Source organism: Gopherus flavomarginatus, chromosome 11, assembly GCF_025201925.1.
Source record: "Gopherus flavomarginatus isolate rGopFla2 chromosome 11, rGopFla2.mat.asm, whole genome shotgun sequence".
NCBI classification, from domain to species: Eukaryota; Metazoa; Chordata; order Testudines; family Testudinidae; genus Gopherus; species Gopherus flavomarginatus.
The window spans coordinates 47,948,678-48,020,766 of record NC_066627.1 but is presented as its reverse complement, the minus strand read 5'-3'; the positions used below and the strand labels follow the sequence as shown (position 1 = coordinate 48,020,766).

The following is a 72,089-nucleotide window of genomic DNA, read 5'->3' as shown; positions in this document are numbered from 1 at the left end:
GAGATTATCCACAAAGGATTCTGAGCACAGTGAACACACCTGCCCACTAGGAAAGGCACTACAACCGACCATCTCTTTTCCGATAAACAACTCTGCAGCTGTTGGATAATAACTTTTAGTGAAAACTCAACAGGGCTGGAATTAAAGCACCAACCTAGAGGTGAAAATCTCCATATCTCGTTAATAGTTCCCTGAGCTAGCCAGCCTTCCCTGATGTGATTCTTGCATCACTGCTTTTGAGGTGTGGGTAAGGAGACTATTTCCCAGTCTCTTTGGATGACTGAATTTCCTTTGGATTGTTTATTATAGAAATACGTTTTCTCCCTGGAACTGTGATGGGTCAGATTCCTATGAGCTGTGCCTATTAACACCAGCTGAGGATCTGACCTGACTGCTGGGAAGCACCTTTTGCAGAATGGAATTTCGATGGAATGGTGAAAAAATGCAAGTTGGCCCAACTTCAGGAGATAGGCCTGGTATTATCCACATTGCTGTTCTCCACCCAGTGAGCTCTCGCTGCTATTCAGTTAACCTAAATACAAACACGACAGCGCCAGATGTACTGTGCATGGCCACCGTATACGCAAAGGCCAGAGAAGGGCTGGGTTTGGCATTTTCCTTAGCAGGGAGGCAGGATTCTTATCTCCCAGCATTGCTAAAGTGGCTGCCGGTTCCATATTTCAGCAATACTAGCGCTGCCGCCAGGGCTGGCTCTACAGTTTTCGCTGCCCCAAGCAGCCTACCGAATTTCTGCTGCAGGAGGCGGGGGCAGTCCGTGCCATTAGGGCGGCAGGCACGTTTCCGCGGTGGCTGCAATTCGGTGGCAGCTTCTATGTTTAGCTGAAGCTTCAGCAGACAGCTAAACTTAGAAGCTGCTGCCGAATTGCCGCCACCACGGAAACACGTGTGCTGTCCTAATGCACACAGACTGCCCCCGCCGCCCGCGGCAGCAATTCGGCACGCTGCTTGGGGGCAAAACAACAGGGACTGCCGCCCCTTGCAGATTGCTGCCCCAAGCACCAGCTGGGAATGCTGGGGCCTGGAGCGGCCCTGGCTGCCGCCGTAGGACCGACTTCTCAGCAGCAAAGCCCAAGGGGCTTGTGGACAGGACGGTCTGAGCTTCCCAGCTGTCCAAACATAGTGATCCATGGGATGAGTCAAAGCCAGTGAGCAGCAGCTCGCAGGGAGACGTGTTCAGAATGACAAGGTGTTTGGTTTGCTTCTCATCTCATGTAGCCATTTGCTGACAGTGACTTCGAGGACTGCATTTGTGTATTCAAAGAAACACATCATCAGACATGCCTAGGCAATTCCCCCCTACTTGGTCAGCAGTGCCGTGTGGATTGATATGCCACACACGCACCTATTGACCCGAAGGGAACACTGTCAGGTCCCATTTGGGGGCTTATTCCAGATTGCATGTGTTTTGCAAGGGGGTCATTTCCTCCCTTTAATCCTTTTTTTTTTTATGTTTGTGTTTGAGAAAGAAAAACCAAACAAAATACAAAATCTGCTCCAAGGTCCCTTTGATTTTATTTGATAGTGGGGTTTGCAAAAGCAAAACCAGTCTGAGTCCCCGATTAAAGATCTGGCTTAAAAACAGTTCTGCACAGATAGCTCTCATCAAAGGACCATTCCCTAGCTGTGAGCTGCTCAGCTGATAGAGATGAATGTTGACTGAGTCTTTGCATTCCTTGCAGTATCCTCCAGGAGACCAGAGAGCCTCAAACTCTTCAAGGAAAACATATGGGGGTACTGCCATTCACACAAACAGAGGATCTGGCCCATTAACTTTCCCTATGTTTATATTGCTATACTCTTGCTAAAAGGATTTGTAAACATATTTTAAGACTCATTTAAAATAACACGACATCATGCTGCAGGGGACACACAGAAGAGTTATTTTGTAAAGCCAGAGTCTCTCAGGTAGGGTGACCAGATGTCCTGATTTTATAGGGACAGTCCCAATTTTTGGGTCTTTTTCTTATATAGGTTCCTATTACCCTCCACCTCCTGCCCTCATTTTTCACACTTGCTGTCTGGTCACCCTACTTTCAGGAATAGAGCTGAAGGAATAATTTGTTTTCCAGTTTGGGTGACGAACCAAAAAATCCAGGAAAAAAACCAGTTCAGTTTGAACCAAAACTGAATTTTTTCAATTTTTCTTGCCAAAATGAAACCAATGAAAAATGTTTGCTTGGGGTCAAATGACACATTTTATTCCAGTCAAACAATTTTTTTAAATTTTGTTTTAGGTCAGTTCTGGGTGTTTTTCAACCTTTTGTTTGTTTGATTTCAATTCACTACATTTCTAAATGAAATGCTGCTTTAAAATGCAGAGTCCAAAAGTTTCATTTTGAAATGACTGAAATGAACCATTTCAACTTTTTTTTCCAATATTTTCCCCATTTATTTTTTTTTGGCCGAAACTATTCACCAAATTCAACTTCAGTTTGAGAATAGTTTTGGCGCCCTGAAAAATGTTGGTTAATTAACTATTTGCCTAAAGATTTTCACCCAGCTTTACTGAGGAGTTGCTAGTAAGTGTCTCATGCCCTGAAGGTATGATCAACCAATAAGGATTTGTTGTAATGATAAGTAATGTATCTTACATACATTGGATGAGAGTGTTGTCACTTGGCTATCGCTGGCTGAGTCACTCCTTCCACAGCCTGGGTGGGTGGGTGGTCTGCTCCTAGAAGTTCCTGTGACAGAGATAATGAACACAGTCATATCTTTGTGACTATTGTATCAACTTTGTAAATGTTATCTGCATTTTTCTGAGATGGACCTTGCAACCGGAAAACATCGAAGATGATTATATTGAGATGTGCCAGTGGATGTGAGCCCCTAGAACATTCGTAGATCCTTGTATCCTTATGTGTTATATGTATTTTGTGCTCCTGGGTGTTGGGTGAGTTTTCTGTGGTATCTGGAATCACTAAGAAATTATTAATGCAAAGTCCCACTGCTGGTTATGCAGATACCTGGCATTTGACTCAGCCTGGATGACTGGAAGGATCTCATTTTGATCTAACAAATGGACAAGAATCTTTGGCCAACCCTGCTGAAGGGTTTGAAGGACAGGATCCTGCCAGATTCTCCAAAGGAAAGATGAGGTACCTCTGGTAAACTTAAGTGTGCATTTAGATCTTTGATTGTTTTATGATATGTTTTCTCTGTAATGCTTTTGTCCTAAAATAAATTTACTGTGCTCTGTGTAAGGCTGCCTGGTCTCTGGTAAACCACAGTCTTAGTTCCTGTGAGAGAGTGGAACTGCAGGATCTTAGCTAAGGTCAGATCTGCTGGGATAATCACAGTGAATGACAGGGGGCTGCAGCCAAAACCTGTTACGGGGGGAGAGGGACTGCCAAGAAAGTATGATAGGCCTGTGACCTAAGGGGTCATCCTTTGAGCAGACCACAGAGTGGGTCAGAGACTCAGTTACTCCAATACTGTTGGCAGCCTCTTCCTTTCTTGTTGAGCTGATGACATTCTAGTTGAATGTTTGTGCCACATGCAATTCAAAAATTCTTTTCCCCCAGACCCACTGTCAGATCTTGTACTTGACATAGGAGCTCAGAGAATCATAGAGTTTAAGACCAGAAGGGACCACCAAAATATCTAGTTCGGACTCTTGTCCATCACAGGTCACTGACACCACCCAACACCCTATGCTAAACCCAGCAACTGAAATTAGACCAAAATACTACCGCTCACAGTACACTAAACTATTTTGTGCCTGTCATGGTATAATTCCCAAATCTGGACCTTAGCGTCCAAAATATGGGTACTAGCATGAATTCCCCTAAGCTTAATTACCAGCTTAGATCCTGTAATGCTGCCACCAATCAGGACTTAGAGTAGAGCGCCTGATAGACTCTGGTCTCCCTCAAAACCTTCCCTGGGGACCCCAAGACCCAGATTCCTTGAGTCTCACAACAAAGGGGAATAAACCATTTCCCTTCCCCCTCCTTTCTTCCTCCCAGCTCTTTCCTACCCTGGGTACACTAGGAGATCACCGTGATTCAACTCCTTGAATAACCACACAGAGAGGAATGATACCTTCCCCCAGAGGCAATCCAGATTCAAGCTCGGTGAATCTAAAACAAAGGGATTTCCCCTTCTACCCTCCCTCCCTGTTAAGTACAGACTCAATTCCCTTGAGCCTCAACAAGGGGAAAAAATCAGACAGGTCTTAAAAGCAAAACTTTTAATAAAAAGAAAGAAAAAAGTAAAAGGTCTATCTCTGCAGTTTAGAGGGTAAAAAGTTACAGGGTCTGTCAGCTTATAGAAACTAAAAAGAAGCCTCCCCCCAGCAAATACAATTTAAAATACTTCCAGCAAACTACACAATTGCAAATAAAGGAAAAGAAATAAAAAGACTATACCGCCTTTCTACCTTTTCACTCACAAAATGGGAATAGAAGATTAGAGAGCCTGTAGGTACGTGTGGTCAGTCTCAGAGTCCAGAGAGAACAAAGCCAAACCCAAAAACATACACAAAGGCTTCCCTCCCCCAAGATTTGAAAGTATCTTGTCTCCTGATTGGTCCTCTGGTCAGGTGTTGCAGGTCACTGCCTGTTAACCCTTTACAGGTGAAAGAGACATTAACCCTTAGCTATCTGTTTATGACAGTGCCACAGGCAGAGAATAGGAGGAACTAAGGTGCCACACTGCCTGAGGTCCTTGAAATGACAGGGAGTTAATTATGTGAGATATACCAGCTGATCCCAGCAAGTGACCCTCACTCTATGCTACAGAGGAAATTCAATGTTGCAATAACAATAAAAATCCTTTTCTATTATCTAGGACCTTGTACAACTGTCAGTGAAACCTCACAATACACCCGAGGAGCAGGGAAGTATTTGATATCTGGATATTACAGACTGGGAAAGCCAGCTGCAGAGAGGGTAAGTGACCTTCTCCAGGTCACTGATTCAGTGGCAGAGCTGGGCATAGAACACAAGGCATAAACCATCTCTCTGTGTGCAGGTGCACAAGCAGGCAATTTCTGGGGAATTCATTTTAATTAACTTCCCAAGTTAAACAGAATTGCAGTGTAGCTTGACAATAAGACTCTCCATTTATCGTCTCTCAATAGCCACATGCAAGAAATTCAATAAAGAGTTTTTAGCCATGGCCCTGAAACAGTAGCGGGTTGGGGGAGGCTTTTAGGGCTATTCCTCCGTCAGCTTGGAACTTCAGGAGACTTTTAATTGACTGAGAACTACTTTTTAAAGGGACTTTAGGAATAAAAGAAGAGCTTTTATTGGAATAGACTTATTGTCCCGGTGACTTTCTCTGGTCAGCTTGCACAGTAAAAGATCCAACATGGTGCTATAATTTTTATGCAATCCCATCATTTAAGGCATCAGAGGCATTTAGGTGAACAGCAGCAACCAAAATGGCAGAGTGCTCTTCAGCTGCTGGCAGCTGTGCCCGGGAGCTGAGTGCCAGCTGTGTAGTGAATGCCGATGTACGGAAATGGGAGGAAAACATATAATGTGGTGGCAGAAGAAAATATTCCCACCCCCCCACACAGAAAAACATTGTATAGGGGCCAGGGAAACACACAGTTGTGTTCTACGGTACCTGGCTGGAAGCACAATCCATGGGAAACAAAACAAGAGATGTGCCATCAACCGATCCAGATGCTCTTAATGGGGTTGGTGGTGGATCCATTAGTGGTCAGCCAGGAGGTTTTGGGACTGTTAGCTGGACCATTGAAGTGAGTTGCCATAAGATTTTCTTCTCATGATGCCAACAAACACATCAAAAGCAGAACAGCTGACTTGGGCTTTAAGACTTGGAGGGTAGGTCCCTCAATGGCCATTAGCCAAGAGAGTCAGGGATGCAACCCATGTTCTGACTACCCCATAATCTCTGACTGCCAGAAGCTGGCAGTTGTCAGCTTGACAATTGCCCTGTTCTGGTCATTCCCTGTAAGTATCTGGCACTGGCCACTCTCAGAGACAGGATACTGGGCTGGAAGGACCATTGCGCTGATCTGGTTTGGCTGTTCTGATCTTTTGATATGTGTCAAAGCTGCAGGCGGCAGGGGTCTGATCCAGCTTTCATTGCAATCAGTGAAAAGACTCTCATTGACTGTAATGGGAGTTGCATTGCACTGAGCATAAAGAGCTTTGCCATAGTGGCCAAGAGTGGCCTTGTAGGAGGTGAAGCTAACAAAAGCTGGCACATTCCGAAAGGCGAGTGTGGACAGGGCACGCTGCCTTTAACGTGTGCTACACTAAGCGGGAGCCGAGCCTCCTTACAAGGCATTAACTCATGCACAAGCCTTGCACAAACGAAGATGTCTGCATTCCAGTGATGGCATATGGGGACATAGCCAATGTGCCGTGTACTGGAAAGCATAAAAGGAACATGCATCTGGTGTCTGTATGTACAGTCCTTTCATCCTACTGCTGCTTAACCCAAACTCCTTCTTACTCAAATTGGGGGTTCCACTTCCCACAGATTGACTTGTCCTCTTCCCCCAGCCCCCATTGTCCCCAACAAAGATCTTCCCCATTTATCTATGTTAGAAGTTCTTGAAACTTTTCTTGCAAACAGGGTTGAACAGTATCACAAATGCAATATTTATAAGCACGCCTAAAAATATGCATTGTGCATAATGGGTAAGGATTGATTTACTATGTTATCTCAGGAAACGTCTACTGCAGAGAGAGACAAAAAGAACAGGAATGAAAAGTCACACTGCGCTCAGATAAAACGGGTCAGGAGGATCCCAAAGGACTGCCTGGGGAAAACAATCCTCTCCAGAAATTAAAAAGTCTTTCAGCTGAAATATTAGTAGATCTCCCTGAGACAGTGGCATGTTACCTTCAGAGGATGAAATTCACCCAGCACGCTAGGTGAATATTCAGCCCAAAGCCAAATGAACACATGTTTTAATGAGTAACCTTGGGACAGGTGAACTGATCTTGCTAAAGCACAGGACTTTAGAAGAGAGTGCCGAAATATGTAAATTACTACTGCATGAGATTCAGTTACTCATAAAGGAGTCAAATCTGAAGTTAACGAGGGGGAAAAATGTTGAGGTGGCAGATTCTAAACCTGTAACACTCTTGGGGATGCAGGGTGGTTAGCACAATGAGTCAAGGGTCTGGCTTTTTGCTGGCTGAGTCCTAGGTTCAAAGATGACTCGTGGTCACACGTAGAAGTCATCTTGGTCATCTCCATCTCTCTTTGAGTGCATCAAAAGGGCACCGCATAATTCAGGAACTGGTGTTCCCTTCGGTGGAGAGGGCTGGGACTGGGATACAAAATGGTGTCCGGTCAGGGCTGAAGTGCAAAGGCTGAGCTGTTTGCTGAGCTTCAGCACACCTGCTGTGCTATACCTGGGTCTAGGGACGTGCTGTGGAATGGGTCCCTCACTTCCATGGGCACTAAGGCTGCCACAGTTGACATATCAAACTCGTATGCTGTGTAACATGCTTGTACAATGTGTCTTGTCTCTCTCCAGTTACTGATCCAAGGAGGATAATAGCCTACTACTTCTAGCACCGAATGGAGTTACTTTTTTATATTTGGGGATAGAAGTGTTGAAGGTCCTTGTTTCATGCCGAGGCATTGAGAGGCAGCATACTGATGCAGGGGTGTACCAGGATGGTCATCCGCTCCTGCCTAGAGGGGCTTGAAATCAGCCCTGGGAGAGGGCTGAGGCTGTGTGAGTGCTGCTGCTAGGGAGAGCAGCAAGCCTCAGCAGATTGGGGAAACAGCCACAGCTGGGGCCACACCCCAATCAGACCGTCGCTGGCCTTATAAAGGCCAGGGAAGCCAGGCGCTAAGGACACTCTCTTCAGGGAGAAGGGCCTGGCTGCCTAGAAGCTGAGGAAGGTACCTAGAGTGGCTCAGGGCTGGGGAAAGGCTAGAAGAGTTGGGGAGCTCCAGCCTGGAGAACCCCCAGGCTGCAGGCCTTGCTATAGGTCACGACAGTTACTGGGGCTACAGGGGTAGCATGGGGTAGGCAAAGGCAGCAGGTCCAACCCCCCCTTTGCCAGCGATGAATGGTGTGTACACTGCAGTCTGCCCCAGTGAGCGGGGGCTAGATGGTGACTGGCAGTAGCCATATACTGAGGTGAGGTGGGATATGAGGTTGGGGTGGGTCCCTGGGGAGGGGAGACCCAGATCTGGGGGAGTACTGCCAGGGGGCAGCTCCCAATGTAAAGGGGCACCGGGGTCCGGGAGGGACACGAGGCCTGTGGTGAGTGGGACTCTGGCCTGCAAAGGGTGCTCCGAAGGCTGGAAAAGCTAATTCCCAGGACCACAGCAGGAGGCGCCGTGCAGGTGAGTCGCCGCATCACTACAAGAGGTCTGGTTTAAAATGCATTTCTTTGCAAGGCAAGCAGCCAGAACACCAGGGAACTCATTCAGAGTTGGCGGGTGTTCTAGGCCCTGCAGGGACGTGCACAGGCACTTGTAGCACCCCCGAGCAGCCCTTCTAGGCTCTGATGCCCCTGTGGCAGTGGCACAAGTGTAGCTGTGACCTCCCCCAGCCCCAAAGCCCCTCAGCACAGCCCGGATAATTCTATCCACGCAGCAAACACTCTCTGAGCTCGTTTGGCATGTGTGCAGCATGGCTGGTAAAACACTAGCGCATTCAGATACTGAAAGGGCATGTGGTGCATGTCTAATATGTGCCTTTCGTTAATCACCGCGTCTGTAACTTTCCTCAGCCATTCTTGTAATGTCTGCATATTGTTATGGAATAATGGATGACCTTTCAAACATGGCTTTGTAAATACTTTCCCCCAGACCTTTGCAGCAGGTTAAAAGCATCCAGTCAAGAAGCAATGCAAAGGGGCAGAGATCGGATCAGTATTTTACTGCACTCAGTGTAGAATCTAAGCAGTGGGAAATGGGTGCTGTGGACCTGAGGATGTGGGATTTGGCCTAGAGGGAGGGGAGAAATCATGATGCTGACCCCCTCGTCAGAGAGGTGGGAGCCTGCTGGGAGAAAAAACCCCTATCTTGGGTTGCAGGAGGACAAACCCACTGAATTTAGGGAGGGAAGAGGTTGGAAATCACTGCTGTGCATGCTTGTTGCAGTGCTATTAATACTCATTTTATAGCAGAGTGTGTTTTATTGCTGGCTTCTGGAGCAGCAATAAACATTTCCAGCAATACTGAGTTGTACTGCTTGCTCTCAAGAGCTCTCCACTGCACAGCGCAGCCCTGTGTTTCAGTTGGAAAGTGGACAGCTGCTATGCCTGGCTTTTCAGAAACGGAGCAGAAAAGAGCTCCAGCTGTCTCCTCCTGGCTTAGCGGAGTTTGGAGAGTCCTCCAAGCATTTGGTTCCGTTCCACTTCTCCTTGTTAGGTTGGGGCGGCTGCAGAGAGGAGCAGCTTTCCAGCAGGGAAATAACAATCCTCTTGTTGAGATGAAGAAGCTCACTCCTCCCCTCCCACCTAAATGTAAAGTGATTTTTGAGTGCAGATTGTAAACGACCGCCTTCCCGCAGAGACGAACTTCTCTTTTGCTGGCTCCCACCAAGGTGTTTGACTGTTTTCAACCTTGAGATTATGCCATTGTGCTTTCAGTTCCACAGTTTATGCAGCCAGTTTACTTAGCGTAGTGGGACAGCTGTCCGACACTCAGCTCGTCCCTTTGCAATGGCTCAGTTCAACATTAGCTCTGGTTTCTGTCATAGACTTTAAGGTCAGAAGGGACCATTATGATCATCTAGTCTGAGTCTTCATGGACCCTCTTCACAAAATCTCACTGCAAAATTCCATTGAAACTAGTATGTCTACTTAGGAGTAGCAGTAGTTAATACTACTAGTAGTATTTATTTCTATTGTCCTTCTGCCCAGGAGGCCCAGTCCTGGAGCAGGACCCCAGTGTGCTTGGCACTGTGTAAACACAGAACAAAAAGAAAGGCCCAAACCCAAAGAGCATCAGAGCTGTGATTGTAGCTTAGGCAGGCCACCCATATGAGCTTTAATCCAGCTAACACAGCCGTGAAGATGTGGCAGTACATATTTGGGTGGGCTCCAGCCGGGCTTGTACAGCTCATGCCAGCGTCCATGCTACTGCGTCTTCAGTCTCCTTTGCTCATCTCTAGTTGTAGATGGAAAACGTGAAGATCACATGATTTTCATATGCCAAGCAATTATACCTAGACATTGTATGGATGCAGGGTTACCGGTCAATGAACGGAGTCCATCTCTAGTTTTGTGTGATTTCTTTACAAACATTTCACTTTATGCGTTGGTCAGATCCGACCCGGCTATGGTAGGGTTGAGAGGCCTCCGTCATTAAATCTAAGCTCAGCAACACCTCCTGCAGGGAACAGCCGGGAATCCATGAATTTCCACGGCATGTAAGTCAGGGCAAAGTCTGGCTCTTTTCCACTCTCTTCTCCACTGAAGAGCTGATGGGCAGAGTTAGAAATGGAGCACTTTCTCTGTGCTCAAACACTCCCTCCTTTGAAATTCAGTTCTCTCCTTGTAAGGATCTTGCAATGCACTTTCAAAACAGTGTTAAATCTCACCCAGCCCTTGCCTTGTGCAAGTTGCCAGAGCTCTATCTTTCTTCATTACCCTTCTCCCGCCAAGTTCTCAGTGCATCTTTTGTGGTATCCCCACATATCTAAAGTTTCCAGGCTTGAAGGGTGATTTTTTTGTGGGGGGAGAAGGGGGAAAGAAGGACTGGAAAATGGAGTCTCTAATGGAAATCATATGGAATCTAAAAGATGGTGTTTGCTGCCATACATTTAGGCTGAGTCTTAGTTTTGTGGTCACTTCAGTGTATTCCTGTTTTGCAGGGGGTAATTCACTTGAATTCCTGCAGAAAGATGCACCTATGGAGGCCAGTAGCACATTTAGCTGGGCTAACATGCTCCAAGAACTTGCCAAATGACCTGACCTACTCATTTATTTACTCCCATTTTACAGATGGGGCAAGTGAGACACACAATGGGTAAGTGGCTTACCCATGGCTATGCCAGACTTAAGAAGAGAACCCAGGAGTCCTGAATTCCATTCCCCTGCTTTAATTGCTACATAACACTGCCTTGGTGTGAAACTTGAATGAAAGCACATGTAACCATGTGAAATGTCGTGTTTTCCCTCTAATAAATTCTGCCACTGCGGGCTTGTCTTCAGCAAATTTTTTTGCACTGCTATAATTTCATTAAATATCCAGGTAACCTAGCAACTGCAAGTGCAGATGATAACATAGCAATGTGGAATCCAAAAAACATATCCAATGATACAGTGTTTTGGTAATGATCAGCTGGATGGCTTTTGTCTTTCAGCAAAGGTATAGAATGTATTTTGCTACACAAAGAAGGCTTTTCTTACAGTGGATATTTGGATTAATTGGTGCTTAATTGTAGCAAAGCTGACTGAGAAGAATCAGAATCTGATCTCTGAAGATTCAGATATTGGCATATACCCAACTACTCAGTATTTAGTGAGGGCAAGTGATTATCATGATGCCGAAAATGTGACCCTGCTATGTGAAGGTTTCCTTCTCCTTTTAGGGAATTAAGTTGTTTTGGGGAGTTCCTGAGGGCTACAGTTTAAACGTTACCTCTAAAAATGAACTCGCTCCATCACACCTTTAGAACCAGATTCTGCCACCTTTTCACTGAGCGGTTTTAATCTGGGAGTAGTTCCTTTGAAATCAGATTAACACTGAATTCCATGGGACTGCTCAAGTAGTAACACAGTACTCACTGTGAGTAAGAGTGGCTGAATCTGGTCCTTTGGTATTTACCCCTGAATTTTTGTGCTCAGAAGTCATTTAGGGGTGCAAATCTGTGTAAAGATCCTGCCTCTCACTTCCAAATTACAGTAGCACAAAGACAGGGGAGGGATAGTTCAGTGATTTGAGCATTGGCCTCCTAAACCCAGGGTTGAGAGCCCAATCTTTGGGGATTTAGTTGGGAAGGGGTCCTGCTTTGAGCAGGGAGTTGGAGTAGATAACCTCCTGAAGTCCCTTCCAATCCTAATAATTCATGATTCTATGACAGCAATGGGTCTGACTTGGGAATGTTATGTAGTTCACTTCCATGATGCCATTCAGTGTGGACCTTAGCAAAGACAAGACTGAGCTTTACATATAGTGGACATACTCATCTCTCTTCTAAAGATCTGACTGACCTTAGGGGTATCCTCATTTTAGGAATAAGGCATATCATTGGAATAGATAAGAACTCTATAACACAGCTGATCTTTTTAAGGGTGTCTGCTTTAATGGAGGTTCAGATACAGGGGTAGCTTTCTTGAAGCAAACTATGTAACAGAGGACTTTCACTTTTTAAAGAATCAGAATCAATGACCTTGTAATGCATATAGATTAGAATGTCTGAAGGAAAACACAGACAACAGGAGAAAAGAACAGCATTCACATTGGAAATGACAGATGCCCATCATATAATATCAATATCTGAATAGTAGACAAATATCAATGAACAAATTAAGATCTATTCTCTAGACATGTGTATGCCAGGAAAGTGTATACAGTGTTGTTTTCACATGAAAAAGTAGAGAGAAGTAAAGGCTGCATATTTCAGTGTGATTTGAATGGATTAGCTGTGTGCATTGCGGTTGGTTATCTCTCAGAAGTGCAAGGGAGATTTTAGGGCAAAGAGAGGTAGGGTACTGTAGCAAGATGTTTGGCCAGTAAGGTATGTGAGTGAAGATTGGCTTATCTGCTGCTTTCTCTGATGTTAAGTGATGATGTCAGGGAGATTTACACTTGAACAACCTTAATTTTACATAGGATTTTGTTTGAGGAGTAGATTGGCCCGGATTGCATACTTTTGCCCTCCTCTTTTCACCTCGGGGCTGGGATTTAAACCGAAACCCTGGAGATGCAGAAATAACTCTAGCAGCAAAGAAATGTAAAAATGTATTTGCATCCCTGTGATCCTCTTGCATGTCTTGCATTACAGTAGAGAAGACCATCCAAGTAATTTACTGTGCAGTCTCTCAAGAGCAAGCTGACCCCTGTAAATTGCTGAAAGCAGATATCTTTTGAAAGACAGCTCAACTTTCTTTAGATTGAGGCATTTACTTTGTTATCCTACCTCCACCTGCGATTCTGCCAGAAGTTAGTAAGACACTGAACGTTAATCTTCAATATACTCAACACAGCCACTTACTGTGCTGTATATAACAACACCCTCAGCATGTCCACAGGGACATCAGCTGGGAGATGCATCAGCAGAGAATCCAGCACCCCTTTGTGGGTGTCATTAATGGAACAGAGCAATAATGCTGCAAGGGCTAATTTAGAAACACACACAGACACACACACACACAAACTATGTTAAAAGAACATTATTAGGGTTTCAAGGTCAAACACTCAAAAGTTAGGGAATGTCAGAATTAAGGGTTGCTTATGGAAAAAATAGTATACGATCATGGAATTAGAGACCGTATCATAATATATATGCACAAGGGGGTTGAATTAAGGTTGCATAGCCAGGATTGGTTATTGTTGGGTCCTATAGAACCTCTCCATTCATAAATAAAAGATGAGGCTGGTTAAGAAAGAAATGCTGTACAGTCATTGGCCAGTGAGTAGCAATGTGTTTCTCCTCTGTACTTTTAAACCCTAATAAATTCCTTTGAATGCATTCTTTTGGTTCTGTGTGTGTACAGTGCCTAGGACACAACAGAGTCCTTGTCTGTAATGCTACTGCAGAACAAATATATAATAATAATAATAAATAATAATGAATTAATATCCTTTTACACAGTGGCCTAGTGGATAGAGTGCTGCATTGGGATTCTCGAGACCTACTCAACCACTGGCCTACTGGGTGACCCTGGGCAAGTCTCCATGCCTCAGTTTCCCCATATGCAAAGTGGGGATAATGATACTAGCCTCCTCTGTGAAGTGCTTTGTGATCCACTGATGATAAGAGCTAGGTTTTATTATGTAGCAGCCCTGTCAGGGCACAGAGGAAAGCCTCCCTTGAGACACTAGCTACAACAGGCATTCTTTAAAATGACCATTCATTATTTAGGCCTGGCTGAAGCCTAGACTCCATGAGAACTTTCTACTCCACTGCAATAAAGATGCTGAGATTTTGCATGATGGCATCTTCATTTAATTCAATGAGGAAAATAGCAGAGCGTATGGTTGCTTGGATTAAGTATTACAGCCTGTCTCTCCTCATCATTCATGTTGGCGTAAGCATTCATAAACCACTGTTATGTTTTCTCTGTCAAGTATGCATTTATCAGTTTCATCAGTGATATTAACCTATTTAGTCCTAATAAATCATCTGCATCTACCAGAATGTTCCTCCTGTAGACTGGCCACTCATACACAGAGCATGCTTTTCTACTGTGACTTGAGTGACGAAAATATGCACAGGTATATACATCTTTCAAACTCATTCTTCAGCATCCTTTTTTCACACCTTAATTGATAGGAAGAGGCCAGGAGAACACCACTGTCCGACTTTGAAAGCATTGCAGTTAGCTGAGCAAAAGGAACAGCTCCAAAAGCACCAACCATCTGTTGGAGAAATCTTCCTTTTTTCTCACTGTTCCTTGTATTATTCTAGCCTTGCAGAAGGTTCACTGGAGATTAGCTGGGACTGAAGAAATGGCTTGACAGTAAGAACAAAGCCATATGATACTTGTCACCATGTAGGATTTTTTTTTTAAATTAACATTCTGGCATTTTGCGCTCTCTTGTTTGCATGTTTTCTGTGAGAAGGGCCTAAGGGAAAAGGAGATGAACTCCATGTTTTCTGCACCAGCATCACCTGCTGGGCTTAATGGGACTGGCAAACTGGGTAGTGATTTCAGGATGTGTTATGCAGGAGACGGGTAGAAATTATACACAATCCTTGTCTCAGAATGTGGGGTTTTTAAAGGGCTGCCTATATACTATTTGGTAATGGCTCATCTTCCTGTAGGCCTGATTGACATAATTGGAAAAATGAAGGCCAGAGAAGGCAGGCATAATGGCAGGATTTACTTAATCATTTAAAAATAGCAAATGTACTCCAAGCATCGTAATGAAGATGAGATAAAACCTTCCCTAGGCGAATCTTTAAGCCTCATTGTCTGTGTCATGTCTGGTGCAGGCTTTCACACCAGGCAATTCTTGAGTGTAAGGTATGTAGAAGTAACTTCAAGCACTTTGAGAAATCCAATCTACCTATTCCTCACAATCAAAGGCTGAAGATGAATGAAAATTAGTTGAGAGCTCATTCTCCGTGTAATATTACAGAGAAGGAATCTCAGGAAGAGATAAAATGCAGCTTTTGGTGTTCCATTTGTGTAATACAAAATGAGAAGTGGGTTTATACCAGAATCTTAAACACAATGCCCTTTAAAATTTAGGGCAGGGGGAGGTACTGAGTCAAACTTTCAGAACTATGACTGCCCCTAAGGCTTTGGTTCCAAGTTAGGTAACAAAAGGGGCTACCCCCCTCCTCCAGTTCTCATGGAGTCAAATTCTCATGCGAATAGTTGACCCCATGAGATTTTGGCCTGACCTGTCAGAAAACGTACACAGACGGATGATCTGAAGAGATTTCCACAGTTCAGCTAGTTTTTTTATTACATCATCTGCCATAAAATTTTGGCACTGTTGAATCTGAATCTTAGCGCTGATTCAGCAACAAACCAGAACCCTCGCCTACACCTTCCTCCATGGGATTCCAAAAGCCGGACTGGCCACAAAGACAGAACTTCCCCCCGTGAAGAAACTTTGCAAAGACACAGATTGAATTTGTAGTATTACGAACACATGTAATTATTAGCCGCCTCTTCTGAAAACTTCCCAGCTAAGCTCATCTTTCATATGCTGTATTGTCGCTTTCTGCTGGGGCCCAAGTCTCCTGTATGACGTAAATATCTCCCAGTCTCATTTTGTGCTGTGTTTCTAATTCTGCATAGGTAACTCTACAGTGTATTGGAATTTGAATAGGTATCTATCTATCCAGAGACATATGGTCAGGTGTAAATTTTTACCCAAAGGATGAAGGAATAGAATTGATTGGCTAGACTAGATTAGATTGGGGAAGGCAGTGACACCTTCATACTGGGCACCCTTAGAGAAATGCCAAGGATCGGCTGCATGAAGATAGCTCCAGATGGTCCCATAGATTCTGAGACATACACTGGCAGGACAGTCGGAGAAAGTTGAACTGGCTACTTCCTGGTTTGTACCTGGTCTATGGATTAGTAGAAGTATTATTTTGGTAATGGTTGCAGGCTTCAGTCAGGGATCAGGACCCTACTGTGCCTAGGTTCTTTACGCATATAATAAGAAAGAGCTTCCAAAGTAAAGGGCATTTATCTCTTGCAGCATTTAATTTTCTATGGACATATATGAGATAATCTTGTTACTGAGTAATTGGAAGATACATCTTCACTCCAAAAGGTGAAGTGGTTGGGAGAGGCTGTGCAATGGATGGGGAATGAACTAGACTGGCAGAGAGAAGAGAGAATTTTCTCTTGTATTTATAGTACATTCTAAGCTGTGAATTTTCTGGATAATTTTTATATCTCACCCTGGATTTCTTTCTTCTTTGTTTTTCCCCAATTAATTTCTGTTGCTGCCAGCAGGAGATGAACTGAAAAAGGTTTTCTATTCCGCTCGTATAAGAACACTTTTAATCTCCAATGTGGTCTGCAAAATCAGCTTGCGAAGTCACATAACACCATGATTATCCCTGTTTCACTTGTGGAGAAACTGAGGCAGAGAGGTTAATGACCTGTCTAAAGGCACAGGTCAGAGTCCATACTACAATCAGGATTAGAACACCAGAGATCCCGGCTCTCAGGGTAGTGCTCCGTCCACTAGACCATGTACCTTTTGCTCATTGAGTGGCTAAGAAACAATTTTTGAAGTTACCCCCATGCAGTAGAAATCAGCTGAGTTTTCATAGTCAAAGTGGAATCCTTTGTGTAGCCTAAGGAACAATGCACCATATTTAAATAGAAATATTCCTATTGTCTTTTTTTTTTAAGCATCAGATTAATGTTTTGCCATGTACCTGTCATCTTAATTATCTGCTCACATCTCAGCCGTTGTCTTAATGTCTTTCTATGCAGTGCCTGACAGGGATACCAACTTGCTGCTGCTGGAGATGAAGCTGGTGGAGAGAATAACAAGGAGGTGAAGGGAGCATGCATGTCATGCCAACAGCAGAGGAATGGGCCAACTCCCCTACACACCAGCTAGGCAGATTGATGGAGAAGCAGCTAAGAAAATGAATGAAAACTACTATGCTGAGGGGAAAATAAATAATGAGAGTGTTGAGCAACCAATGGTTTTGTCTTTATGTATGTTTGATTCGATTTCCTGCACACACACATTTTAAACCAGTGGACTATGGGAGTGAAAAGGAATTGGCCATTTTCCCCACTTTTAATTCGTGGAACAATATGAAAAGTGTGCAATGACTTTTGAAAGCCAATGAAATGTGCCAGGTTTTCATTTCACAAATGTCTGCCAGTCTCATGAAGTCATGAGTGTTTAGACTGTTCAGCAGCATGGCACCTGGGCATCTTTGTGGTAGCAGAAGGGGAGTTTTGGAAAGGTTGGCTGATGTTCGTGAATCTTCTGAGTGAATGTGGGAGAGTTTCCAGAGGAAATTTTGCCCGCTTTTCATGGACAGAACACACCATCTAAAATTTCTTGTAAGTATTTGGTGCAAAACTAGATGAAATTCAGCCAGTCAGACTGTCTGTGTAGACATACCCGGGTCTCACTTTGAGGGTTTGGAGTCATTCAAACTTCATGGACCAGCTTTTCAGCTGCATCCTGGATGGACTGGGCTCCACTGGAGAGTAGGTGCTCCTCCCAATCCTGGGTCCAATCTATGCTGACCTCGTCCCTGGCATACTTTAGAGCAGCCTCAGGACTGCTTTAACCTACACTAGCTATGGCTCCAAGAGGACCTCTGGACCTCAGCAGTGCTCAGATTATGCGTCCTTTTCCCAAGCCCATGCCCATTATCCTGGTGGTTGGAATGGGGAGCGGCATAGAGATGGGCAAGATGACCACTGATGATCCAAGATGGCGGGGAGGAGGGGAAGCTATAAGAAATGAGTAATCTTGTACCCTCCATGGCCTCCTAACCAGGTGATGGAGGTCGACCTGTCACACCAGCTTGGGACCAGGTTCTGTCACTCTAGATAAAGAGGATCTGGGTACTAAGAAGCTGTCCCCTTCCACCTTCTCATTCTGCTCTCACTTGTGCTGGCTGGACACAAGAGTTACTCTTGATTCACACAGATTGGCTCAGTATCAAGCCCTGGAAGCGAATATGTTTCCCCTCTCACCCAGTGTGCGAAGTTTGCAGGGACTTTTTGGATCTCTGCAGGAAAAGCCTGGTATAAATGTTAGCCCTTATTTTTTTAATTGCTGTAGCCAGCAGCTTGGGCCTTCGTTTCTAGCCTGCGATATCCTCAGAGGGGCTTCAGCTGACACAGACGCAGAGAAGGGGATTGACGACTAAACAGAAGATACTAATAAAAAACGATCTCCATGGGCAATTTGTGTTCCTACAACGCCGGCTCATAAACTGGAGATTAACAGGGGAAGGAGACAGAGCTGCTGCTGCTGCTGGAATGAGACTCATATTGCAGAGAGAGGATTAGGTGCCACCAGTAGCTGTGATGGGAGAGAGAAGGAGATGCATTGCTCACTAGTTGCCATCTCAGCTCCTGTCCTTTGCCTGTCACTCCTGTTGCTCCCACTAGAGCAGGAACCAAGATATTTGCACTTGCTCATTCAGACTGGGGGAGATGATATCAAAACTGGGGGTGTCAGAAGGAAAAGTCCCTGCCAGAAACTCCGTCTCTTTACTAGGCAGGTTGCTCCAGCTCAAGTGACTCTGCTGAACCCCCCTCTGTCAGTGTCCCATGGGAAGAGCGGTGTGGGACAAGGCTGATGCTGTTATAAGAGCAGGATGAGCTTTCGACTCCGCCACCATGGATGCATCTTTGCCCTGCTCCTCTTCCTGTTGCTGTGACTGAAGGATCAACTCTGCCCCTTCTGCTGCTGCAGAGATTGCATCACCTGCTGCCTACACCACTGCAGTTTCTGTCTTTGTTCTTCCCCCTGCTGGTGTTGTGATCTGAGGATCTGACTTTGTCTCTCTGCTACCGTATGATTGCAAGGATCTGTCCCCCACCCCTCCTGCTGCTGCCATGTGATTGCAGCACCCCTGCCTGTCCCTCTGTTAATCTGCCGAGTGACATCTCTGTGCACGTATCTAACAAAAAAGATTCATTCCCTTGCTGCATAGTCTCTCTCAAATAAACCCCCAATGACTCAGAAACTGACTGGGAACCTTTCCAAGCCTCTTCGTTGTTCTGCAGGGCCACCCGTTCACTGCCATTAAGGGCTAACGTGCTAGGAAGCCTGCTTCCTCGCTGCATCTCATCTCATTCTAAATTTCCTTCTTTATCATACCCATTGGGTTACAGCCTCTTCTCACTTGCAGCTGCTGTTTTTGTCTACCCCATCAAGCGCCAGGCCGTATCTCCAGGATTATCTCTGGGCCAGGAACGTGACCAGGGCTAAGAGCCAGATTTTCAAAGGTGTTTGGGGCTAGGTCCGCAAAGGTCTTTAGGCACCTAACTCCCACTTATTGAAAGCCTAAAGACCTTTGTGGATCTGGGCATAAGTGCCTAAAGATGCAGCTGAGCCCTGGTGGAATTTTCAAAAATGCCTAGGTACCTAACTCCCTTTGGTTTCAGTAGGAGAGAGGTGCCTGTCTGCAGCATTAGGTGCCTAAATACCAAAAACAACAACAATAACAAAAGGCTCTAATTGGCTTAAAGTGAAATAATTAGGTTCCATGGTTGAGTGGCTGGAGAAGTGACTTTCAGGCCCTGCTTCATTTTCCTGGGCAGCTGTTTTGACCTGTTGTTTGTTTACAGCTGCTCCCAGCCCTTGGGCCAAATTCCACTCCTCCTGGATAAATAAATCCCATGGAAGTCAGTGGAGTGACAATGGAGTCCCTGAGAGTGGACCTGGCCCCCAGCCCTCTCACTGTCCACTACAGCAAGAGCTGGGCTGCAAAGGATTTTATTTATATATTTATGTATTTATTGCACAAGGTATTTGCAAAGCTCCATCTGTAAGGAATTGGAGGCAGATCCTGACTCAGTGCCAGATGACTTCCTGCCACACCACCTTGAGGATCTGGCCCCAGTTACACACACATTTCAGGACTCAAGCTAGTATTTATGATGGTGAGATGCTGATAACTCTACTTTAAAGCCATGCAGCATGTGTAAGCTTCTCTTGGACAGCTGGGCTGTTGATTGCAATGATTCCCTCTTGTTGGTATTTGAGCCTCTCCCAGGCAGAAACTAATAGCACATAGATTCTTAAATTGAGAGTCACAGGACTGGAAGAGCAGGCTAAATCAAGGCACTCAGCACTAGCAGCAGAGGTGGTGATCTTGATTACTGCTCTGACCCTGAATGCCCTCAACACCTGGGGTATTCATTCAATCACTCTTCTGCACATGGCTGTGGGGTGATGGAACAGAGGGGACATTCTGTGGAAAAGGGTGTCTGTGGCTCCCTGCCTCTGTTCTCTGGTCACATCCTGATTCCCTACCAGATCTCTCTGCTGTGTGGAGCCGGGAATACTCTGTGCAGTCACCCTCAGTGGAAATGCCATGGTTTTTTCAACAGCCTTCTGTGCTGCACTGTGCAGAGGAACATAGGTTCTTATATGGCTGCCCTAAGGGCAGCTATCCAGGCAAGTCTTTCAGCTTTGGTAGGAGACTATATGCCAAAGTACTGTCAGAAGAACTATGTATGCGTGCAGGCATTGTGGGTGGGTACCAGGCTAGGAAAATATGCAGCCCACCCTGGATCTTCACCCATTTTTAGGACCAAACTTAATCAACCCTTCTGCAATGTTCTGAAATGCCCCTGTGAACGTGATGCCTCCTACTCTAGGAAGTGTGTCTTTGTAGTTCTGCACCCAGTTTGAGAAGCATCAATATGTTGGCTGTAGCTGAGACTGGAAGTGGCTGTTTCACAGGAATGCCTGTTCCCGAGAGATTTCTTGCTCAATTTTGCACACACGAGGGGTGTGGCTAATTCATGTAAGCTTCAGAGAACGATCAGACTTCTCTGAATCAGATTGGAACTCTGAAGCCTTTGAAGATCACCCCTCACTGGGCTTCCCCTGAAATAACAACAGGAACCCAAATCATTTTTAAAAAGGCATCGTACTGGGCTCTGTCATAAATGGAGCCAGCCCTTTAAGAGGGTTAGGGCTCAGTCTCACCTGTGCCAGGTGTAGCTTGGCTCCACAGAATGAGTCCAGAGAGTGCTATGAGATCATGTGACTCAGAACCAGGCCTGTTGGAAGTTATAAAAGGCAGGATGAGCTCAGGGTGGGTAACTCTCTGTGGAAGGGGAAGCTTGTGTGGGTGAGCTTATATATATATATATATATATATAGAGAGAGAGAGAGAGAGAGAGAGAGAGAGACTTAGCTTCCAGGTGACAGGCCTGGGAGAATGCAAGCTTGCAGCGACTAGGAGCTAGCTAGGAGGGCTATAAGAACAGGCCCAAACCCTACCCCAAGGGTGTGAGCCATTAGGGAAGCTATATGGGAGTTCTGAACTTTATGTTAATCAGCCACCTTCCTAAAGGAGGAGAAACACCTACAATATGGAACTGTCTTACTAGGGAGAAAGGGGAAACTGAGGCAGCAGCAGAGCCCAAGCTGAGTAAGCTGTGGTCTGGGCTCTGTCACACACCCACACACTTTCTGGGAATCCTGATAAATTCACGCTGTTCCTCCCCACTTGAGGACCTAGCAATATCAGGATTTATATGTTGTTTATTTCAGGAAGACAGTAGGCCATTTAAGGGAATAATAGGATGCAATGACCCAGGGAGAGACATGCTCTGAAAAATATGCGTCTGTTTATACTGCCACTCCTGCAGTGAGAGCTCGTGGTACTTAATTCTCCCTTTTGATTGTTGTTCACTGCATCACCCTAGCACTGCTGCAGTCTGCTCCAATAGACCTTTCCACTGAAGGAGTAAATCTATCCCCTTGTGTTCCTAACTAGCACTGCAGCATTCAAGAAATGCAGCTTTTCTCAAAGGTGGAGTGAGGCAGAGAGCCCCTTCCCTTGCTGGGAACTATCAGTTTTAAGAGAAGAAAAATTGAAAATCCTCTCATTTAAAATTATTCAGCTCTTTGAAGAAATGATTTTGGATTTTGGTGCTTTGTGGCAGACTAGGGAAAGGAACTGAAAAGGAGTGGGACTGGAAAGACAGCCATTTCCCATTTGAGGTTAGGACTGTTAATCTATGTGATGTTGTGAGTAAAGGGCTTGGTGTATTATAGCTAATCTAATTAAAAACATGACCCTGTTTTCAAAGATATGCATAACTCAGGTATAAAACCTGGCGAGGCAGGTTACAAGCAAGTTTGCACATACACTCTTGCTGCCTTTCTGTTTATATACTGTGCTCCATATGTAAATCTATGTATGCACCCCCCCCAATGAATGTGTGCATCTGTACAAACATCAGCATGCATTACATCTAGCTAGATTTGGAAACATTTGGTTGTCTGGTTAAAAAGTGGTAGAGGTGTATTGGAGTTGATTTATGCCAGCAAAGAATCTGATGCTAAATTCCACTTAACAATACAGGGAACTAGATATGTTTATATTTATAAAGAATAGATGACATGTCAACATTTAAAAATAGTGACTGCAGGAATATTAAATGTATTTCACATAATTTTCCCAATGATTTATGTACTTCATAGTGAGCATCTTAACTGTGATTGCAACACAGAAGAAGATAGTTACAGACAGCATATCCATTATATAAATATTCTGTATCCAGTCAGGGTTTCAAAGTTGAATTATATGCAGTTTTCCCTTTCCTAATGATAGATTTCCTAGGGAAACTTGAATTGTTTCAAAGCAGGTGTTCAAATCTCTTGAATAAATAAAAAGCAAATGGATTACATTTTTCCACACATGGCTGCATATTTCCATGATGGAAACAATTCAGATTTTCTTCATAATTTAAAAGTTCGCCCTTCCCCATCCTTTACTTCCATAAACATAAAGAATCAAATCCATGAAAATAGTTGTACGTTAAAAAGTTACATTTAAATTGGTCAAAACTGTGAAACAAACTGACCAAAAGCAGACGGTCAAACCTCTGTAGCTACTGATCCATTTTTCAAAATAACTGAAAAAGATTTGGGGGTCATGGTGGATGATTAGCTGAACATGAACTCCCAGTGCAATATTGTGGCCAAATGCACAAAAGCAATCCCTGGATGCATAAACAGGGGAATATCAAGCAGACGTAGAGAGATTATTTTACCTTTGTATTTGGCAACCACTACTGGAATCCAGTGTGCAGTTCTGGTGTCCACAATTCAGGAAGGATATTAATAGATTAGAGAGGGGTCAGAGAAGGGCCAGGAGAATGATTCTACGATTAGAAAACCTGCCTTACAGTGATAGACTTAAGGAGCTCAATCTATTCAGTTTAACAAAGAGAAAGTTAAGGGGTGACTTAAGTCTGTAAGTATCTATATGGGGGACGAATATTTGATAAAGGGCTCATCAGTCCAGCAGAAAAAGGTAGAACAAGATCCAATGGCTGGAAGCTGAAACTAGACAAATTAAGACTGGAAAGAAGGGTGTAAATTTTTACCAGTGAGGGTAATTAGCCACTGGAATAATTTACCAAGGGTTGCAGTGGATTCTTCATCAGAGGCAATTTTTAAATCAAGACTGTATTGTTTTTAAAGATCTGCTTTATTTCAAACCAGAAGTAATTCAGGGACGTCCTGTGGTCTGTGTCATACAAGAGGTCAGATCAGCTGGTCACAAAGGTCCCTTTTAGCCTTGGAATCTAGGAATCTCTGTTCACAAAACTTTAGCCACCAAATCATACAGCTAGAGAGTTGATGTTTACCCATGATATCCGGAGGAACTGAACCTCGCTAGAGTGAAGAAGAAAATCCTAAATGGTTTTGTTTCATGGTGACGAGCAGTTTTCTGTTATAGCAAACCTCTGCTACTGGCGGAGTTGTTTGCTAAATAAAATGAGGTTACCTTGCAGGGCTGTAATGAAGACAAAATCAATTAATGACTATGAGTTGTTCTATTATGAGGGTGATGGAGTCTGTTAGGTACCTGTGCAGATTGGGATGGAAAAACTCTTGCTTCAGTTCCCTCCTTTGCCACTGACTTCCTGTGGGAACATGGGTAAGTCCCTTAATGACTCTTGGCCTCAATTCCCCATCTACAGAATGGAGCTTGAACTTCTGGTCTTTCACCTTTTGTCTTGTCTGTTTAGACTGCAGGGCGAGGACTGCCTCTTACTAAGTGTTTTATACATTATATACCGCTGATCTTGACTGGGGCTGCTGTACATTACAATAATACAAGTGAAAAATGATGATAAACCTCATGAATACCAGACTGTGCAAAAGATCCGTTCCCAGCATGGTGGAATTATTTAGGGCCCCGTTCTGAACACACAGGGTTATGCTTGTGCTAAACCCCATTGAATATCTGTTCTCTCGTCTGCAGTCGCCCTCTCAAGCCCATGTACTGTAGCAAGAAATGAGATAATGAGAGTTTGCTGATCGCCAGCAACTGATGCTTGTTTCTTTTATTTAAGATCCAAACATAACAAAGAGAAGAGGAATCACCAGACACTAGGGGACAGAAGAAACCAGGAGACATGGTGGATGTGGAAAGAAATCAGCCAGAGACTGAAGTGGGGAAGAGAGGAGGCAAACAAGACAGAAGACAGGGGAGGAGATGACTAAAAAGTGTCAGGAAAAGAAACACAGCAAATAAGGCAGGAGAGAAAAGGGGAAATGATCAAAGGAGAAGGAAGAAATAAAATGGAGACAAAAGAAGAGAGAAGTTGGAAAAAAAGATGTGAACAGGGTGTGTGCTGAGAAAGTGGGGTAAAAAGCATGCGTGGAGGACTGTGGGACATGGGTAAGTGAGGAGGGGATGAGGGTTATTTTATAATGAAGGAAGGTATCAATTGAATGCTGAGGTTTTTATTACACATTGGAAAACAAAATCTGACCTGCGATAAAAGACTGAAACGTGGTAAATGATTAATAGGACTGAAAAATTAAATATCTGCACGTGCTGTTACTCAAGAGTCTATCTGTCACTCTTGTTATCGGTGGAGCTGTAGGACATTAAAAAAGGGTGTTTTGTGTGTGCAGAAATATGACCAACTCTCATTGAGATATTATTAAGCTGAAAGGTAACAATGACTGCCATAAGGAGAGTCTTTGATCCTAGTTAAATGGAAGGACCAATTAAGCCCTATTATGTAAAAGCTACAGAGAATGGAGGTTACTGCCCAAGGCACATCGTAGGTCTGAGCTAAGCCATGTGAGCAGAGGGGTTTCCCAGATTGCAAACACAAGGCAATAGGACATTGGTTTTGCAGCCCATATGTGTTAGAGACCCAAAGCCAGGAAAGAGCTTGGAGAAGCAGTAGTGAGCTTGACCTTGAGAGGAAGTAGAACGACAAGGTTTCCTGGGCACAGAACTCACTGGAGTGGCAGGTTGGGGGTGGTTCTGAGCAAGCAAATTGCCTGCTGTTGTTTGTTTCTGCTGTGTTCAGGGCAACAGGAGCCTGAGCACATTGTTTTTGTAACTAAGATCACACCAAAGAATAAACCTGACTCATATTATTGATTTCAGATCCTATCAGAAACAACCCTGCATGGCCCAAGTATTGGCTAACTAGTGGGGCCAAAGGGGCATCCGCGATAAGGGAGGGGTGGAATGAATCCATCTGGGAACATGACTGTCTACACGGCTTTACCAGATTGCATGGCCTCCTTAAACCCTTTAACTGACTCCAGTGTCTCTTGAAAGCGTTGTCATTCGAAGTTCTGGATGCACTCATGTTAGCTCCATGGGAGTGTGGGGAGGGGAGAAGCATCCCATAGGAGCCATTTTTTATAGGTCTCTTCGTGTGCCCCTTCTTGTCCTGCTGTCCTGAGCTTTGTGTGTAATGCTAGCTTCTGAATAGAAAGGAGTTGTGAGCCTTGTGGGAAGCTTATGCAGAGCTATGGGGATGAAACGTTGCTATTGTTTCACCCTCAATTTGTCAAGCATCCCAAGTGTGACCGTATCCTCAGCACTGTCCTCACCATGACTGCAAACCAGTACCCATGAACAAAATACATCTGCGAACTACCTGTCTGCTCTGTATGAGCCTGTGCGCTCCAGAGGCCACACCTCTATGCACCCAGGAGCTCAATTTCCTGGTTCTCCCATCCATGTTCTTATCACGGGGCAACGCTGTCCTTCCGAGGATTCACGTGTGTCCACGTTACCCATCCCTTAACAGAAGAACAAGGAAAGAGTGAAGCTGAAAAGCAGATGGTCATCCAGACATTAGCAATTAGCAGGAGATATGATCCCATGAATAGCAGCAGATAGAATTTGAGCTCTTTATTCACTAATATATGAGTGACAAGGTTTTTTATTATTATTATTTGACCAGCTGAATTTGAAATCCAGCCCTACCTGGGGGCAGTACTTCTATTTATGTGTGTGTGTGGGGGGGAGTCGGTTCACTGTGTAACAACCTTATGCAGTTCCAAGCCCCTCACTGCTTTCCCTTGGGTTGCTTTGGGTAGTGTGTGCCTTCCAGACTCTTGCCTGGCCTCAGCCTCCTTAGTGCCTCGTTTGAAATTGCTCCGGTGGCTCTTGAGGGGGTCTCAGAGCTTGGTTTGTTCCACAAGGTGCTGTACTTTGGTGCCAGACAACCTTGCTCGCACAGCAGATTACCTCGCATTACTTTCTGCCAGGTTGTAGTGTAAGTATTATGCTAAGCTCATTGCAGCTGTAAATTATTCACAAGGAGCCTGGCGGAAACGGATGTCTCTTCAAAACCACGAAAGTTTCTATGACACAAAATTGTCTTTCTTTGGAGAGCTCTGCTTTCTGTGGGGGCTCCACGGGGCTCTCTCCTGGGTCCCTGTGATGAACTGGGAATATGTCTGTACAATTTATGAATTCGGAGTGAGATTCTGGACCATAGGTGTCTGTGTAAGGCTGCAAACCCCATTCTGAATGTGCAGTCTTTTGCCTTTTCTATGTTCACCTCGGTTTGACTGCATTGTGGGTTGGAAATTCCAAAGACTGCTGGCAAAAGAATAACAATAGGGTAGCTGACTGTTAAGTGCCCAGTCTCTGGAAATCCATTCACTCTGGACAAAAGACTGGTCCCTGCCCAGAAGAACTGGTTTACCAGAGGGGGAAATTATCTTGGCAGCAAAGTTGCCTGACCTAGGTCTGTGCTCATGTGGGAAAGCTGGCAAGGGTGTCACTTGCCACAAGGGGCTGAAGGTTTTAAAAGGACAGAGGCTGATCAGCATGGGGGCCATTTTTTCCAGTCATGAGGGAGAGACCACTCATCATGTGACAGTCTGCCTTCCTTCCTTCCTGGACCTGGGTGGTTCCCCAAAGGCTCATGAGGAGCGGGTGAGATAGGAAGAGAAGGATATTTGGGTTTCAGATATTTGTTCTTTGGTATGATCTGTACTTTCCTGTGCTTCACATGATTTAAGATAAAAAAGCATAACGGTGTTTGACTGGGCAAAGTGTGTGCACATTGACTACTTCACAATTGCCCTGTGCCTCTCAGAAGGTTAGATTGTGAACCAGAAACTTCACACCTTTGGGGTGGAGTTCTGGAAGACCAGTGTGTTTAAGTACTGGGGAATCTGAAGGGTCAGCGCTGTGTCCAAAGAGGCTAGACAGCTGGTGAGCAGTCCCCAACACTCAGAGGGGATGCCAGATGGAAGGTCTGGGCCCTGAGAGTGTGCCTAGGGACCCAAAGATTGGGGCCATGTCTGGACTTCATTCAGGCTCCAGAAACGTAACATACCCCAAGGGGTACATAGCACAGAGACTTGGATTTCCCTTGCAGCAGTCCTAGTGGGTGGCCACGCAGAAGCACCCGCTAGGATCTGTGACAGCTCCTTTCTCTTCTCCCACTACACATTCTGTCATCAGCAGACACAATTTCATCTACCATCTCCATGCTTGACAACTCACAGATCTGCCTCTGTATTCCAGATCTGTCCCCTTCTGTCCAAACTAAAATCCAAGCCTGTCCCTCGACGGTTCCTCATGGATATCTAGCCATCAACTGAAGCTCAAACATGGCTGACACAGAGCTCTAAGGATGGAATGGAGAAGGCTTTCCTCAAGCATGGTGGACAACATCACCATCATGTCTGGCACTCAGGCCTGTAACCTGGGCATTATCTTCGACTCTCCCTAGGTTCCCACATCCAGGCTATATCTAAATCTTGCTGACTCTTTCCGTGTAACAACTTTAAGATGCGGCCCTTCTTGTCCACACAGCTAAAACTCTCGTCCGGGCCTTCATCCTATCTTGTCTTGATTACCATATTTCTCCCCGGTCTTGTCAAATGCAATCTTATCCTACTCGTATTCATTCAGAACACTGCTGCAAAGATCATTTTTCTAGTTCACCGCTTTGATTATCTCTTTGCATCTGTCCACTGGTTCCTCCTTCTTTATTGCTTCAGACCACAAACTTCTTTCACTTTGAAGGCCCTTCACAACCTAGCCTTATTCTGCCTATCATCCCTCATTAGCTATTGAGATTTTATTTCCCACCACTGATCAGCACCGTGGTGCCATTCTCCTTCGCCAAATTTTCAAAGAAGCACCTTTGTTCTTCCTCTCGTATCACCCTTCACATTTTGGGAGGTGCTTCCCATAAACATCCACCAAAACTAGTCCATCAGCTTGGAAAAGAGACGACTAAGGGGGAATTAGGATAGCGGTCTGTAAAATCATGACTAGTGTGGAGCAAGTAAATAAGGAAGTGTTATTTACTCCTTCTCAGAACACAAGAACTGGGGGTTGCCAAATGAAATGAACAGGCAGCAGGTTTAAAACAAACAAAAGGAAGTATTTCTGCACACAACGCACAGTCAACCTATGGAACTCTTTGCCAGAGGATGTTGTGAAGACCAAGACTATCACAGGGTTCAAAAAAGAACTAGATAAGTTCCTGGAGGATACATCCATCAATGGCTATTAGCTAGGCTGGGCAGGGATGGTGTCCCTAGCCTCTGTTTGCCAGAAGCTGGGAATGGGCAAAAGGGGATGGATCACTTGATGTTCTGTTCATTCCCTCTGGGACACCTGGCATTGGCCACTGTTGGTAGACAGGATACTGGGCAAGATGGACCTTTGGTCTGACCCAGTATGGCTGCTCTTATGTTCTTATTATCTGCCTTTTAAACTCTCCTTTTCGATCATGATTTCAAAACTTGGCTGCTGGTCATGCTGGCCTATTATTATTTATTATTTGTGTTGCCATATTGTCTCATTATTCCCTTACCTTCCCCATCAGTCTGTTTGTAACCATACGCAGTATCTTGTTTATATTTCCACTGTAAGCTCCTTGGGACTGGCGCTGTCTTTTGTTCTGTGTTTGTACAGCACCTGGCACAATGGGGCCCTGCTGTATAACTAGGCCTCCTAGATGCTCTGGTAATACAAATAATTGATGAGCCATCACAAATAGAGACTATTAGAATTATTGTTTACTATGAACCTAATTTCACTGAACTATAAATGATTTTGGAATGATAATAATATGCAGCAATTTTTTACTTCTGAAATAAGGACCTTAATCTTGTGCTCATTAAAATGAATGGGGCTTTCGGTGTTGATTTCAGTGGAAGCAGGACTTCAACAGTAATTGGGAGCTTCTGTGGAATTTGTGTGTGGGCAGTGGCAATACAAGTGATGTTTTTGTGCGTCTATATTTTTATGAATGTGAACATTTGCCAGTTGCTGGATGCATAATGTGCAATGATTAATGACAAATGATTAAATATCATCCACCCTCAATAGCAGGCAGTGAAAGATGTTGCTAATTTGCAACCTGCACACACACCGCAGGTACCCATCATCCAAGAGAGACAGCTGCATTTTCTGACCTTTCCTTTAAACCGATCAGATGTACTTTGCTTCCCAATAAGCTTTCCTCTCTTGCTAGATTACTCACTTGTATCTCCGTGTGCAAAATGATTTCACACCTTGTAAGATTAATTCTCTGCTCCTGGTTGCCTTGATTAACAGTTCAGCAAACTGTGCAAAATATGGCAAAACAGCACGACACACAGACATCTTCGCCTCTCAAAAGCAAGGTCAAAAAGACAAAGTTACAGGTTGCTGCCATTGTAAATTGCAGGAAGTTGGAGCTGTTTTCTGCAAAAGTAACAAACATCTGCTGTATTTTGGAATACTGTCTATGATTTAAAGATCAACGCTGAATGCCTGACATCAGGCAATGAGCACGGATTTCAGTATTGGGAATCTTGTTCCCCCATTTCAACGCCCAACCAGACCGAAGATGGTGTATATGAAACTGATCAAACTTCCTAATGTGGCAGCAATATGTTGTCCATGTCTCACAACCATGTAGCAGCATTGTAAGCATGTCTGCCAAAAGGTGCTAATGACAGACTTACAAACCTTTTCAAGAATCTCTGTAGAAGAGAACACGTAATCCTACCCTAAATGTGATTATTCTAGCATGCTTTATGATGCAAACATCTGAGACTTTACAAAGCAAGTCAAAACATATCCAGAAAAGTTAGTTCAAGCACATTATTTTTATCAGGGTCCACAATATTTGTTAAAGTAACTACCAGACCCTCAGATAATATGGATTTGGCACTAAAATTATACAACAAACTCTTCTGCATATTATCAGAGTATCTGTGTCATGCCAGGCCTGATCCAATGCTGATGTTGGATCAGATTGAAGTGGGTAGTGGTTGCTTTCCATTAATTTCAATGAGTGTTGCAATGGGCACTCAATACTGTGTTTGTAAGGAATTCTCTACCTGTGCACTGGACTTTAACACAAATATCAGCATTTATTCATGTACAAGTATAACCCATAAAATGATTTCATCTTGCTGAGAACTTGGTTCTGCTGTTTGCTGTTAATTAGGGATAATTATAAATAGTGAGCGTCAAACACTGTAGGTTGACATTGGATATTTCTATAGCTGTCTATTGCCGTTTTAGTTAAAGGAAAGGTAAATATTCTATTATTTTCATGAAACATTGCTCCTGGAATCCTCCCTCTCCCCCCAGAAAAAAATATAGGAGCCATTGATCTAGGTCCCATGCATACAATATATATGCAATATGTGTAGTAACTGACAATCCATGTCCCAAAGAGTTTACAGTGTAAATAGGTAAGGCAGGGAGGGAAATTGAGTCACAGAGACAGTAAGTGACATACCCAAGATCATACAGCAGGTCAGTGGCAGAGGTGGGAACAGAATCGAGTTTTCCTGACGCAGTCCAGTGGCCTATTCACAGGACCTCATCATCTCTCTAATCTATATCCACCGTTAGTGTCTTTCACAGAGGGCAAAGTTTTTTGTTGCCCATTGATGTTTCCTACAGAAATAACATTGATCCCATTGGTGTGTAACTAGAAATGTGCCAAATGTTGGCACTGACCTTCTGGGCTGTTCAAACTGGACCTTTGGTTTGAGGCTTGGTGCGATTGTGAACTTCAACCCCCAGCTCAGTGAATGTAGGCTGAGGATGTTCACACAGCAGGAAAGGTGACAAATACCCGCTGTCTTAGAGCTGCCATCCTTGCTTCCCAGGCTCCCCCGCTAGCCCTAGTGAGAGCTAAAGCCCAGATCCTGTGACCCATTTTGTGTGGCTAGATCTCTGCACTTGTCGGGAGCCCACTGATTTAAATAGGGTTCCATGTTCTATTCACATGGAATAACTTGCAGAATCAGGGCCAAAGGTATAGAAGGAATCATAGAATATCAGGGTTGGAAGGGACCTCAGGAGATAATTTAGTCCAACCCCCTGCTGCTCAAAGCAGGACCAATCCCTAAACAGATTTTGCCCCAGATCCTTAAATGGCCTCCTCAAAGATTGAGCTCACAACCCTGGGTTTAGTAGGTCAATGCTCAAACCACTGAGCTAGCCCTCCCTCCTTAAAAAAAAATGTCCTTTTGGGTTTATTATGGAAGACAGGGTGGGTATGCAGGGTGAAGGGGCTGTGTGTGTGTGTGTGTGTGTGTGTGTGTGTGTGTGTGTGTGTGTGTGTGTGTGTGTGTGTGTGTGTGTGTGTGTGTGTGTGTGTGTGTGTGTGTGTGTGTGTGTGTGTGTGTGTGTGTGTGTGTTCCTTGATAGATTCAAGTTACTTTAACTCAAGCCTTCAAACAAATCTACAAAGAATCATTTGCTCTCAGCTCCAGGCAACCAACTGCAGGGTGGAGATCACACAACCCCCTTTACTCAGCCCCTTGCATAGCCTCCAGTCTTAGTTCAAAAAATTAAAGCAACTGCGACAAAACAACCAGCTTTAACACACTGTATTTGCTGCATAAATTAACATAAAATGAATATCTGCCGACTTGAAAACATTAATCAGATTGGGAGCCAGCAGAAAAGAGCCGGCAGAATTCACCAGTGCTGTTCTCTGAACGTCCTGTCTCCTGTCACTCTTCTTGCTTCTTGCACTGATCTATTGCTGTTCTTCCTGTAGATTTGGAAAATCAATCCATTAACAATTAAAGCAATGGCTAGCCCATTATTTATCTCACGCATTTTTTAATGCACTGACAAAAAAAAATATGCTGAAAACACGCCCAGATGTGTTCCACTCTGGTTTGAGCCACCCCTTTTGATGTCTGCTTTTGAGTCCAGAGACAAGTGAGTCTAGGAGTTGCTATTAAGCCCTAAATCATTTTTATTTATATTCTAATATCCTTTGGGGCCCCAGGAGAGCCCCACAGGGCAGGGACTGCAAATGCATTGTGAGAGACAGCACCTACACCAAACTTCATGCAGAAGACAAACAAAGGAGGGGAGAGGACGGTAACTGACCAAGGTCAGTAGCAGACTCCTGCTCTTCTGTTCCTCATGCTTCCTAGGTGAGGGCCCATACCACCCTGCCCACCCCTAAGATCCCAATCCTGCCCATAGATCTGAGTGGCAAGCCCCTGCAGCTTGCTCAACTCCAGCTGCAGTATCTCCCACTGAAGTCAGGTGGTAAGATGGTGTTCTCAGTTGTTGTGCAGCATCGAAATGCCAAATTTACAAGCATCAGCTGACCTCTTGCGCCTGTGCTTTGGTTGTTTTCAAAAGGACAGTGTCATGCTAGGGCCAGATTTTTTAGAGGGTACTTTTGAGCATTTTGGGGATTGCCTGAGGCAACCCCAGCTGGTCAGTCATGTACAAACAAGTGCTACTGTCAATCTGGTCCCAAATGTCCTGGGCTGTGTTACAAAAACCTGAACCGGAATAAAAATAATAACCACCCCCTTCTCTCCCCGCAAAAAAAAAACCCCAGAAAAAAACCCAGTACACTGTACTTCCCCCTTGTTATGCTGCTTCCGGTTCTTGGGCACGAGCACAGGGCATAATGTTTGAATTACAAGGAAATACTGCAGGGGAATGTTAATTTTTTAAAAAGAAAAAATAACCCAGGTTCCATTTTAATTTAAAAGAAAGAAGTATGGGGACATTTCCATTGGTCTGATATGTTGTATAAGCTTTTCTCTTGGCAAAATCTTCATTTTGGGCCCACTTTGGTCTCCCGCTCTCCCTTGGTGTCTGGCTGTATTTCTTTAAGGTGACTGTCCCCATACGAGTACGTTGTGTGGCTTTGTCTGGCGCTGAGCTCCAGCTCTGGTCTGTGGTTCGCTGGTGGAGAGATGCATTGACACTCTGCAAAGGGAGGGGTAAGGAGGGTGGACTGCAGAGCAGTGGCAGCTTGACTGGCCAACAGGAGACTGCTTCCCTCAAGTTCGCTTTGCTCTGCAACTGGTAGAGAGGTGATGTAAGCAGAGCCTAGCTGGACCCACTAGAAGGCTTTCAGACTGGGGTGGACAGTTATACATGGGAATGAAGCAGGAGGAAAAAAAAACCCTCAGATGTTTTACACATTGGGAGAAATCATAGTCCAACTGAACTAGACTAGAACTGCAAGCCAGTCCCTCTGCACCGGGAAACCTAGAACTGCAGACAGCCCTGGAGCAGCTTTGTCTAGCAGATCCGCTCTGCTCAGCTCACACCTTTCCTTACCTCCCTGAGCTTAGAAACGCGTGCATGGGTGTGAGATGTTCCCCCTGTAGAAATACCTTCCTTCTCTGTGAGCCCCACGTTCAAATGCTTGCTAAAGCAGCAGCAGCATCTCACAGTCAGGGAGACAGAAGGCTGGCAGAGCTCTCCTGCATTTGCTTTGTTTCTCTTTTCTCATCTGGATTTAATTGATGGACCAGAGCATTGCTGAAGCCAAAAGGGGGGGAAGATCTAGTTTCCTAACAGAAGGGAAAGGAAGTGTGTGCATTGAGGTAAGGCGCGAGCATGCTTATTTAACTTTACCTAGTCCAAGATTTCAGCTGAATTATTTCTGTTACGATATGACTGCATGCAAGGGCAGCTTAGGGCTCCCATAGCAATGAACGGAGATGAAAGACAGCAGCTGAAAATAGGCATTGCAAACAACAATGATGTATTTTCTGTATGTCATCTCACCTGCCAGAATACAGAGGTGTTCATCTAATCAGTTCTGCAGCAAAAAACCAGGCAAGGCAATACAGATGCGTGCTGTGTGTGTGTGTGTGTGTGTGTGTGTGTGTGTGTGTGTGTGCATGCAAAGGGACTGATGCTACAGTAGATAAGGACATACAGTACCCCCAAATGAGTGCAATGTGTTTGTGTGTTGTATCTCTATATTTGTGTGTGTGACACAGAAACATGAATAAGATTACTGTGCCTACGTTGCAGAGGTAGGGCTCTGCTTGCTTGACAAAATCTCTTTCCCTAAGGGTTTGCCCCCAGTGTATGATGACTGCTGGTCCAGACAACTATTGGTTGTTATTAATCCCATTTTCATTATTGCTGTTTGGTGCCCCAGGTCTTTGCCACAGGCTGGCTAGGTTCGGGATGGATCCTCTCTTCCCTGCTCATATTTTGGAAGACCCTGATCTGAGGAAACTGCTGAACGACTCCTCAATGCTGAACCTGAGTTTTCCCAGTAACTGGTTTAACAACGGCACAGAGGACAGCTTCTTGCCACTGAGCATCAAGATCACCATTGTGGTCGTCTACTCCATCGTGTGCATAGTGGGGCTGGTGGGCAACTGCTCGGTCATGTATGTTATTGTCAGGTAGGCAATGCACACATCTCACCAACCCCCCTCCCTTCGCTATTCTTCCTGACAGTGGGGAGTGAGCAGAGGGTGAGGGTGTAACCTTAGACTGCAAGTGGAAGTGAACTGATGCCCTGGGTGATAGAGACCATGTCTGAAACTCTTGCACTTCTCCAAGTTATTTCCTTTGCATTTTAGCTAAGGAGTCCCCCCCTCCCATGGTTCCTCAGGGATGATGAAGGTTTTCAGCCACAGTTCATATTAAACAACCCTCTGGTGCCTCCTAAAGGAAGCAGAGTTAACCCAGAGAACAGAACAGAAGGGTAAATATATATTTCAAAAGGTGGACTCTGCAAATTGTGTAAGGTGCTGCACTGGCTGTCAGCAGGAAGAGCAAGGATTTGGAAATAATGAGCTGGCAGTCTGTCAAGGTCTCTGGGGTACTACGGACACCCCCATTTCACCCCGCAGCTCCTGTGCCATGTTAGGGTTTGGATTTATACTGGAGAGGGAGTCTAATCCCTTCCTTTGGTTCTATGCAAAAGGGAAATGAAGTGCTTGGCGGCCTCATATCTCTGCAGGATACAAATCTTAAAAGTTCCGAGCGCCACTATTTTTAAAAACAGCATAAAAATAGAATGCAACACAATGTTCCAGAGAGGAGGGCAGCATCTCTAACTGCAGATGAACGTCCGGCTCTCGATACATTAGATGGATTTTCTATAGCAGAAAGATTTTTGTGCTGGGGGGAGGTAGAGCAATGAGCAGATATTGTCCCCACCGGGGTCCATCTCCTGGGGCTTAGTAACATGTTTCTGGTCTTTAATATTTAATGTATCAATGGTTTTGATGATTCTGTACGTAGAAAAACTCAAAGAAGTAAAAACTCTCATTTTCTTCCATGATTTAAACCACCTCTCCCCATGAATCCAGAGCAAATCATGTCCTGTAAAGTAAAATAAAAATTTGCATCGGGAGGGGACATCACCCTCTGTTGATAGAACCAATGTGTCACTTTTGACTCAGGTCACTGCTTATTTAGGGCTGGATTGTGACCCCCTTTCTACTGGGAATGGAGTCACTCAGGTGAGTAACTGCTCAGTAACGTGACGGAGTTCACAATCTGGCCTTGAATTTGAAGCTCGAAAATGCTGGTTTTATTTTATACTGGTCTGAGCACATGAAGATGGGAGATGTTTATTGAAGTAAAATAAAGGGTTGCAGGATTATATTTTTGTTATTCTGGGCCTGATTCTGCATCTCTCATTCATGCTGAAAAGTCCTTACTCTTGTGAGTAATCCCAGTGGGACTCCTGTGAGTACGTGCTGCTCAGCAGAAGGAAGGGTTGCAGAACCTGGCCCTGAATATCACAGCCATTCAGGTGAGTTTGGATCTTTGAGAAAAAGGCCAAGACTTGCTGTTTTGAGCAGGCAGACTTTCAGCATTCTTACAGCAGAGAAGTTGGTGAATGGAAGGAGGAGACCATGACAAAACCCCCTGGACAGGGAGGGGCTGACCCTGGAGAGTGTGGAGACATGGGGGCCATGCTGCAGCTGCTGTACCGTGTTGCAAGGGGATCAGTGTTCAGCTAATCTTTGCCTTTCTGATCCATTTATGTTGGTTTTAGTATTATTATTCAGGACCATCTGTTTAGCACCAGAGTTGGACATGATGCTTACAGATAGCCAATCAGGCAAGGCCTTCTGCATCCTTCCCCACTCGCCTCGTGCAAGCCCCAGGCTCAAGACATGTCTGCATTTGCAGAGCATAGGGATTGGTCCTGCTGTGCCCTTCCTGGGCCTAATCCACTCCAGAGGACCAGGGAGGAGTTAGGGCTAGAGCTGTGTTTCCTTCCCCCTTCCACCCTGAGCGAGTGCGGAGAGGGGCATAGACCGTAGCATGCCAAGAGCAGTCCCTGTGCTGGGAAGGGCTGTGCCTCCTGGGGCTTCCCCGGGGGTCGTTCGGCTGCATACATCATCCAGTGCAGACTGGGGCCTTCATTGCATGACCTGTCTGCAAACAAAGACCTACATCCACTCACATATTAAACACCGAGGATGACTGAGCAGAGGGTGGCGGGAGAGGAAGTGTTGGGTAACAGAAATGGGAATGGGGACAAGTCTTGGGTGAGCTTCTGAAGTTAGAAGGAAGAGAACGCTGTAACTCCGGGACTGTCATGTCAAATGGGGCACAAGGGTATTCTTCCCCCCTTCCCTACACTCATCTGTTGCCCCTGCAGATTGCCTGCATGTAGTACAGTTGTGGGTTTCAAATGCCCCAAGTGGTTTGGCTCAGAAGAGGAGCATGGAGGTGGGGGAAGCCAGGGCCATTGGATGTGTCCTAATGTGTTCGGGGCTGCAGCCAATATTCCAATATTCTATAAGCAGCGACTGACGGCAGCCTTCAGGTTGCAGGGAGTGGTTTCTGCCCCATGGAGTTCCCCACACAAAGTCAGACTGTTGATGAAATTTGGTCTCAGTAACATTCAGGAGAAGCGCCTACAGAATTGCATGGTGTGCAAGTGGCTACAGTCATTTCACACAACTCCGCACTCTGGGCTAACAGCAGGAACGAATGGAAGTATGCAATCTGATGCTTGTTTACTGCTCTGTGGCTGTGATATTGTACAGCTGGCCACATTTCACCTGCACTGCTGAGTAACAGGCTGGAGAGGGGTCCCACCCAGGTTCTGTGCCATGCCTTGGCTAACTCTACAAGGCACTTACTGCCTCGGCCAAGCTAAGTGCTGGGTTGAAATGGCTGCACAGGCGATTTATTTGAATTTATTTTTTTAGGCCCCTGGAAGATGTATTCCTCCCCTGCTGAAATGGAACCCTTTCCCCCAGCCCTGCCTAAGAACTGCCCAGGAATTTCTAACACTTCTCCCAGTAAAAAATATGTGTAGGAAAGTTTTATGACACCAGGTATTCCTGAACCCCAGCCCTGGATCTGAACAGCCCTGAACTCAAGGGAGCTGGAGAAGGGGTTTCAAAATCCATATCCCCAAAGCCCCGGTTTTGATAAATGGCCAACCCCAAACCCTACATCTTAACACCCCGCAGTTTAAAGGTGCAGAATCCAGATGCAGCGTTTTGGTCCAGCTCTCATGAAATCCTGTGGGGTCCTTCAGGGAAACCTGAGGTCCAATATGGAGTGTGGAGGCTCTGTGTACAGGGGACAGGAGGAGTGAACTGGCTGGCGAAGGGGCACATGTCATGTGCTCCCAAGAAAAAAGTACATGGGAAGCTTTTATACATAGATCCCTCCAGCTTAGGCACCTTTTGTCACTTCTGACAAGAGCTTTCAAATGGAACATATCGTTAACTCCTTAGCACTCGCTCTTTCTAGATACAGCAGCCATGCAAGATTGCTTCATGATCTGCCGACACTTAACTTCCAGCAAGACCAATAACAACTTTGTGCACAAACATTGTCCCTTACTGAGATCTGCAAGGAACATCTCATCCAAAGTTGCAGAGATTTTTCTTATGTTAGGAAAGTGACATTTAAATGTGATCATGATTTGTGGCTATGTAACCTGTCTATTTCACAAGGTCTTAGCCATGAATCATAACAAAGACTCACAGGACACAGAAATGAGCAATACCTAACACATTAATGAGTCCATCTCCCTGCTCGTCCAGGATTGTTCTGTACAATCTAATTTTTTCCTTGGTTTAGTTTTAAATGTTCCAAGAGATGGAGCTTCTAGCTCTTCCCTCATGAGATTTTCCCACAGCATTATGGATATCTCACTTCTCGGAAGTTTTCTGCTGTATCTTTTAAGCAACATTCTTCCCTCTTCCTTTGAAAGTTTCTTCTACCTTCCCACCTAGACAGATGCAAACTTGGCCATACTTTCTTGAGATTTGCCTGTATTATCACCTGGTTTTCCAAGGAATGACCCTGACAAGGTTTCTCAAGTAGTGTGTGTGTTGGGGAAAACCACAAATCAGTCTGCACATTTGCCTGCAGTGCTGCTGTCTCCAATTTATCCTTTTCATTTGACATCTACTCGTATTCCAGCATCCTGTTTTTAAACTAATAATGGTGAATAGTGTCCAGTTGAAGAATGCTTCCTTGTCCAGTGGGTAAATAAAACTGCTTCCATCATGTCTGGTCACGAATCTTATCCTAGTTTCTCAGACCTTCTCATGTCTCTTCAGTTTTTCAACAAGCACCTTCACCAGTTAAACAGAAGGAATGTTTTGCGCAACGTTCGCTTGCTCAGCTGGTCAGACAAAGAAGGCCACCAAAGTCAACACCAGGGATGAACTCTGCTTAGCATTTACAAACTCTGGAAGCTGGCCATTTGTCTATGAAGAGTTATGGTGACAAATTAGCCTACAGCAAAAGGAAGGAAGCCTCTGATTTGGCAGCCCTGGCAAGCAGAGGTTTGGCTCTGTACCATTTCCTAAGATAGCTAATGGCTGTGATGACACAAGAAAAGGATTCACCTTGGGACAGAAGAGAATGTCAATGCTTATTAGCTTCAGGACTCGACTCTCGTCTTTAATAGGTTGAAATTCAGGTGCTTGCTTGTGGACCTGGGATTCAGCTATTGATAAACTTTGCATGAGCCCCCAGTCACAGTCTTTCTGTTTATGGAGAACAGAAAGGCAGATAAGAGCCCAGTCAGTTATAACAATATATTATGCCCGATCACTTTTGCAAAATCATGCTCTTTGTTCCAGTGCTTACGTTCAAGTGGGCACAGCCAAGTTTTATAAGATTATTCTGCTTGCATTTCTCCTTGCAATTTCAGGTGTCTGAGGCTTCTCTGCTCTATCTTGTAACACATACAAGTGTTTCCCGGTATGAATATTGTGGATGACATAAACAGGGAAGGAAAGTTGAGCTGCACGGGGACAGCAGAATCATCCAGCAACGTCTAAACAAGGCCATTGAGAACCAGTGATGGCCTAGTTGGCAAGAACTCATGCATGAAAAGGCATGACCTGACTCTTGGGCTCTGCTTCCTGATATCCCTCACGTAAGGCCATGGGGAAGAGCAGTAAGGCAGATAAGAAGTGAAATGTGTAGCCTAAGTGATGAGAAAACCTGTTTCTACTTGGCCACCCTTTTCTGGTCACAGTCCACCCAATAGCTATCCCTGTGGAGAAACACCCCAGGAAAGTAATAGGAGCAGCCACTCACACTTTCTATACATCTGCTCTTAGTGCTTCTAGGCACCCCTTATCATCCATTGCTCAGTGAGGGGTCTGCCCACAGTGAGCTCTTTTGCCATTGGGGGGCCTGGGTGTTACCTCAAATCTGGTCAATAACACTGATATGCAGATGCTGTCAAACCACTGGCTGCTTGAAATGTGATCACCTTATCTTGAGGTGTGTGGGGATGACGTGGGATAAGAAGCGGGGGGGGGGGGGGGGTTGTACACTCACAATGACCCAGACTGTGTCACACACCAATGTCCATTTTCAGTGCAATGCTTAGCCCTTAATGTAGCACTTTTCACTCCTGTATATGAAAGTGCTTTACAAGAAGAGGAATAAATATTAGTTCCATATAGGGGAAACTGAGGCACTGGCAGGTGAAGTGACTTGCCCAAGATCATACAGGAAGTCTGTGGCAGAGCTGGGAATAGAATCCAGGCATCCTGCCTCTCAGTTTGATAATTGTGCTACTGGATCTAAGGCATAGGTGCCGACTCCGTGGGTGCTCCGGGGGCAGAGGGGGGTCGGGCACCCACCGGTGCCATTAGAAGTTGGCGTGTATGATCCAAGGGGTCATCCTTAAAGATGTACAGTAGATTTTTGTAAATCATGTGGTACCTGAGAAATATTATATACCGGGGGGTTAGCCACAACCCCCCCGCCACTCCACATCGCCCATAAAAGGAACCCAGATCCACTGTACCACAAGCCAGAGAATACTCCTTGCCCAGTTTTCAGTGGAACACAGAGGCTTTAATGCTCACATTTCAGCAATGTTAAGGCTACAGGGAGGTTTGCTGTTTATTGCTTTAGGGGAGGCGAGGATGCATTTCCTGATATACAGAAGGAAGATTCTAAAACTACTTGGTGTTTCCAAAATCACCTGGAGCCATTTAAAAATACACTCAAAGCTTCCTCTAGGCTTTACTATCCGTCATATGACCCAGCCTAGACTGAAAAGTTGAAGTGATTAATTTGTTGGTCCTGTAATCATGTGACTGTCACATTCACTTCTATTGCTGAGCAGTACTAATTGGAGAAGACTGAAAAGGGCTTTCCGTAGGAGTTCTATTTCCTTGACAGCAAAGGGCTATCGGTTTAAGTTGGCTGCCTCTTGCTGCTTCATATTACTGACCATTGTTTGAGTTTCCTGCAAATTCAGATAATTGTTCCCCCTCCAACCTCTCCATCCACTTGGTACCTTTAAGGTGTTACTTATGCATGTGTTTCCCCTACAGTTTTCAATGAGTTTGAAGCAGTGGTTGGGCAGCAGCAGAGGGAAAGGGTTATTTGAGAAGGGAAAAGCTGGCACATTAAATGCTCCTGAATTCTTCTGTTTCCCAGTAGTTTGATTAAAGGGAAAAAATACTAAACCCTGTTCCCAATGATGCCTCCAAAGCAAGAAGATTCAGAAACAACATCCAGCCTCTGCGATCGCCTGTTACTCCCAGACACCCAGTTGTGTGTGCAACCCACTGGTGAGTGCATGTTATGAATCCCGCTCTGTGCTGGGCCAGAGGCTATGAGTTGTAACTGTTTTAGCTCTGAAGGTCCCCAGGTCAGGCCCCCATGTTTTGGCCAAGAGGGTGACCATCACTTGTGCATATTTAGCCATGGGGCTTTAGGCACAAGTACCTGTGCCATTTTTTACTCCCACAACTCCAGCAATATTCAGATGGGTTAGGACATTGATCTCCTTCCAGGGCTCTTTTCTTTCCATGCAGCTCCTGTTTCGTACACACCCTACGAGTTAAGACATTGGACTGAACTCCTTGAATTCTTCCACCAGTTTGCTCATACTTGTTCTTCCCCAGCCGACAAGTCTGCTAACTGGTCTCTAGTGCACTGTTTTCTATGGTGAATTGGACTCCTTTGCAGCCAGTCAACTCAATAGCGGGTTCATGGTCTTTCAATTCTACTTATTAATGTTGCCTCAAGGGCAGATTTTTAAAAGTATTTAGGCTTCTAAAAATACATGTAGGCATTGACTTTTATGTACAGCTTCAGATATCTAAACACCTTTAAAAATCTGGCCCTCAGTCCTTAGGGCATGGGTCAGGATCAGAGGCCCATTGTGAGAATTGATAACATTTCAATTACATGACGTCTTACGGGAAGGCTCCTTAATGGGAATGGTTTAACAAGCTGTACTTCTTAGTGATGAAACAGAGCTGGAGTATAAAATAACACAAATCCAGTGGACATAAATGAACCCTTTGAGACCTTGTGTCTCTCTGTGTCCTTTGCTTTTCTTTTCTCTTTGCAAGAGGCAATTGGTGCAGATTGGATAGAAATGAAATTAATATTGAGTGGTCTGTACTGCTTGGAGTAATCAAAAGTTATTATACCATAAAGAGTGCAGAAGAGCAAGAAATACAGGCGGATGGAAAAGGAAGTCTTTTGGTTATTACTGTGGTACAATGGCAAAGGAAACTTGATTTTTCCACGATCAAGGCTGAAATATGCATGCTTGCAACTCACAGCTTGCATGTGCACATACCTATATGACTAACATTCCCCTCTAATGGCTGGCCCATGGAGAGTATAATAACCCACCACTGCTACCAGCTGATGGATTTACTTCTTTAGCTCAAGTGGTAGAGGCCTGTGCTTTTGGAGATGAAGGGTTATGAGGTATCGCATATTTGGTGGGTTGTCACACATGCAAATCCTGACCATACACTGGCTTTGGGATGTGCATGAGCACAAGCCAGTTGCACACAAGTGCATGCGCTCTGTTAAAAATCTGTGCCTAATGCACTCCAGCAGCTGCTTTCAATGTCAATAATACTACAGGTTGAGTAGGAGTCTGAAAAGCACTGAAGGACTAGCAATCTCACATCAAAACCCAAATACGGTTAAAAATCCAGACTAAAAGCACTGAAATGACAAACTTTGATGAGGTTTTTAAGTCCTGTTTAACTGGGACTAAGTCCACAGCACTTTTCAGGTCAAGTGGCAAGAAGTTCCAGAGGCAGAGGAGTCAAGTTCAAGATGGAAGTGGAATTCTGACAAGTTTATCAGGAGGAGAATAGACTGCTATAGAATATTTTCAAACATCCATACTCCTTAAACCAAAGCAGCATCGCTCATAATCTGCCACATGGCTTGTTATGAATCTGTCTATGCTTCTGAAAGTGCCTGATTGCCAGGCCTGTAGATTAAAGTGCTGTGCTCATCCACAGAACAGGCATGGCATAGGTCAGAGCAATGAAATTTTCCTGTGCACTGGCCTATTAACGTATTTCTATCCTGTCCCCAAGAGATGGAGAGAGGGAAGAGTCAACTGCCAGGTCTTCACGGCACATTCAGTCCTTTACCTCTCTTCCGAAGCTAATAGTAAAGAAGACACTTGTGCAGGAGTGGTGCTTGTTTGCATTCTTCTGTGGAGAGTCTGCTGGCTCATTAACCCTCATTAGCAGATTGCAAGCAGCTGGGTAATTAATTGGGCTTTTTTTGACTATAAAGTTGGCAGTTTCTGTTGGGACATCTGTCTGCTTAGTCCAGGATGGTTAATGCCCTGTGTGGGATCCATATACCCATTGGGAACAGAATGCTGTTGAACTGCCATGCAGGCCTGAATAGGGTGGAAATCTAGGGGACAGGATAGTCATGCAATAATAGTAGCCAGGATAAGACAAAGGATACTGGCGTGATTGTAATACCTACAGAGGAACCTCTCTCCTTACTGTTGCTGGCCAGGTATTTGCATGAGTTATTCCCCAAAGAGTGCAATTTCTTGCTGAACATGTATATCCAGAGAGTCAGTGTTGGTAAATCAACTATTCCCATGCTCTTCACACTAAGACAACTGCAAGAAAAGTGTCAAGAACAAGGAAAATCTCTCTACATGGCTTTCATGGATCTTAGTACAGCTTTTGAGCTGTTCAGCAGAAAGAACCTTTTCCAATTGTTAGAATTGGTCGCCATCCAATCACCCTCAGTCTGATTTAATTCTTCCATGGTGGCATGAAGGCTATAGTCTGGTATGATGGTGACAGCTTAAAAATCCACAGTGGTGTCAAACAGGGAGGTGTTTTGGTACCTTCTTCTCTCTGCTGCTCCATCATGCTTTTTCATTTTGCACTGAGGTTGTACATCTCCAGACTAGAGCAGATGGAAAACTCTTTAACACTGCATATCTCCAAGCCCAAAGCAAAGTCAAATACCTGCTGCTAAGATAACTTCTTTTCGTTGCTGGCGCAGTGCTCATGACATACAGTGAAGAGGGCCGCCAGCAACTTTGCAATTGCTCCGCGCTAGCTTGTGATGAATTTGGACCAACCAACACTTTAAAGAAGACAATGGTGATGGCACAAGGTGTGTTGATGGTGCTAGAAATTGTGCAAAAGTAATGCTATGTGGGATCAATTGTATTGGATGATTTATCTCTAGATGATAAACTTAATTCTTGCATCAGAAAGGCAGCCACCACATTCGGTCAACTGACCAAACACATGGGAGAGAACAGGAAACTAACATTGAACATGAAGATACTGGTCTACCATATGTGTGTTCTGAGTGTGCCGCGGTATAGTGGTGAAGCCTGGACTGCCCATGGCAGGTACAAAGGAAGGCTGAACAACTTCCACACCCACTGTCTTTGCTATATTCTAAATATCAAGTAAGAAACCAAAGTTCCTGACACCGAAATACTTGAGAAAGAAAAATTGCCATGTCTGATCACTGTTCTCAAAGACATCTCCATTGGCTTGACCATTTGCAATGGATACATGATGGGTACATTCTAAAGGATCCCCTGTATTGTGGATGCTCTAAGGCCACTGGGGCAGCCTAGGCTCAAGTTCAAGGACATTTGCGAGAAGGACTTGTTGAAAATTTTCAACACTGACATGCCAAGCTGGACAGATGTAGCTAGCAACAGGCTACGCTGGAGGGCTGCGCTGCACCAAAGTGGTTGAGAGAGAGGGAAGCAAAGTGAGTGAAGAGGAAAGAGCAGTAGGCTTCAAGCACTATTAGTGCACTGGCTTCATCCACTAGCCCTGTGCCTTGTGCCTACATTATCTGTTGCTCAGGAATTGAACGTTTTACCCATGTATGTTTTACTGCAGCATGACATTTAGTACCTGAACGGCTTTGGCATTTAAACCATTGTCTTCTGAGACAGGCAGCTTCCATATAGTAACAGCAGGGGTGAAACCAGTGTTAGTGACCTGGGACAATGATAATGCTGATGGCATCTGATAGGGTTTCCAAGAGTGTCATTGGAGCTAGAGGTCTAGTGGGGGAAGGAATGCGTCCAAGCTGCATGCAGAGGGATGGCACCGGCTGTGTCTCAGTTAGATGGGATTATGAATAACCTAATCAAGAGAATCAGGATCCAGAGCCAAATGGTAAAGCTAATGGCTTCCCAGGGTGAGAGGTTTCAGTCTGTCCCTTCCCCCTCTCTTCTCACCCCAGACATTTGTGTTCAGTTTGTGACTGTGATGTCAGTGAACAATCTGTTCAGGAGTCTCATTTTTGCAGCCTGGCTGTTAGTTCAGTGACAGGGCTTTATGGATCTGATTGCTAAGCCCACAGGCCCCGAGTCTGGTAATTATGGGGAAATGTAGCTATGCCGTCAGATTGGAAGCTTTGCAACATGCTGTGGGGATGGGCTAAAAAGCACCATAGGAAACATTATGCCTCTCTGAGAAAGATGGTAAGACTCAAAGTACAGGTGCAGGAAGAGACATTTCCATCTTTTCTCACTGCCTGCCGGTTTGCGAGCTGCACGTTCCTGGCTCTATCCAGTGGCCATGCTTCGATCTAACATTGTTCAGGGCTTGCTTGGTGGAGGGGGGTTGAAGCAGAGTTGTTGAAGCAGAGCTGTCTCACCTGGGTTTTACTTCGGAGAGCTTAGATTTCAATAGCGGCAAGAACAATACAGGAGCCTGATCTTAATTTCCTCCCCAGTGGGAAATGAAAGCTTAGGGCTGAGTGTTGGGTGAACAGTACAAAAGGGGAAAAAATAAAGGCAAAAATAGGCTGAAAAGGGACAGGGAATGTGGCAAAAAATAACGAGAAAGAGAGCAAGCAAGGAGCCGAGACAAGAAAAAATTGAAGGGCGAAAGGGAGAGTTGATGCACTGCATCCTGGGCTGCCCTCAAATCAGGTTGAGCTCATGAGGGCTCTTACTTAGAGCACAGCTTTCCTCTCATTAGTAATTGAATGACCTTGCCAAAAAGAAAATTGCAGGAAGACAAGGTTGGCAAACTCAGATCCAGTTCCTGATTGAATCTTCTTTTGGGTCCTTATCCCAACCTCCTCATGTAGCACCGTAGCACCTTCCAGCAGTGCATTAACTGACGCATCCAGCATCTGCCAGGCATGATTCTTTCTTTATCCCTCTCTCTCTCTCTAGGGATAAATTGCAGTGTTGTGTAGCAGATGCATGCGGTGCTGTGTGTTGTTGAAGAAAAGGTTGAAGTGCGCTTGGAAAAAAGGGTGGTGGGTGTTGTATTGGATAATAGCCTCAGAAGACTTCATAGTTGTGAAACTAGACTGGCTCTTTATTAAGAGAATGATTTACTGAGCTGCTGCAACAGCAGCTAGCATTCCAGCCATGAACACTCAGACCGACTTCCTAGTGCCTGTTCCAAACCCTTCCTTCCTGCAACCTGAGTTCCTCCATCCAGGTCCCATGCAGGTTGCCATAGTGGGGTTTGTGGTGGTTCTTCAAGCCTGGAGACAACAAAGTCTGGCTTAGGAGGGGTGTGGTTTTGAGCTAACTTTGTACTCCACCAATCTGAGAGCCAATGGGGCAAAGTTGGTACCTCTGTACCTCTTAGGGAATTGAGCCAAGGGGCCATTCTAATTTCAGAAGCTGGAGATTGCAAGACTGTAAGGATACCCTGGCCATGCCCTCTATGCAGGCAACTAGGAGAGTGGTGTTGGAGTTGCTATGGTAGCTATATACTACCAGAGAATGCCCTTGCATAAGAAGAATTCTCAAGTGGCTGAATATGCTTGGTTTAATTAACATTTCCCTTGCCCCACCCCACTCCAAATCCAAAGCACCCCAAAACACCTCACAGCAATTTGTGGACTTTGAGAGCTTGTAGACTAGGAAGTTCAACCATCCCCTGATTATCACATCCATTTTAAAGATGAGGTCCAGGGAGGGGTAAATGACTGGCTCAGAACAACCCTGCAAATCAGTAGCAGAGCTGGGAATTTCCAGTATCTCTCTCTGACCAATGGATACACTGCTTCCTACAATACATTTCCTGTTCAATCTCATGCAAAAGCAGCAGCTCTGGCTGATTGCTCATTCCCTTGCTGTGTTCATATGCTTATTTGCATAGGGACTGTGGTAATGAGGGAAACTGTCTCCATCTCTTAAATCTTACATTTAATTTCTGCCTTTGTTGGGACTGATTTAAGGATCTGTTGGTCTGAGTTCCTGGCAAAAAATAATCCACAAAAGATTAATTGATTTTGTTTGTGCTGAATATTCTGAAAGTGTTTGTGAACATTGGTCGGCTGGGGTGATGTTTGCTTCCTTGGATGCTGTCAGGAAGCAGAGAGAGTGAGCTAGGGTTACAACTAAGTGGGGATTAATTCATTCTATTTTTTGATCACCTTGTAAGAGCACAGCCAATGCAATCTTCTCTTTCAGAAACCACTTGGCTTCCCCAACTCATCTTTAAGTGCTGGGCCAGATGATCATTCATTCTCCTCATCCCATCTCCTCTGTGCATTGTTACAGAGGGGTGAAAGTATGGGAAACCTGTTAAAGGGACCCCAACTTTCGATTGGTGGCAGAGAACCCACATGGTATCATCCCCTTCTGACTGCACCTCCGTGTGTGTGGGTCTGTGCAGGATTACTGAGACATGGCTGGGCAGGACAAGGGCACACTGGGGAAAAGCCGTTCTCCACAGACTCCCCTTTGGAAAATGCCCATAGGAATGAACGCTGATTGTTCCCCTCTCTGATCTGTGCTGGCACAATCCCTAAGAAGAACTGGGGCAAGAGCCAGTGGCAGATGGAACAGCTTTGGCAACACAAGTGCAGAAGGAAACATTCTGGGCAAGGTGGAAAGGGAACCAGAGAGTAGAAAGGAGGGGTTGTCTGTCTGTATAGAAGCACCAGTCCTCCAGGGATACTTTGATACTCACAGGATTTCTCAGTGGGTCTTAGGACAGGGGTGGAGTTGGGGGGCTATGTTCTTTGCTCAGTCCATGGGGACACAAACCCCACCTCTGCTAGATTTTTGACCTAGTCTAGCTAGTAGTATGAGGAGGTGCATTATTGTTCTGTGCACTCAGAAAAACAATGGCTTCCCCCCACACCCGCCCATCAGTGATGTAGTGGTTTTTCTTTGTTGTAACATACAAGTGTTATGAATGTGAACAATATTCCTTCAAGTGGTAACATTTGCAAAATAGGTCAAGGATTTGGGGGAGTGAGGGGTTAAGCTATTGACAAATTGCCTCAAATACAAACTCCCCTGAAAAGATCACATGGATGAGCTTTCATGGTTTATCACTCAGCAAGACTATTTCCTAGTACATCCTCCAGATGTCAAAACTGCTGAGCCGAACACAAGAGCTTTCCTCACCCTGAGAATGCTTATGGTGTCTAGGGATAGTGAATCATGGTCTGTCCATGTAAGAAATCTACGTCAGCCTTTTCCAGGCCTTGGGTCAGCCAATGGATGGGTGACCAAGGCCTGGTCTACACTGGGCGGGGGGGAGGTCGATGTAAGATACGCAACTTCAGCTACGGGAATAGCGTAGCTGAAGTCGACGTATCTTATTTTGACTTCCCTCCCGTTTTCACAGTGCGGGATCGATTGGCTGCGGCTCCCCCCGTCGCCCTGGTGGAGTTCCGGAGTTGACGGGAGTGCGTTTGGGGATCGATATATCATGTCTAGAGGAGGCGCGATATATCGATCCCTGAAAAATCGATCACTACCCGACGATCCGGCTGGTAGTCTGGATGTACCCTAAGGGGCATTGTTATAGTCTAGTGGAACAGACAGAAGATCTACTGTAGGACAGTGACTCTGCTCTATGGTGTGGTACAGGGATGATTAAAATCATGGCCAAATTGTACAAGAGAACATGGATTTTTTGCAAAGTGCTTTGTGATGCACAACAAATCTGTCAAGCGATTTCAAAGTAGAAATTAGAGACTTTTGACTGTTAAATACCAAGGTTAAGGTTAATCTTAAGCTAAGTATTTGTTTGCCACATCAATTTCTGGAAGCTTTGTCTAACAGGTCAGCTGGAGTGCCATTTTTGGGGGCATCAAGAGTTTGATGGGTGCTTAAATTTTTTTTCTTTGAGTAGAGAGGGGCCTGAACTAAACCTCTGGATCTGAACAAGGTTGACCTTTGGATCTACCCGTCTGAAAGTTATTGGACTTTCCAGGGCCGGATAAAAAAAATCCAGGCAGCTAGACTCACCGTTTTTGCTGGGACTGCCATCAAGAATTGAAATAAATTCCTGTATCCCAGGTTGAGATTGCTAATTTACTTCATGTGGAGAACATAGCTGCTCAACGGCTGATAGTCATTTTCTGTTAATGCTGAACTAGGCCTGCTCTGAACCATTGATCTTTATAGCCATTTTCCAATTTAACCCGGTTCCCAAATGTGATTAGTTTCAAAATTCACGTCAACTTAAAAAAAATATTACACCTACACATAGATCTGATTGTCCCCATATTGGATGCCATTCTTAGATTCTTCTTTAAATAGACTTGCACTGAAACCGATCAAGCTCCAAATTGCACAGGGTCATCCAGCCTCCTAGGTATGTTGGGGTAACAGCTTTATTTGTTTCCCTGTCAAGATAGAAAAGAAACCAATCTCTTTCCCCAAGAGATTTGAGTAATACTGATCTATCTGAAGTGAGCTGGAGTCTTGAGAATCCACCTTCTCACTTAGTGTTTCTGTTTCTGGACCAAGGGGGGTTTGTGATTACTAAACATGGTCCAGTGCCTCTTCTCCCTGGCAGATTCCTTTGATAATCACAGTCAAGCATTAAAGCTGATAGCTTTTTGCTTTTTAAAGCCAAAGATATTTTTTCCATATTCAATTACATTTATGTTGGGGGAACAGTCACATAAACGTAATTTTCAAGCATCTGCTGTCTCTGAAGCTCTGACATCTAATACGTACTCAGCTAAGGACCCTCTCAAAAAAAATAGACTTGATTTTTTGGAGTGTGCAAACATTGGCTGACTGCATTGTTGAGACCAATGTAATACAGCCACATTCCGTAAGGATCAGAGGGGTAGCCATGTTAGTCTGGATCTGTAAAAAGCGACAAAAAGTCCTGTGGCACCTTATAGACTAACAGAAGTATTGGAGCATGAGCTTTTGTGGGTGAATACCCACTTCGTCAGGCACAAGTGGGTATTCACCCATGAAGGCTTATGCTCCAATATTTCTGTTAGTCTATAAGGTGCTACAGGACTCTTTGTCACATTCCTTAAGGAGGCAGTCCCTGCAGTCATACAGCCTTGGAGGCTCACTGAATTTCTGTAGAGCACCCCCTGCTGGCTACATGTGGCACTGCAGGCGCTATCTGCCTCAGTTTCCTCCTCCTCAAGGTTTTCTTTCTCTCCCGGGGTTCATGTAGTTGATGCCTCAGCTGGATTCCCCTTTTGGGGCACTCAGAGTCCCCAAATAAACACTACATTCAACAAGAGTCTCAAATTCACATGAACAAAAGTTCTTTTCCCCTTCTGGGCTCAGCTCACAGTTCTTCTCACTCTCATCAGAGTGCTGACTCCCAGGGCTTTCCCCCACGGGGTGTCCAAGTACAACCAAAACCACCACAGTCTTCCACTCCTGCAGGGCTTCTCCTCAGGTCCCTGTCCCTCTTGAAGAACACCAGCCACAGGACTGCCACCCTGGAGCCTGGATCCTGGAGATAGCTCCACTCCAGTGGCTTGGTTGTTTTCTGCAGTAGCCTCAAACTGCTGGGCTTCTCCCTTTTTAGAGTCCTGGACCCAGAACAGGTGTGGCAGGGCTGGACGAATTAACCAGGATTGGCCAGCCCCAGGCTTCTTGGCCTTTAAATGGGCATACCACTCTGTTACACCCTCTGTTCCCCCACCCCAGCAAACACACACACAGTCCCTTTTAAAAGTATCATTAAACAAAGTCTGTATATATCTTCCCAAATGGGACTCAGGACTGACGGGATTACTCTTCGGAGTCAGGGCTCCAAATGCAATTGATGCTGAGATAGCTGGAAGCTTTTCCCTTCTGTAGGATATTGAGCAGGTGAAAAGCTTTCCAGTTCGTCAAAGAGCTTCCAAACAGCCACTTAGCAGAGTGCACTCTATGTATCAAACTCATGTGTAACGAAGAGCTTTCTTCCTTTGTGCAAACATGAGGAGGCAAGCTATGCGTTTGTAACTGAAAACAAGACTAGAGAGCCTGTTGGAAATCCAGATTCACATTGGTCCGGTTGTAGCAAAAGAGACAAGTGTAAATCACTTTAGATTTTTCTGATTACTTGAAGCCTCTTGAGCTCAAGGGAACACAGATTCACTCTCATCTCTGGCACCCTTCTCGTGATATTATTACTTTGTCATCGGACATTCCTTTCCTGTATGAAGCTAGAGATTGGTCTGAGGTGCTAATCAGTATCAACAAAATGGGAAAAGGAGCATGCGCTGGTTAATAACCCACATTGTTCCGTCTGTTACCAACAGGCAATAATGCAGCAAACACCCATTAGTGTGGCAGATGGCCGGACAGGATAGGACTCTTTTTAGATTGGTAGGATTAAAAAAAAAAAAAAAACCTTTACATTAGGATTGTCATTGTGCAAAGGAGAAATTTGGGGGTTTGGAGAGAGTCCCATATGAGGAAAGATTAAAGAGGCTAGGACTCTTCAGCTTGGAAAAGAGGAAACTAAGGGGGGATATGATAGAGGTATATGAAATCATGAGTGATGTTGAGAAAGTGGATAAGGAAAAGTTATTTACTTATTCCCATAATACAAGAACTACTGGTCACCAAATCAAATTAATGGGCAGCAGGTTTAAAACAAATAAAAGGAAGTTCTTCTTCACGCAGAGCACAGTCAACTTGTGGAACTCCTTGCCTGAGGAGGTTGTGAAGGCTAGGACTATCAGAGCGTTTAAAAGAGAACTGGATAAATTCATGGTGGTGAAGTCCATAAATGGCCATTAGCCAGAATGGGTAAAGAATGGTGTCCCTAGCCTCTGTTCGTCAGAGGATGGAGATGGATGGCAGGAGAGAGATCACTTGATCATTGTCTGTTAGATTCACTCCCTCTGGGGCACCTGGCATTGGCCACTGTCGGTAGACAGATACTGGGCTAGATGGACCTTTGGTCTGACCTGGTACGGCCGTTCTTATGTTCTAAGTTGGTTTTGTGGTCAGGGTGCTGCACTCAGGAGATGTTTGTTCCATGGCATGATACTGGCCTCTCTTCCTTTTAAAGTAAAGCAGTTTATGAACCTTTAACATGTAAATATAACCTTAGCTGAGAATTGGTAAGGGGGGGCAGGCAGTATATGCATATAGATCCAACTTGCAATCTTTAGTTTAGAATCAGTTACTCCAATATTTGAGGTTTTGTTCATCCCAAAATTTGAATTTAACACCTGTAATCTTTAGATCAACTAAATTCTTGTGTTAATCATTTCACTATTGACCAAGGGCCTGATCCGAAGGCTATTGAGATCAATGGGAAGATTGTCACTGAATTTTACATGCTTTGAATCAAGCCCCTAATATACAAGAATCCCTGCAGAAGTTATCTAGAACAATGCCTATTGAAATGAGTGGAACCAAAGGAAGACATATTTCAAACCACTCGCCACCCCTATTTCAAGTGTCACTCCTCATGCGCAGGAGACAGGATTGACCATTCAGCCTTGCTGAATGTTGTCAGATCATTCTTGGAAACGCAACCTAGGGACAGCACTACTGAGAATGCCATTCAACCGAATCTAAGTCTGCAGAAAGGATGGCTGCAGGGGAGTGCTGCCCTGCCTTTGTGATAAATGATTAGAGCCTGCCTTTTATTTACCAGTGAGCTAACGAAGTTGCGCTAGAAATAATAATAGGCTTTGTTTAGCTATTTCAACTCAGCTAGTGGCCAAGCTGCCGACTTCTGAGCCATTTGCTGCCTTGCAGATAGCTTATCAGGGAAAATTCAGAGCAGTGTCAGCCTACCTGGGTGATATGTGATAAACTCCTGGCTTAAGCCTTACTGAGGCTATGTCTACACCTGCAGAGTTTTTGCATTGTCAGTTTCAACCATGATAGTGAACCAGTCAAAGAAAAGCACTGGTTTGTGTTCTTGCTTACTTCACAGGTGTCAGAGGGTATTCACATTTGCAGCACTTCCATTACTGTAGGAAGGGGAGGGAGGTGATGGCAGGGCATCCTGGGTCCCTGCACAGCCTCCTCTCCCCAAACACTGATAATAGAATATCCAGCTTGGAAGGGACCTCAGCAGGTCATCTAGTCCAATACCCTGACAGATTTTTGTCCCAGGTCCCTAAATGACCCCCTCACGGATGGAACTCACAGCCCTGGGTTTAACAAGCCAATGCTCAAACCACTGAGCTATCCCTCCCCCATCAACTTCTGTAGCTCAGCATTGCTCCAAGCAGAGGATCTTTTGCTTCATGGAGCAGGCATTGTCACCTGGCCAGACGATAAGTGAGCACTTGCCAAGAAAACAGGAAGGAAAGTTTCAAAGTTCCCGGGGCTTTACAGAGGGAGGGGTGAGTGTCTGTTTACCTGGCTTCAGAGCAGCAGAGCTGCCGGCCAGAGTGATCACCCAGGCACGGTGGGATATCCTGCGGAGGTTAAGAACTGTGTAAACAGGAAGAATGAGTCTTCACTTGCACATCACCGCAAAAGCATCAACAGTAAGAGCCGTTGGCCTCTCGTGGAGGTGGTTTTCTTTCTGTGGAAGTTTCACCGCAAAAAGTCACTGGCAAGTGTAGACGCTCCCATGGTTTTTGCACCAAAAAAGGGCTTTTTCCGCTTTAAATGGCAAGTGTAGAGATGTCCTTAGTCATTTTTCAAAAGAAGTCATCTGAGTCTTCTCAACTGGTAATAACCCAGTTTACCATTGGCTGGGACGTGCTTGCTGAATCAGTATATTGTGGCATGCTGGCAGTGAATACATTTGGTAGGACTGAGGGAGACTTAGGGCAGGCTCATGTTTGTGTGTGTGTTGTTTGTGGAGTGCATCTCACAGTACGTAACTGGCTCATGTATTAGGGAGAACAAGTCTGTCTCCAAAGCTGCTTCACCCTTCCGTCCTACTTATTAGAAAGTTGGGGGGTAAAGTCAGATAGTTGTCACCCTTACACCATAACAATGCATACATTATCCATTGGGATATCGGGGATACCCACCATAAATATATGAGCATGATGATCGGGGTCCTAGTTTTCCATGATAACCTCCCCAAAAAACTCTCCAATAAAAAAACATAAAAATCCAGGTTTTTCCACAATTAAAATGAAATCTGACATCTGGAGCCCCACCACCCGGGGCCAGCAGCTGGAGGGGCCCCACTGCCCCAGGCCCCAGAGACATCAGCCCAAGACCTACCGACTGGGTCAATTTCCCATATTCCTGTGTGTGCGCCAGTGGCAGGGGGTTCCACTGTATATATTTTTATTTTTTCACAAAATATAAAAACTAAAGATTCTCTGTAAAAATGCAAATCCCAGGGGCAAATTTCAGAGGGGTAGCCATGTTAGTCTGGATCTGTAAAAGCAGCAAAGAATCCTGTGGCACCTTATAGACTAACAGACATTTTGAATGCTCCAAAACGTCTGTTAGTCTATAAGGTGCCACAGGATTCTTTGCTGCTTTTACAGGGGCAAATTGTTTTCTGGGATTCCTGATGATGAACCCCAAAGCAAAAGAATGCCTGCGGCAGCTGTGAGATATATGGCACCCCATGAGATGGCTCTCTCAATATTTCCAGCCCATTTCTGCAAACTCAGGAGGTTTTGGATAGTTCAGATGAGATCTGAATAAGGGATTCTTACCCAAATCAAACCCCACAAATGATCTGAAATTCCCCTGTGACTGAATCTTACCATCAACCCCTTCCTAACACTGAGAGAGATTAATTCCACCTGTCTGTTAGAGGAAGAATGACTTATTTAGTTGATGGTATTAGTGTGGGTTTCCCTCTCTGTCACTGGTTGGCATAAGCTAGAAAAGCTGATGAGGTTCCATCTAAAACTGCTTCTATTATGGGAGAATGTTAATTCCAGGCTCATCTCACTGGAGTTAAAAAAACGATTTAATATTTTGTCTTAATTATTATTGTTGCTTTTAGAATATTCAGTCAAAAATGAAAACTCAGAGCCTTTGGGGGCGTTTCAATTTTTCTTAGCTGTCAAACAGTAAAATTAGTCCCACAGGAATGAGCTGAAAGAATTTTGAAGCAGAAATAAATACCAAAACTCTGTTGCTGTTTTGCTTTTTCTGATGCTTGAGAATCTATAAACAACATTCCTCTCCATGGAAATCTGTTTGTTACTATAAATTACTGGAACATGTTCCCACCTTTAAAACACTTTAGTTATCTCATTGCACCCCACAATTGCATTTTTTTTTAAATAAAAAGAATTCATATAACCTCTTTGCAGTGTTCTGGAACCACTTTAATAATTAAGATGCATACACAGGTTCTTATTAAATAAACCACTAAATAATTGGGGGTTGATCAGGGAGCAGTTGAGCTTGAAGAGAAAATGAAGTCATATCTGAGGTTGGTAATGGGCTGTACCTCCCCCAGTATTTTCCAGTTAATTTTTACAACCAAAAAGAAAAGTCACACAAATTATTTCTTCATGTCCCTTGTTATTGTTTAAAACATTTAATTCTGTCTATAGTGGTCTGCAACAACGGTGAGAGACATACAGTTGTGGCTTTTTTATGTAACCTTCAGTGGGGTGGATGTTACGTGTCCATGAATTTGCTGATCTCATTATCATCCACAGAAGAACTCAAAATTCTACTTTTTAATGCAAAATCAGTCAGACCAAGAAGCTTGTTGGCTCCTGATTGTGCAGTAAGATGCACCTCCAAATTAAATATCCCGTGAAGAAATCCATCAGTGAGAAATCGTAAGACAGTCTGAGGGAGGCATGGTCATGCGCTAACTGCATGCATGAAGATATAGACAGGAGATTTATATAAAATAGGACATTTAGCTGTGTAGGCAAAGGCCGTCAATATTCAGAGTCTTCAAGGCTATGATCAATTAGAGAGCTTGAAATACAGACCTCAGGGGTCTGCAGATCCAGCCAAACCCCTTATTGTCCAATGTTTTCTGTATTTTCTGAGCCTTCAGGATGATGAAGGTTGTGCAGTATTGTACATATACTTTACATACATTGAAGTATGCTGGGGGATGAATGGCTGAATACAATGAAGAATGAATGAAAATACCAGGCAAAGTATTTGGCTTCTAGCTTCAAATTCTGTTCTACATGCATTCTTTTAGCACCCTCATTAACACAGCGTCTGATAGCTTTCTAGTAGTGCATAAGTGACATGACTAACATCTGTCATGCATGGTTCATTTTCTCTCCAGGGAGAGAATCATGAGAGTAGCGTAGTGTTATAGTGGGCTATTTGGTTTTTTCTTCATACGTCCATGCTGTGCCATGTCTGCATGAGAGAAGGCCGGTCACAGAAGTATGTCTTGCCTTGTGAGTGGCATTGTGAGGTTTGTGATGGTCCTTGGTTCCTATTGGAGTTTGTTCCATAGTCTCAGACAAGCCTCCAAGAAAGCTCTGTTTCCTGCACAGATGAGCTTCATCTTTGTGGAAGAAAGTCCCATTGTGCTCTAGAACTCAAGGTGTCAACCACCATCCTCATCTTGGAGCTTTAGGCCCAAATCAGCCCAGGTCAATAGTAACTAAAAATGGTTACCACCTGACCGAACACTGATTGCCTTTCTAAAATGGATGCGTGGTCTCCAAGCTGCAGCCAGCACTTCGCATTGTAGGTGACATTAATTCATACCTCTCTGGGCAGTCAAGGCTTTAATGGCTGTCTTCCCAGCCCTGCAGCTGACATTCTACAGGAAAATGCTTTCACTGCCACCGTAGCTCATTATGGAGGCACCAGTTGCAGCCCCATAGTTAAGATTAAGTTTTTTGCTATGCAACGGGAGTCTACCTGTAGTTATATGTGAAAAACACAGCTTATCCTCCCCCAAAATTACAGCACTTACTCTTTAATAGATCTCCATACATACAGCTGATATTCCAGCACCTATCACCAGCACTAAACATGAATAGAGCTGGGGGCAATGTTTCACTTTTCAAAACCACTTCAAGACATTTTTATGGTTTTTTTTCAATCAGCTTTAGAAAACAATGATTAAAAGTGCTATCTACACTTACCTTTCAAGGGAGCAAAATGAGACAGCTAACTAGCCGGTGTTGGTTCGTGGTTCCCAAGCCCTTTCATATTTCTGAATCACATATAGATGATTTCCAGGCTTAAGGAAACATTACTGATCCAATAGGAACTTGTAGTTCACAAGTGAGCCGATTAGATCTTGGTTCACTCACTGGCTACTGCTGCTTGCGCTTGCAATAAGTGAAAAGTCTAAACGCTCTTGAGCCTTACCACTGTTACCACTAGTTACTTTCAGCTGCTTTGCACTGCCTCTAGTTTGAAGAACTGCTAAACTTTTCATACACACAATCGGTGTGAGAGTCAGATCTGAACATGCTCCAAAACAAAAAGAACAAATCAATTTCTATTAGGGCTGCTACCTGTTCCAGTTTTCCCAGGATTGTCTCCTTTTTTAGGTAGCTGTACTGGGAAATCCTGTAAGTCTTTCTGGAACTTTAAAAGCACAAGCACCAGAACTGGAAAAGCCAGGGGGGCAATCCCCCCACTTTTTAACAAAACGAACATAAGCGCAGAATTCATGTCCCCCGCAGATTAACAAATTCTGCTGTGGAGGTGCTGCAATTACACCTTTTGCCCACCAGGGGCTACCATGGCACCAGAAAAGAGGGCAGCTGGCTCACTACCAGAGCAGCCAATTGAGGAGAGAGAGGGGTCACTTTGGCCTTGCCCTTTCCCCCCAATTCTAGAAAGACTCTGGTGCCCTTGCTTTAAAGTCCTGGCTTTTGTCAGTTAAGAGACCTCTGGCTCCCCTAGTTCCTAGTGGTTAGAGCAGATAGTCAGCTGTAGGCTTGGTGATTTCTGATTTCCACGACATTTGTAAAAAAAAAAAAAATGCAGTAAATACTGAGCACAAAAAAAAATGCTCAGAAGAATTAGCAGCGCTGATTTCCAAAATTCTGCACATATTCATATTCTTCCTTTTCTAGAAGAGGTTGCCAAGATTTTTATTTTATTTTTAATCTCTCTGTCAAGATTTAAATGCCAACAGATGAAAGAGATTTATTTCCAGAATGTCATCTGCTTTTAAAAATCCTCTATAATCATAAATATGATTAGATGCTGATTAGTAGAAAATGCAAACATAAAGCCAACATCTGACAATTTGACGTTTGTGTTTGGTAACAAACTGTCCACAGACCACACTTAGGCCAAGTTGGGTATTTGTAGGTTATTAGTCCACAAGTAAGCAGTATTTTGAGCTATTACCATTCATATTTGTTTTGCATTGAATGGAGTGTTGGAGATCTCTAATGAAACCTGCAATGAGCCTAAAACTGCTAAAAAAATTAAAATCCCCTGTACAGAAGATGCCACTTAATGGGCAATGTTCTGTCTTAAGAGATTGCCCTCAAAGTATCCACAAACATGTTAAGCACAATTTACTGCAGCTTCATTAAAAAGCCTTCTCTGTTAAACAACTAATTTTTCCAAGTCCTTAACTACTTTGTGATTCACTATTATTTCAGTCCTGAGTGCATTTTTACAGAGAAATTATACATTTGGGGATTTGGGCATTGCCTTCAATGGAACAGGATCATTCCCCCTGAAAGCACATTTCTCTTCACTCCTTTTAATACTACTACTACTAATAATAATAAAAAAAATGGATTTTAAAAAATATTATTTGCTTTTGACTGTTTATGCCATTTACATTTTGCACTACAATTAGCCTGGGGAGACAATGTTGCACTAGAACATTAACATCTGTGGCTTGCAAATATGGTAGGGGCTTAAGTCCTCTTCTTCAGATCTGGTGTTGCATTGGAATTTAAAAATCTAGAAGTGTGTTAATCAACACAGTGCTTGGGAGAAGCCAGTGGACCTTTGGGAGGAAGAGAGGAGTCTCCTGCTGGGTTATTTGGGCTGGGCATTTGGAAGGAGATTTTAGATATAAGTCTTGATCCTGGAATGGATCTGGGTGAGCAGTCCCATTGACGCCAGCGGGAATCCACACAGGCACAGGGCTCTGCCTGTGTGGATTTGATTGCAGGATCTGGGTCACGATTTGTAAATGGTCTTGTGTTCCTCTGGAAGAAAGGTGCCACATAAGTGTAACTCATTGCCGATGCTAGTCCTATCACAAGCCGCGGGGCTGGAAATCAAGTGGAAATTTGTATATCAATCTCTCCTTTGTTTTAGATTCACCAAAATGAAGACGGCCACCAACATTTACATCTTCAATCTCGCCCTGGCTGATACCCTGTGTCTGATAACCTTACCCTTCCAGGGTACAGACACGTTCCTCGGGTTCTGGCCCTTTGGAAACATCCTCTGCAAGATCGCCATCTCCATTGACTACTACAACATGTTCACCAGCACTTTCACCCTGACTATGATGAGCGTGGATCGTTACATCGCCATCTGTCACCCAATCAAGGCACTGGATATCCGTACCCCCCACAAGGCCAAAGTGGTCAACATCTGCATCTGGGCCCTGGCTTCAGTCTTCGGTATCCCAGCTATGGTGATGGGGTCAGCAGAGAATGAAAATAATGGTCAGTAAAAATGAACTAATGGGATATTCTCCAAACTAGACTCTGCATCCATGTGAGAGGTTCACAGGGTTCCAATATCACTAGCTCACTAAGTCTACTACTGTAACACCCCTTCCCTCATGGGTTATAAGCATGTTTTAAACCACAATCTTCATCTCCACAATATAAAATGTTACTTGAGATAAAGTAATAGTTCCATTAGCTGGTAGTTGTAGTAAGCTTTTATCCTGTGGTGACAAGAACAATGTTGCACGTGGTTTGGGAAAATAATCCTTTCCTACCCCAGTGGCACTCAGTTTGCAATCTGAAGCATGAGACTTGATTTCCCTAATGTCTGTTAATCAGTTCATATGCATCTGTTATCTATCGTCCTGCATGCAAGAGTCTCTCTTACAATCTTACAGTGAGTCCTTTAAAAAAGAGTGTTAATTGTGATCCTATAGTGTGTACAGATACACCACGGTGGAATTAATTCTCTGGCAGCTCAGCTGTTGGATTCTGACCAATCAAAAAATGTAATGACAATCTCAAAGCAATTGCTGCTGGATGCGCGTCAGAAATGTAGTGCCTTTATCTCTATCTTCCTAGCCCATTTCCTTAGAATCTTTCCTTTTTTGGAAATTCTGGAAATCCTCTTGGTTTCCCCCATCTTAACCCCTCTTTCCCTGCAAGGCTTTCGATCACGACCACAACTTTTCTAGTTGAAGGGGGCCATCAACATTGATAGTCAGTATTCACAGCTATTGTAATACTGACAGACCCTGGTCATCAGTGGGCAGGATCGAACATGGGACCTCTGGAGCTTAGTGCATGAGCCTCCACAGTACGAGCTAAAAGCCAAGTTGTTGTTAGCTAAGGGCTTGTCTACATCAGAAAGTTGCAGCGCTGGTGAGGGAGTTACAGCGCTGCAACTTAGGAGGTGTACACATCTGCAGGGCACCACCAGCGCTGCAACTCCCTGTTTGCAGCGCTGGCCGTACTCCCGTTTTGTCTCGGGTGTAGAGGATCCAGCGCTGGTGATCCAGCGCTGGTAATCAAGTATAGACACTTACCAGCGCTTTTCTTGACCTCCGTGGAATAAGCAGGTATCCCAGCATACCTGAGGAAGCCTCTGGTAATCAAGCTGGTCTCCTTCCCCGGCTTGCTCTCGCGTTCCCCGAACCCCGAGCAAGCAGGTCTCCTTCCCTGAGGTTTGCTGGGTGGTTCCGGGAACGCGAGAGCAAACCGCCGCGAAGCTGGTCTCCTTCCCCGGTTTGCTCTCGCGTTCCCCGAACAAGCAGGTCTCCTTCCCTGCGGTTTGCACGGTGGTTCGCGGAACGCGAGAGCAAACCGCGGCGAAGCTGGTCTCCTTTCCCGGTTTGCTCTCGCGTTCCCCGAAACCCCTTGAAGCCGCCCAACAGCGCTGCAGTGTGGCCACATCTAACACCACTTGCAGCGCTGGTTGCTGTAAGTGTGGCCACTCTGCAGCGCTGGCCCTATACAGCTGTACTAATACAGCTGTAACAACCAGCGCTGCAAAATTTTAGATGTAGACATGGCCTAAGTCTGTAGAGCAGACTCATTTTATCTCTCTCTCTAAGTGGTCTCAGAGCACCACATCCAGAAGGTGTGTGAGTAACACTATAACTCTTTAAAATCTCTGCAGCCAGCAGTTGCCATGTCCACACTGTTGAAGCCATAACAATTACCAAGCCAGGGAAGTTAATACTTATCTTGGCACCCAGAGTATTTTTTCTAAACAAAGAAATAATTAAATAAAAAAATAAAATAAAAGCATTGGTCCAGCCCTTACCGATTCTCATTTCACGTGGCTGAGAATGATGAAAGGACCATGATCTTCCGCCTGTGCTCTCCACTTGCCCACAAGCGACCAATGAGCTTTCCTGACTGCTTACCCAGCTTGAAATGAGATGGGGTAATCTTGGGCTTCCAGGGTTTTAACTTTCACTTTAATGCCATCCTTAGCCTGCAACTCAAATGATCAGCACAATTTTTGGAATTAAGAAGAAGGAAGAGACTACATCTGTGGAGCCATAAAGCACTGTGGATCATAGTTCATGACCTTCTGGTGGATTAAGCCTGACACATTTCATGACCTTGAATGGTCCCTTTAGAATATGTGTTCATTACTTATGCTATACTATTGGTTCAATCTTTTATTTAGCTGTGACACTCTCACTACCTTTCCCAGATCTGAAGAAGAGCTCTGTGTAGCTCCAAAGCTTGTCCCTCGCACCAGCCCACATTGGGCCAATAAAACATATTACCTCCCCCCAAGTTGTCTCTCTACATTTCATCAACAGACTTTCTAAAATTCTTCCTAAGCACTTGTCCTAATTTGTGGCTACATGGGAAGCTGAACACTAAGGCAAGATACCTAGAGCTGTTAGCTGTCCTTATGCTTTCAGAAATTTAGTGGAAGGGTCCTTAACATGACATCTCTCTTTTTTTTAAAGCTCCTGGGGGACAGGAGCAGTTGCATCACCTGCGTGTGCATTTATGCTCAGTGTTACGTGGAAAGTTTTAGCCCTAAGGGTGTCATCCTTTAGACATGGCTTTGTTAATGAATTCCACTCTGTGTGCCTTTACATTCTCTTGGAATAAGGATATTTCCTGTGTAAGGATACTTGCCAGGAGAGAGAAGGAATTAAAACTTGCTCTTTGACCTTGGGCAAGTTGCTTATCAATCTCTCTAGTCACCCGGGAAAGTACCGGGCTTTAATGGGTAGGTCACTCAGCAGGGATTCCAGAGACCTGGCTTTTATTCCAGCTCTGAAACTGATCTGCTGTGTCTCCTTGGGCAAAGGAGTGCCTCTGTTTTCCCTCCCACCTTTTGTCTGCTTAAATTGAAAACTCAGGGGCAGGGCTGATTTCTGCTCTGTATTTGTACAGAGCCTAGCGCAACGAGGCCCTGAGATCTGCTGAGCATTAATAAAATAAATGAAATTAGCAACAAAAGTGACTGCCAGAGAATTACTGGATTTACAGATGTTACCAATGTTGTTCTCAATACAAGTTGTTGTCTTTTTCTTTTCTTTGCAGAGATTGATTGTCTAATTAAGCTCCCTAAACCTGTGGATTACTGGGATCCAGTATTTGGGATTTGTGTCTTTCTCTTCTCCTTCATGATCCCTGTATTGATCATCACCATTTGCTACAGCCTTATGATCCGGCGTCTTAAGAATGTCCGTGTCCTCTCAGGCTCCAAGGAGAAGGATCGGAATCTGCGGCGCATCACTCGAATGGTCCTGGTGGTGGTTGCTGTCTTCATTATTTGTTGGACCCCTATTCAGATTTTCGTGCTGGTCCAGTGCCTGGGTGCAAAGGCTGAAAGCGAGCTCGAGTTAGCCATCTCATGCTTCTGTACTGCACTCGGATATGCCAACAGCAGCTTAAACCCTGTCCTCTATGCCTTCTTGGATGAGAACTTCAAGACATGCTTCAGAAAGTTCTGCTTCCCCACCGCCTTCAGAACAGAGCTCCAGATGTCCAACAGGATGTGCAGCATCGCAAAAGATGTGGTTTATGCCTGCAAGAACTCAGAGGGGACTAACAATCCAGCATGACTAGGCATGGAAATTCCCATGGTGGCTGTCAGCCAGCAGAGCCCAACGACCCCCACTTCAGAGCTAACTCAGATAACAGCTCTTTAACAGAAGCTTTCTAACCCAGAAAGGGAAACTGGAAACCTAGGCAGCAACCTGGGGGCAGGGCAAATAAAAGAACTGCAAGAGTGTGCAGAAAAGTGAGCCATTTTAACACCTTTCTTATTACACTGCTCTCCCCATTAAGCACTAGATTTTAACTCAGTCACCATTAAGTCCTATGAGCCACTAAGGTCATGCACTTTGCATACGGTTGTAAAGAATTCAGGAATTGAAGAGTCAAACTCAGACTTTGCTCCTGAGGTTTATTTTGCCATTGCTGCTGGAAAGCAGACAAAATGCTAATAACTTTTCTTGCCTGAGTTATTTCAGTGGCTCATCAAATAATATGGATTGCTGTGTGCTTGTGTGGGAATTTTAGGCCAGCCGCGGCTCTCTGAAATGCGGCTTCATTGACTCCAAAGCATGGAACAGCAGTGAAACAAAACAAAGATCATTTCCAGAATTTCTTATGACTGGGGAGTGTGTGTGCGCGTGCGTGTGCGTGCGTGCGTGTGTGTGTGTTTGGGGGGATTCAGACACTCCAGCCAGGAAAGAAAGAAGACTAGACAGTGTCACTGCATGGCTGGATATCTCAGCTCAAAGCCACTTAAAGAGAAGTAGACAACTTCCAGTGAAGGAACATACTAAAATCAAACCATGTGCGGCAGAGGTGGGGGCAGGGCGGGAAAGGTGTGAAGGGATTGTAAAAAATGACAAACAGCTGCTTGGAAGGGGTAGAAGGCAAGACAAATGAAACAAATGTCAATTCAGAGGAAAGAGCTGGAATTGCTTTTTCTATATTTTCATTATAACAATGGATTGTACTTTGCGTGTGTGTGTGTTGTGTGTGTTTGTGTATGTATATATACACACACGTCTGTATAGATATATAATTAATATTTCAACTTGCCAGACATTTCTCGGAGGCATTTCCCAATGGAGTCAAGATGACAGGTTAAATCAATGGAGTGGCTTAATCTGGAAAGACAGTTCAAGTTAGTTATGATGTCCTGAAGAAAGTACTGATATTTGACAGCAAGGCATCCGAAAGCACTCCAAGTTCCTCTGCTATCCTGCCTTCTGCTCCCTGTAAGATGGACAAACAGATCGACGGAGTGGTGCTGCAGACAGAATGCTGGAAGAGGGAGCCTTTCCCCCCCTAAAGTGCTTTGGGCATACTGCTCCAATCAGCTAGTGGGCACCCCCACTCAGTTGTGCATCGCTTTTATGACGCAGCAGACTTGTCACCTCAAGTGAAATCATCTACCCTGTTGTGTCATTAAAAAATGAAAGTGTTTATTAAGAATAAACCACTCAACCCTCCCTCCACAGGCTGCCTCTGAAAATGGAACCTTTTCTTTCTGTAGCACAAGAGACCAGGAGACTATTGTGGGTGGCAGAGAGTGGAAAAAAAATGTTTCCTGACTGGTTGAAAGCAACAGGACTTTTTAAAACAGTTTGAGCTGGGGGTGGTAGGCTCCAGAATGAAGGAAGAGCAACTCTTGCACTTCATACCAATTGTACAGATTTTCTTGTGCTCTGTTCTGCGAAACGATGTATTTTTAATGTGTTGATATGCTGACATTTTAATGCTGCACTGTTCTTTATATATATATATATATGCTGGATGAGAACACAGTGTTATATTTCTATGTAAAGTTTTTTCTCATTTGGAAAGGCTTAGAGAACAATTAAAATTCCTAAGTCACACACTGAGGAACTGGACTACTTGTAAACTATGCTAAATTGTACATGCTCTGGGAACCAGAAGGAGTCTCAAGCATTTGTCATGGAATTTAAATGGATTCTTCAGTAGAAAACTTTGTAATTAATATTTTCTATTAAGAATTGAGGTGTGGGGGAGAAAGGCTCAGTAAGTACTTTGCAATGGATAGTTACCCCCAAACAATTGCACCAGCAATGAGGACTGACATGATTACAGATAATAAAATATCAAGCATGCAGAGAGGTAACACCTGAAAACAACATATCTTAAAGCCATTGCTGGCAATTGCATCCATATCCTCGAAAGATAAAAATAAGTTTTCTTTTATTTTTTTTTTTTTTTTCATTTTTAATGCTTGTAATGACAACACTACTATTCAATGAAGAATGTTGATTTTTCTTAACCATTAGCCATCACCTCTTTTGATAGGGTCGTTTACATGTTGTACACAAACTGTGAAGAAGTTGAAAAAGATGCACAATCACTTTCTGAAATGCTGTCAGGGGACTGACGCAAATGAGGTTTTTGACAGGAGAGGTTCAGTTAATGACTGATCAAAGAACCTCAGTGAGACCCTTTTTAGTTCTTGGTTGGATTGTTAAATACTTTTATGCCCTAAGAAAAGCTCTGGGGTTTCTTTGATCATTTAAGATGACACACGCACACACATATATATATTAAAGTTGGGTGACATTTTTTAAACAGAGATGATTTTCTTATCTTAACCCATGCTCAACAATCCTACAGAAACAATGTACTCAGTAAGTGTCTGCCTACTCAGCTTCTGGATAATTCGTGGCCTTTGCTGTGAGTGTGTTTATACATTCTGATTTATGCTCAATGGAATTTGTTATAAGAAGAGCAACTACAACAACAATAGAAGCTTTATTGTACTGTGGCTCTGGAAGTAAAGAATCATGGCTGGCTGAAATGCAAGCCCTTTAATTATCTTCTGAAATTGTGGTGGTGGTATGATTGAGCTTATGACTATTGCAGTGTAAATGGCAATTTCCTACCTGGTTACTTGTGCTTTAATAAAGGAAAATAAACTCCTGCACTTTGAATGATGTGGAATGTGATGGCTTAATTCTATGAACTGCCTGGTTGTTGCCACAGTGGATCTACTGGAATATTTGCTCGTTAATATATAGGCTGATTTATAGGGGAGTAGCCATTTATGGGTCAGTCCCAATCAATAAGATTGGTGGGGTTGATCCCAACACCGACTGAAGTCAATGGGAGTTTTTTGATGTTGACTTCTCTTGAAGCAAGGCAACCTAGAAACAGCTAAAATAGAAATGATAGAAAATAGGCAGCTAGATGCTAACAGCCCAAGTTTAACTGTCTCTGTTCATTAAATTAATCAGTACGGGACTGATCCAAAACCTGTTGAAGCCAATGGAAAGAATCTCGTGGACTGGGATCTGGCCCATAGAGTACAATTGGGGAAAGAGTCGACAACTGCTGATTGTCCGTTAGAGACAAAACCAGATGGCCATTCCACAAGCAAGATAATCCCAGCTACTAAAATTTAGTTATACTCAACCACTTCTGGCTCTTGTGCCATTAAAATTAGCCATTTATAATAGGTTTAGCTGTAGGAAAGAATGTTAATACTTTGGAACTGGGAAAGATGGATCATTTGGTAAGACACGCAATAAAGAAAAGTGTCTGCTATCATCACTCTGTTCAATGTTCTTCTCAAGCCAAGGAAATGTCAGGATTGGTTTTCTTCCTAAAAGAAGAATGAAAGCCAGTGTGTAAAAAAATAAAAAAAATAAGTTTGTATTTCTCTCTATAATGTGTTTAATTTTAAGCACCCAGGTATCTGATCTCCTGGCTTTTCCATAAAAGACAACTGCCTTATTTGGTACTATGGATTCTAAGAGTTCTTCCTGCCAGAGATGGCACAAATTAGACCACTTACTAGCAATCCGAGTGGGAAGGACAAGGAATAATTAGGCTTATACTGAACTTTCATTCCTCATGGCTCTCCCATTAGGTCAGGGTCAAGGCATGGTTAGATGATATGCTGGTGGGGAGCTTCCACTTCTTAGGGGGTCTCTGCTCTGTGGATAATGGAATATTTTTCCCCACAAAGTTGTCAGTCTGTCACCTCTCACTAGCATTAGACTCACAATTTAAAAACTAGAAATACGGTGGAAATTTTTAACAGTGAGGGTAATTAATCACTGGAACAACTTGCCTGGGGAAGTTGATAGGTTCTCCATTACTTGAAGTCTTTAAAGCAGGACGGGTTATCTTTTTAAAAGATATGCTCTAAATCCACCAGAAATGTTTGGGCTTGAAGAAATTCCTGGGTAAGCTTCTCTGGCCTGTATTATTCAGGAGGTCAAACTAGATAGTCCCAATAGGTCCTTCTGGTCTTAAAAATCTATAAATCTATGAAAAAGGTAACAATCACCTCTCCCCCATACTGAATTCTCAGTATTCTAGTGAACCAAAATCCCAAGGTAAAGACACAGGAATAGTACCTTGAAGAAAACCTGATTGTGAAAACCTACAGCTGCAGCTTATCTTTGGAAGAATGCTTATTATTTATATTTCTACCCAAGATGTGCCCTTAGTAAAAACATCCTCTTACGCAGACAAAGCACAAAGTCTATTAAGATCTTCATGTTAATGCAGAAATACTCATTAATGTCTCAGATTTCCTGGTGAAGATTTGTTAAATCCCCAAAGAACTGCACCTCCGCCTCTGCATTCCAGTCTCTGATACATTATTGCTAGACATGATAATATGTGCATAGAGACTCTGTGATTCTTCTCACCGACTGCTGCTTTATAGCTGCACATTTAAAGTGAATGCTGTTGATCACTACTGTTTGTATATTTTAATGAAACAGACTTCTCCAGAAGATGATTAGGGCTACAATCCCTTTTATTTCACATTAAACAGAAAGGGATTTTTTTTAAAGGAACAAAAGAGAGCTCAGCTATCACAAAAGCCATTAACTTTCCCACTAATTTTCTGTATTTCCCTATAGATTTCTGAAGAACTTTCTCACATTTATGCGTCTCTATTCTATGCAGAGCATAGGACCTTCCCTCTTTGCTGCAATCTTAGCTATCTACCCATATTTTTTGATAGCTTTCAGTTCTGTTTCTGTTCTGCATTTCCATGTTATCCTTGGTCTTCCATGTCACCTTTTGCCTGAGGAGTTTCAGTCCAACATCTGTCTTGTTATGTTAATCAAATCTTTCTTCCATGTATGCCCTAACCCATCTCAATTTTTGTTCTGCAATCTCCTGTCCTATCAGTTTCTGTTTTGCCCTCCTCCAGAGTTCTTTGTGATTTTTTTCCTGGCCATCTGATATTGAGGATTTGTTTATGAAAATTTGGAGTTTAGATAGTAAGATCTTAATAAGTCTCCAAGTTTCAGCATTATATATTAAAACTGACTTTACAATGGTGTTAAATATTTAAAAGTTTAGTTTGGAGGACAAGATTTCTGTTTCTCCATGTCAGCTTTAGAATTACATCGACATGTCTGGCCGTCACTATTCTGGCTTTAATGTCTTTAATTTGTTTTGAGTGTTGTGCTTAAAATGCTGCCAAGATATGTGAAATATCAGACTTCTTCTATGTCAGTTCCAAAAAGGCATTACAGACACTTCTTGTTGTGTGTTGATTCTCAAGTTGCTGGGACTAGATGACAGGAGATCGATCACTTGGTGATGCCCTGTTCCATTCATTCCTTTTGAAGCATCTGGCACTGGCCACTGTCAGAAGACAGGACACTAGGCTAGATGGTCCATTGGTCTGGCCCAGTATGACCATTCTTCGGTTCTTATTTGCTTATTTACTCCTCCTGTGTTGTCATCTGTTTTGGCTTCGTGGTATTATATTGTGGCCATTTCTGTTGTTCACATCTGTTCTTTGTTCTTTTTTTTATTCCCAATTGAGCTACCACTAGTGTGCATGGTCTGTTCCCACATCTGCCCTGTTCCTGCTGTATACATCTTCTAAATTTACACCTTCTTATACTTCTGAAGATATTTGTTTAAAAAAGATCCTTGTTCTTCAAAAAGAAGCTTTCACTTTTGCTACATCTTGAATTGAAACTCAAACTGTGTATTCCCGACTTCATGCGGTGTTACTATGCATGTGCTGATGACTGCATAGATTCATCATTATGACTTTGCAGGATTCAGCACAACTTTCACATTCTGCACGTTGCATTAATTTCTCATTCCTTATGTGCAATTTAAGATTATAGTCCTCATTCTCAAAACCCTGTCTGGAGGCTACATGAAACACTACCCCTATTTATGTTCCACTCCATGAATACTGTGCTCAGCAAGGACAATGTAGCTGTCTGTAGCATTGAAAAGATAGGAAATGGAGGTTTGTTCCAGATGGTGAAAGCAGCAGAGGGGAAAGTTCTTACACCAACAGCTGGAAGAATGTTTGAGAGGGAAACGAAAGTTCAGCTGTTAGGGCATTAACCTAGCAGATAGGAGACCTGCATTTATTTCCTTGCCCTGCCACACACTTCTTGTGAGCCCTTGTGCAAGTCACTTAGCTTCTCTATTCCTCTGTGACCTATCTCTAAAATGAGGACAATAGCACTTTCCTACCTCACAGGGCTGTTGTGAGGATAAATACATTGAAGATTTGGAAATGCCTTGAAGCCTACTGTTGAAAAGTGCTATGTAAGAGCTGGGTATTATTATAAATGCTAGAAAAGGAGAAAAGGGGGTGACAGGTGGAGGTCCATGAGATAGGCAGAAGTGAAACTCTGGAGAGTTTCAAGAAAGCAAGCTCCTGAAATGACTGAGAAGCCAGTGGTGTGGTGTGGAAACTGGAATGATCCGATCCTGCTTCTGTGCACATGAGAACTGGGGCAGTGGCAATCTGCTCACAGTGAAGTCTGGAAGCTGGGGTAACCTTGGAGAAGGGAGCTAGAATGCGCAAAGTGACAGGAGATAAAGTCATGGATGTGGACTTCAGTGGGAGATTGGAGGACTTGTTCTAATCAGTCAATAATAGGAGGATACACAGGTATGGGAGGCTAGTCAGTGTAATGATAAGGGGAGGTGGTGAACTGTTAGAGAGGAAACTCTTATCCCAAACCACGTATTTATGAGAACCAGCAAAACAAAGAAAGAAATTCCTATAAACGTGCACCATAGATGTACTCTATTAAAATGTATTCTAAGGGTCCCCTTCATGTAAAGGTCGCTATTCACACTGACGTTTGAAGGGCCAGGCAGTCAGACTTGCATGTGCATACTTGTATATATAACAATGTGTGCACATTTGTGCCCCTAACTGGCACTCAACATTCCTGTGATGGCATGAGAGATGGTGGGCAGGGGGCAGGCAAATGAGCAGTTAGATGTCTAGTTAGGTCCTTGTACACACAAGGGTAGTAATTGCAAATACAAATGGGATGTGCCAAAAAGCTTTCAGTGGTGTGCACAATTCTGAGGCTAAAGAAATCAATGATGGCTAATATTGGGTATACAGTTGCCATGTCATTTTTTGTAATATCCTGATTCCTGGGTAGGTTGCATAATATACCTGAAATAGTTAATACAGAAATAGCATCAAGAAGTGTTACAAATCTTGGCAACAACATTAATTAATTAATTGTATAAATCCACTGTGACACATCTTTAACCTAAAAAATAGTAGCTCCTGGATACGGGCGTGTTAAAACCTGGCAGTGAGTCTCTACCTGCAGGGGAATGCAAATGGCCTTTTCACAGGCTCTTCTGCAGAGCAATTATTCTCCCTCTAATGGCAAAACATTGAGCTTCCTGCTTCAGCACCATGGAAATTCTAAACACACCCTGGAGTAGCAAGCACACCATAATATCAGAAACAAACCGAGATCGTATTCACCTCGCTCATATTCTGCTTCTTGCTTATTGGTTCTTCATATTCACAGTGTCAGGAGAGTTACCTTGCTGTAGCTCTTGCAGGCCTCTGCATCAGACACCCGCCCACGCGTTCCAGCAGACTTCATTACTCTCTGGGCTGGCTCGCAATTCCACTCTGACCACAATTTGCTAGGCTTGAGTAACAGACCTGCTGGGAATTGCTCCCTGATGCAGATAGCTTTCTGTAGATGTTACAATCACAACTTCAGGATGGAAGGGATTGTTTTTCCCCTGACAGAAACAATACACCTTGGTGTAACGACTGCCCCACAGCCCTGCTGGGTAAGTGGGCTGCTGAAGTCTGCTTGCTTTTTAATGCAACAACATGGAACGGGGGGGTGGAAGGGTGATATCTTTTAACGGATCAACTTCAGCTGGTGAGAGAGACAAGCTGAAGAAGGTGTCTGAAGAACTCTGTGGTGCTTGAAAGATATTACCTCCCGTGCCTTGTGTCTCTAATATCCCGGGACCAACATGGCTACATGCTTTTTAATGTGTCCTGGGGAAA

General features: G+C 44.1%; 1 protein-coding gene across 1 annotated transcript; it reads left to right on the top strand.

The window, feature by feature from the left end:
- The first annotated feature begins 33,821 nt into the window (after positions 1-33,821).
- OPRL1 (opioid related nociceptin receptor 1) lies at positions 33,822-66,735 on the top strand. The gene is made up of 4 exons (XM_050918727.1): positions 33,822-34,413; positions 34,980-35,232; positions 59,943-60,298; positions 63,341-66,735. Exons 2-4 carry the CDS (start codon positions 35,009-35,011, stop codon positions 63,862-63,864), a joined length of 1,104 nt encoding a protein of 367 aa, XP_050774684.1. The 5' UTR covers positions 33,822-34,413; positions 34,980-35,008; the 3' UTR covers positions 63,865-66,735.
- Positions 66,736-72,089: the final 5,354 nt, after the last annotated feature.

Excerpts from the sequence above, each read along its gene's own strand:
- OPRL1 (XM_050918727.1), top strand. The coding sequence starts at position 35,009 with ATGGATCCTCTCTTCCCTGCTCATATTTTGGAAGACCCTGATCTGAGG. Across the intron at positions 35,233-59,942 it reads GTCATGTATGTTATTGTCAG|ATTCACCAAAATGAAGACGG; the intron begins GTAGGCAATGCA and ends CCTTTGTTTTAG. Across the intron at positions 60,299-63,340 it reads AGCAGAGAATGAAAATAATG|AGATTGATTGTCTAATTAAG; the intron begins GTCAGTAAAAAT and ends TTTTCTTTGCAG.